We start from the raw sequence: 72,089 nt of genomic DNA, 5'->3' as shown, positions 1-72,089 counted from the left end.
GTAGTTTAACAATAACTTTGAAGCCCGTCTTTGATTGCTGATAAAATTGATGTTAATAATTTAGATAGAGGATTCGTGGAGCACTTGGAAGACCCAGCAATATACCGTTGTTAGTAAGGACACTTATGTAGTTTAGATATCCAATGCAGAGATGGAAGATCCATTTCTTCATCTTTCATCTTTCAACATATATATAGAAAACGAAATACTGAGCAACGCATAACCCACTAAAAACCAGGGGAGATCGCCGTTGCTTCGGAAGATCAACTTACATATCACTTTTGTTTTCTTACGAATCTATGTTGTTGTCTGGTGGTATCAAAATAAAAAGAGAGCGAAAGATACCAAAGGGACATTCAAACTCACAAGTCGAGAACAAACAGACAATGCTATGGCAAAAAGACAAAAAAGACGACAAAACGAACAACAGTACACAAAACACAACATAGAAAACTCAAAACTGAGCAACATGATCCCAACCAAAAGCCGGGGTGATCTGAGTTGCTTCGTGGTAAGCAGATCCTGATCCACATGTGATACATGTTGTATTGCTCATGTTACTACAATCCCGGTGATCAGGTTGATTCGTTAGGTCACATTCGAAGAAGAGGACGTGATTTTGGTTACGTCTATGGGAACATATTTTCTTATATGCGAAATAGATATTCCATAACTGTCAACCAACTTGTAATGGCATCCGTAAAATTAGTAAGTAAGTAGTTCTTTCTCCACTGTTAAAACCCAACGTTTTGTCAACAATATTGGAAAATCAGGTTATGAATATTGAACGAGAAACAGAGCCAAGATTGTGGTTACAAAAACACAAATGATAGTGGTTTTGTGAACAGATTCATAGGTTCAAACAACGCTTTGGTTAAAGATACAAAGGACGAAAAAACCTGCAAATCAAACCGGGATTACCTTCGTAATACCTTCGAAGGGTTTAATTCAACTTTACCTATTGGAACACTTGTTGCAATAGCTTTATTGCAAATAGTAAACATCTTTCATTAGAATCATGATGGACTATGCTCTGGAATATCATATGAAATGGAAAATAATGTTGGATCGATAATAAAGTTAATAAAGTGTTTATCTTACGAGATCAATGCAGCTGAAGTCAAGAACAGCTGTCAATGATCTCAATTTTAACAGACGGTAATATTTCTGATAGCAGTGACTCTTAAATGGCTGAACATTTCCCTTAAATAAATTAAAACAACACATTATTAATTTCATGCGTCCGAAGCGCTTTTCTGGATTTATATTCATCAGGAACGCTTAAAGCCAAATATTTGAAATCCGAGTATGTATAAGGACCGAAACAGTTGAAGAGCCATGTGACCAAAAATTACCTAAAAAAATAGCCAAATCCGTCTAAGGTTAACTTTGCCTGAGGGAGTTGAAACCTTAGTTTCTTTATAATTTCAAAATTTATAAACAGACAATTTAAGAGGTTTGTTATAAATCATGTCAATACCAAAGTACTGACTACTGAGCTGATGATACCCTCGGGGACCGATAGTCCACCAGCAGAGGTATCGATCCAGTGCTGTAAAATAAATAAAAACAACACGTTATTAATTTCATGCGTCCGAAGCGCTTTTCTGGATTTACCTTCATCTAACAATTAGTCTCAACACTGTGCTACAAGATAGTTTAAAAATCTTCATAACAAATTATTACAGTAGATGGGTAAATATCTACACAAAATCTTTACCACGGTTCTGGAAAATTTATAAAAAAAATACTAGTTTAACACTACTTTTGAAATGGATCATAGGCAATTATACACCATTACAACCATCTGTTTTTTAATGACTACGACTACGATATATGACTCATTTATACAACAACCAACAGTTGACGTATGGTCTATACCTTCAATTAATATGAAACTGACTGAATAATATATTCTTTTTTGTGTTTTTTTCCATCATTCATCATTATGCTTAAAAACTGTTTGTCTTATTGAGACATCATGAGAACAACGTATACTTTCCTTCGGTTTAGACTATAAAAAACTCTATCATTTTCTGATGTACGGACAAAACACTATGTTATAATATTATCATGGTAGAGACGAGATGCAATTATGTTTACGCAACTCCTATAAGTATACAAATACTTTTCAGTTAACCTTATATATATTTTTTCCATATATAAACTTCATTTTTTTCATCGGCTGCTGTGATCTTAGAGTAATACAACTGAACAATTGATTTTGTGTTTACTTGGGATCGTTTTTTAATTTAACAGGAAAGTTAGGTAAGATTCACATCAACTTACAAAAAGTATAATTATGTTACAGGGGAAAATAACAAGGAAGGAAGTTGAAGAGCAGATAAATGATGCATTTACAATTGAAATGTCAGATGAAGATGGTGAAAGAATACTCACTGAAGGAGTAATCACCATAAACATTCCACCAGCTTGTCACATGGATATTATTAAATGAATAGCGTTGTATCTGGCGATGTGTGGTTGTCTATTGTTAAATTGTGGCAAAATTTAAAATCACAAATGTCATTTCAACACGTTAGAAGATACATTGGGGCAATGAAAACTATTACTCAATGGGGATATTGTTTTATTGAAAATTGCATGCAGTCGATTTAAATGAAGAATGTATGTCATTCGTGTAAATCTTTAAAAACTGCTGATTTTAATTTTTTGTCATTTTTTGGTTGATCAGCTCTTGTACGTTTGTTCTCGTTTTATCTTTGCCTCAAACATCACATATGAGACGTTATGTGTTGTAATGCACAAATGTTGTATGGAATCGTTACCATTGGCAAAATCAAAGATAACAACAATTTAACTGCACCAGATACATTTGAAGTCTACCTTTGTTTAAACGAACTAACAAAAAGTAAGTAAAACTAAAGGTGAATATTCGTGTAGATTCAACACACTATAGAATTGAATGCCGTTTTTTGAAACTTTATACAAAATTAAACCAGTGACTATCAGATTTTGCATGAAGTGCCTCCTGTTAAAATGTGATGGTCACTTGCATTCACATCGTACAAATTTTCAAATACACGGCATCAAATTCATGATATTCACATTTTGTGTCTGAAGGTACAATTCAATATAATTTCATTTGAAATAAATTTTAATACGTCATATAGCTAAAAATTGACATATGAAGATATCGATTTCATGTAGATAATTCGATACATATTTATCAAATTTCAATCATTATTGTACTTATATATCATAGAATAACAATTCTATATCTATATCAATTATCCTTATTTAAAGATATACTGTAAACTTCTTTTTTTCCAAATACATAAAATGATCCTAAATTCTGTCGATACTTATTTTTTGGCATTACACAAGCCCATACGTTTCTTAAACTGTTTATGTACACTAAATTCGTTAGATGTGTACTGTTTGAAACATTAGGCTGGGAAAACTAGCTTTATTTATTAGTTGTAATTGGCTATGAACTAGCTTTCAGTAACTGCGAGTACTCTTATCTCGGTTCTTTGTTTCTATTGTTTTTATGTTAATATAGAAATTAGAAGCTGTCGTATAATGGTCATTTAGACAACTTTTCACCAGAGACCAAACGCGGTAGACGTTGTTTTTGTTCCTCGTTACAATCTTCTGAGGTTAACCAATTGCAACTGATGTTTACTATATGCCTTTTTGTTTTTCTTTGTTGATATATATGTTTGTTTTTATAGTGACTAAGATTATAACACAATGTTGACTCCTGACCCCTATTTTTGACATTTTTACCTATTATGTCTGTTTGTTTTGTTCGCACATCGTTGTCAATATAATGGAATTTTATGCGACTGACATACAAGTGAGCGGTTTAGCTAGCTATAAAACCAGGTTTAATTCACCATTTTCTACATAAGAAAATGCCTGTACGAAGTCAGGAATATGACAGCTGTTATCCTTTCGTTTGATGTGTTTGAGCTTTTGATTTTGCCATTTGCTCAGGGACTTTCCGTTTAGAATTTTCCTCGGAGTTCGGTATTTTTGTTATTTTACTTTTTACAATTTGTTTTAATGTTGTGCTGTTACACCACTTTCACAAACAGGGGAGAGGTCGAGCGCTCGCAACTATTTTTAACCCCGCCACATTCTTTATGTGCATGCCCACGTCAGGAGCCTGTAGTACAGTGTTTGTCGTTGCTTCCTGTCTGTCATATTTGTTTTTAGTAAATTTGTTTGTTATAATTAGGCCGTTAGTTTTCTCATTAGAAAAGTTTCACAAATTTCATGTCGTTGCCTTTTCTAGGATTATACGGTATGGGGTTTTCTCATCGCTGAAGGCCGTACGGAAGTTTACAATTGCTTACCACACTTCATGTTAACTCTGAAAGATAGTTGTTTCATTGCCAATCATACCACATCTCCTTATCTTTTTTTTGATCAATTAAATAGGCCGAGCTGATAATTTTATATTCTTGAGTTCTATTCATAGTGGATGGGTGGTTTTCAAACGAATTGAAAGGATATAACGAAATCAAAATGATTCGTATTTCAGCCAATAAACGATAAGCATTTGCATGAATTGTAATACTGTAAATATTTATATAAGAATCCGTCCAATGTATAATGCTTGTGGTAATTGGTTAGTTTTTATGGTTAATCTTTTTGTTTATGCTATTGATTAGACTTATGCAGTTATTTGTGCCAAAAAGTAAAAACGATACTAGGGAGATAGTCGCAAACTATAAACAAAAACTGCGATATTATTTATATCAAAATTTTTTCTTCATCTGGTCCAAAATAAGCATTTGAAATTTTTACGAACAATTTTGACAGAAGTTGCATACGCATCATACATAGGTGGCATGAGTCGTATGTACACAATTATAAGCATGCATGGTATCTTTGGAGCCCCTGTCTTGTTAATCCGTTACACATTCTTAATAATACTGTTAAAGAATTTTATGCATTTCAGTGAATCAACTGTTGTTTTTTTAATGTGTTCACAACTAAATAACCTCACTTGTCAGATAATTGGTAGGAGAACATATTCAAATAGACTATGCCTGTTGTTTAGTGGTTGTCGTTTGTTGATGTGGTGCATAAGTGTTTCTCGTTTCTCGATTTTTATATAAATTATACCTTTGGTTTTTCTGTTCCAATTGTTTTAAATTTACACTAGTCATTTTGGGGCCCTTTATAGCTTGCTGTTCGGTGTGAGCCAAGGCTCAGTGTTGAAGGCTGTACTTTGAACTATAATTGTTTACTTTTTACAAATTGTGACTTGGATGGAGAGTTGTCTCATTGGCACTCATACCACATCTTCTTATTTCTATATGTGTATTGTATGATTTATGCTATAGTCCTAGCTCTCTATGTAACTCTCAAATAGACTGTCAACAGCAGAGTTCGCAGATATCAGATGTCGTGTGAGTTAACCTTAAAATATTTTTGAGTACATCACGTTCAAACATCCCATTGAATTTCTCGTTGTATAATTTCCATAACATGTTCCAATAATGATTTGTGTCATACTTTATACTATATTTGCCAACTATTGTACAAATAACAGTTAATTCCTTGTAAATATCGAAAAATTATACGAAACTGTGGTACGAAAAATATTGAAATATTAAATTACTGAATAAGCGATATAAAATAAAACTATAAACAGTGATAGTCCAAATTTAACTGACCTTAAAGTATGCGTATTTACAATTAGATTAGCGGTTCAATTTTGACAAGGATAAACTTGAGTGTTAACAATGTACAGATTTGCTTTTTGCTTTACGACATAGAGCATAAATTTAACGAATTGTTCATTTCCAACTCCTTATAATGGAATGTTATGTTTCTCTTTATTTCGACGCCATATGCTAATCTGTAACCTCATGTTATATCATTGTTATATCTTATTAGTTTTAAGAAGTTAATTATGTTTAATATTATTATGTTTTTTTAACGTTAAATCAATAGTATAAAAAAATACGTATATGAAAAATGTTATTAAGTCGTTATACCGTCGTATTATGTTGACGTTAAAATTCTGTTACAGACAAACGTATTTTAGTTACGACATTAGGAACACATCCCCTATCATCTGTGAAACAGATATTCCATAATGGTCAACCAACTCGTGATGACGTCCGTAACACTTACGAAGGGATGATTTCAACTTCACCTCTCTGAACCCTTGGTTTAATAGCTTCCTTGTGAGTACATATATACTGCAAAGGAGAAAATATTCTTTCTAAAACTTTCCTTTGCAAGCACAGGTCTTGATGCCATCAGCTTGGACAATATCCTTCATCATAAAAAATCACTCGAAAATACCTCTCTATTTTTAAGATCAGTCTGTACCTTTCATACCTTATACCTATACCAAACCAATTGCTACTTACAGTTTCAATTACAACACGCTGACAGATAAACGGGATAGCAAAATCTATCCGCATTAAAGCTTCATAAACGCCTGCACAAATTGACCTTTTAAAAATGGACAACATCGTGCAAAGTTATTCTGGTAGACCTATGAGAATAATCAATTCTTGTTAATTTATAAATTGTCGTTGATGCCAAAAAAATTGTGCCTTAAAGATATTCGATACTTTCATGAAAATAATACAACTCCAAATAGCCAGTTTAAGCGGAATTTACATTTTGGGAAGGAACTACCATGGGGAGATATTTGGGACAATTTAAAGAAGAATTTCGCTAACAAAAAAGCGATACAACTTCAAGGGAAGTTATTTTTTATTATTTACACGGAAGAAAGATTACAAAAGATGGATCGTTCAAACGAAAAGTGTCACTTTTGTAATGAAAAAGAATCACTATTTCATCTTTTTATATGCTGTTAACTAGTGGAAAAAGTTTGGCGGGAAATTTGAAGAAAATATGGGAATTTTGTTAAATTTTGAGAAACGGAAATTTACAAAAATCAGAAATGAGTATTATTTCGGGTGTCATATTTCTAAATTGTAGATACGGTGCTTCTTATCACGAAATGGGCTATTTGGAAAAGTAGAAACATCGCAAAATATCACAAGAAAGGGATAACAAAATTGAGGATTTTGAATGTAATAGAAAATTAAATGGAACTTTTGTTCAAATCTTTTAAATAACACGAACACTTTAGCCTTCTTTAATACAATTCGGTGCAGTCCTAACCTGTACAAAAATTAACTTAGAGCAGACTTTTTGACTGCTTTCCAAGTTAACTTGAGAAATTTTAAGCAGACAAGCAAGTTAACTTCGTCGTTGGTAGACCAAACCTAGGTCTGTTTTTTTAGGACTGATGCAGACCTTTGACAATAGATATAAGAAGATGTGGTATGAGTGCCAATGAGACAACTCTCCATCCAAGTCACAATTTGTAAAAGTAAACCATTATAGTTCAAAGTACGGCCTTTAACACGGAGCCTTGGCTCACACTGAACAGCAAGCAATAAAGGGCCCCAAACATGACTAGTGTAAAACCATTCAAACAGGAAAAGCAACGGTCTAATCTATATAAAAACGAGAAACTAGAAACACTAATGAACCACATTATATAGTGTCCGGATATATAAGGTGTTGTATAGTTATGAACCATCTCGTCAATTTCGGCAGATTCATCTTTACCAATTATAAATGATATCTGGGACGTCCGAAAAAATATACTCGTTCTGAACATGAATGAAATATTTGACACTGGACGTTTAGCAACCAACAACCAATCAATCAACCGACATAATATACTAACAGTCAGTCAGTATCCTATTCCCATTATAAAGTACAAATATAATCATTCACGTCAGTGTTGGATGATGCGGTCAAAAAGGTTTTCTTTATACAAACCATCCTGAACTACTGACTTTATTGACGGTTCAATATTATGAATACGAAGAGGAAATGCTGGCACTCTAAATTGACGCGGAGAATATTTTGTAGTCATCATGGCCATTGTGTACCAATATTGCTGTCATTTGTTTTATACAAGCCGTCCTGATGTGGCTATCAATTTGCAAATTATCATGAATATTATGGTCAGTCAGTAAACGATTCCCAGATGAAGCCACCTCATACATGTCATACTTTTATCATGTTTATTATATAGTTCGAATATTGTCAGTGTTGGTTGATGCAGTCAAATATTATTGTTATACGAGCCAGCCTGAGATATCAAAAGTACTGATTTTTTGTGGCGAGTCAATATTTTGAACATGTTGAATAAAAAGAGGACATACTGGCACTCTAAATTGATGCAAACAAAATTTTGTAGTCATTGTAATCCAATATTGCTGTCATTTTTATTATACAGTCCATCCTGACATAAACAAAAAAATACTGATTTATTATGCGGCTATATAAATTTACATAATAAAGTGCAAATATGGTCAGTTTTGGTTGATGAAGTCAAATATATTTGTTATACAAGCGAGACTGAGATATCAAAACTACTGATTTTTTGTTACGAGTCAATATGTTGAATAAAAAGAGGACATGCTGGGACTTTAAATTTTATAGTCATTGCGTTCCAATATTGCTGTCATTTGTATTAAACAATCCATCCTGATATATTAAGAAAATACTGATTTATTATGCGGCCATGTAAATGTACATAAAAAATGCAAATATGGTCAGTTTTGGTTGATGCGGCCAAATAATTCTGTGATACGAGGTAGCCTGAGATATCAAAACTACTGAGTTTTTGTGGCGAGTCAACTTTTTGAACATGTTGAATAAAAAGAGGACATGCTGGCACTCTTAATTGATGCGGACGAAATTTTAAAGTCATTGTATTTTAATATTGCTGTCATTTGTATTATATAATCTATCCTGACATAAAAAAAAAAAATAATTTATTATGTGGCCATATGAATTTACATTAATAAGTGCAAATATGGTCAGTTTTGGTTGATGCAGTCAAATATATTTGTTATACGAGCCAGCCTGAGATATCAAAAGTACTGATTTTTTGTGGCGAGTCAATATTTTGAACATGTTGAATAAAAAGAGGACATACTGGCACTCTAAATTGATGCAAACAAAATTTTGTAGTCATTGTAATCCAATATCGCTGTCATTTTTATTATACAGTCCATCCTGACATAAACAAAAAATTAATGAACTATGATGCGGCTATATAAATTTACATAATAAAGTGCAAATATGGTCAGTTTTGGTTGATGAAGTCAAATATATTTGTTATACGAGCCAGACTGAGGTATCAAAACTACTGATTTTTTGTTACGAGTCAATATTTTTAATAAAAAGAGACCATGCTGGCACTCGAAATTAATGCGGACAAAATTTTGTAGTCATGTGTTCCAATATTGCTGTCATTTGTATTATACAATCTATCCTGACATAAAACAAAAATAATGATTTATTATGCGGCCATATAATTCTACATAATAAAGTGCAAATATGGTCAGTTTTGGTTGATGCAGTCAAATATTTTGTTATACCAGACAGCCTGAGGTATCAAAACTACTGAATTTTTGTTACGAGTCAATATTTTAGATAAAAAGAGGACATACTGGCACTTCAAATTGACGCAGACAAAATTTTGTAGTCATTGTGTTCAAATATTGCTGTCATTTGTATCATACAATCCATCCTGACATAAAAAAAAATAAAATTACTTATTTATTATGCATCTATATAAAGTTACATAATAAAGTGCAAATATGGTCAGTTTCGGTTGATGCGGTCAAATAATTTTGTTATACGAGCCAGTCGAAGATATGAATACTACTGATATTTGGTGATGATTCAATTATTTGAATAAAAAGAGGACATGCTGGCACTGTTAATTGGTGCAGAAAAAGAGATATTAGTAATGTGGGCACTCTGAATTTTAGCCGACCATAAACATGATAAATATTAGTAACTGTATACCAATATTGCTTTCATTTATCATGATTATTTTTTTACAATCTAAGTACTATGCGTAATTGCCATTGTTTATCAATTGTATCTGATAACCAAGTTTATAAGATTAATACTACATTTTAAAACAGATCAGGACTTATAACATCTATACTACTAAAGGAAGAGACCGATTTCATTGAGTCGCAACTCCTCTGAAACCATACAAAGTCGGAAATATTTGTGATATGACGTATATATGTAGTGTTTTGTACTTCCTAAATTTGTCTTTAAAATAATCTTTTTTCCACAGAAAACGCCAATTTTTAAGAAAATATCCAAATTCAGAGACCGTTATCGATCCGTGTCATATACGCTTTCGCGCAAGCTCAGTCGACTTTTATTTTATTTTTCGACCGATTTAGATGGGATTTTTTCCATTGTGTTGCTCATTTTGATCCCTTTCAGTAATTACAACGGCTTTTACGTAGCTCATACAGTTATTGAGTTAAAAGGGTAAAAAACTACTGAAAATCACACTTTGCCACACTTTTCTTAGGATATTTAATATTTTTTAATTTTCAAACCGAAATGAATGGGGTCTTTTGCATTATGTTCCTCATTTTCATCTCTTTAAAGAAATAGAATTAAATGCATTAACGATGTCCAAATCCTATCTGTTTACCTTATTATTGTGTCCACACTCTTTGTTTCAACACTTGCCCAATTGTACCGCGATTTCGCGTGTATTTTCTAGTATTATATAAGATACACGTATATACGACTTAAAGATTTTGATATCGATTGAAATATATATTCAATGCACGTAAGCAGTGTTACCAATATCGTTTCAATTTATAAAAGGCACTGGCTACGGTAACATTGAAATGTAACAATAATAAAAAAAAAGTTATTGTTACATAGGTGACTAATTGCCGGAATGCAGGGTTGGGTAAGGAACCGATTATTATTACGAATGTAGCAATAATATTTGTGTCTACGGCTACGTTGTGTTATTGTTACGTTAATGCACTTCAATGTGTGCTGGGACTAGTAATATGTATAAAATTAAACTTGAAAACTTTTATTTGAATTTTACAATATTGCTTACAATTTTTTTTAATTTTTTATTTACAATGGCACATCCAGTATGTTGTTTTGGGAGCATGTTTCAGTCCGACGCATTTTTGGTGAAACCACTCTAGGCAGCCATCACAAACAAGTGATGCAGCAATGTGCACGTCGGTTTTACAGACTATACAATTCCACTCTGCAATATCCCTTTTTGAAGTTATAGAAACTTTCAAACGCATCCCAAGTTTTAAATTTTTCACCCAAAATAAATTTGTTGATAGGAATCACTTCATCCATTGTTCAAAGTATAATTACAGTAATAAGGATAGGTGTGCAGTTAAATACATAGAAGTGAATACTTTTCTTCTTAACATCGAACCATTGAACTATATGTTTCGCCTTTGGCACTACTAAACTGTAGTAGCATCTTGAAGAACATTAAAACAATTAATACTTAAAACTATTTAAACACTATTTGTTAGATAATAATAATAATAATAATAATAATGATAATATTATTATTATCATCAAGTACATATCGAAGAATTAAGCAACAAAACTATAGAAGGTTAAAGTTTAATAAATCTAACGTAACAATAACACAACGTAACCGTAGACACAAATATTATTGTTACATTCTTTATAAATCAGTTCCTTGCCCAACCCTGCATTCCGGCAATTAGTCTCCAATGTAACAATAACTTTTTTTTATTATTGTTACATTTCAATGTAACCGTAGCCAGTGCCTTTATAAAATGGCAGATTACGGAGAAATTTGTATAACAAGCAAAGTTTTTATGCGTACTTTATTTAGAAATGAATTTAATCTGTATTTTTTATATCAAGAAATAAAGACATTTAAAAATATTTTATCAAAAATCGATGTGGAGCGGTCCTGGTTACAAGTTAACTTAGTGTTGATCAGACCAGCCAAAATTAATCAGTTCCTTACCCAACCCTGCATTCCGGCAATTAGTCTCCAGTGTGACAATAACTTTTTTTTATTATTGTTACATTTCAATGTAACCGTAGCCAGTGCTTTTATAAAATACCAGATCACGGAGAAATTGGTATAACAAGCAAAGTTTGTATGCGTACTTTGTTTAGAAATGTATTTAATCTGTATTGTTTATATCAAGAAACAAAGACATTTAAAAATATTCTATCAAAAATCGATGTGGATCGGTCCTGGTTACAAGTTAACTTACTGTTGAGCAGATCAGCCAATAGTTAACTTGAGATCAGGTCTGGTTCGATCGGAGTTGTCAAAATCAAAGTTAACTTATTGCAGGACTTGTTTCGAAGTTAACTTATAATAGTAGCGGATCTGTATCAAAGTTAACTTTTTTGGCAGTCATAAAAACAGTCCTAGGACCAAGTCCGCTTTTCAAGTTAACTTGATTGTGGTCCTAGGACTGGTCAGCAGTCCTAAATCATGTGACAGGTTAATTTTGACCAGTCAAAATGACTGGTTAGCAAGTTAACTTGCTGTACAGGTTAGGACTGCACCCATCTGTATATGTGACATTTTTGTAGAAAACTTTATATTTTTGCTTGGTCAGTTTAGTGTAATGACAACTGTAATATTGTAATAATTGTCATATACATTGCAATCAATATTCCCTATGTACTATGCCTTTTCTATTGTGTATATAAACTATGTCTATTATATTCTTGTAACAAAAATAAGTTGTATCAACAGGAAAATATTGTAAGCAAATATTTACCCCCATATCTCTGAAATAACCCCTTTTTGGAAATCTCAATTATAAATCCTACATTTTATGAATGAATTACACATTTCTTTTCAAATAATTATTACGAGTAGCACGTGGCACACGATCATTCGACCGGAATGTAATAGAAATTAACATGACAAAAGAACGAAATGAAGTGCTTTAAAATCGAAACTGCTTATTATACAGGAAGCTCTTATGAGAAAAAATATACAGATAAAACGAATTCTTTTTTTTTTTCAAATGATTATATCTGGCATGATGTATACATATATAGATAGATCATAATTATATAGATATTAGTTTTAAAATTATTTATAATGGGAGATTTTTTCCTCATTTGTGTTTTCCCTGACAAATGAGACTGTACTAATGCAGGACCCCCTAAGTTGCTTCCCTTGACAACTAAGGGTTGATGTAACAGGTGATAATTAATAACATATGTTTAAATTTAAAAAAAAGTTTCAATTACAGACATGTGTTGCTAGATCTAAATATTGACGACTTCAGGTCTAAACATCCTGATCGAACGTGTTATAGTTCCCCATTTATATATAATCCGACTGGCCACGTTATTACTGGTGACCTAAACATTGTACATAACTCTTATCTGTGAAATGTGTTAACCGGAGGCCCTAACTATCGTGAGCCTGAATCCATCAATTTGAAGCATAACTTCAAAATACTGACGAATTCAGTCGAGGATTATGCCAGGCAATAGATTAAACGAGAGAAAGAAGTTTTGAATACTCTTTCCGAATGGATTACGGCTGAGAGGTTGTTGATACAAATCACTATAAATATCCATGCTACATTAATCTATAAAGACCTAAATGTTGCAAAACACCTGTTTAACCTCCATGACAAATATGGTGTTGCCCCCGCAGATAAAGACCCAAAACAATATCGTGTTTGTGTGTAATAAATCACATTACATAAACTTCTTGATAAATGAATTAGGTATTCAACATTCACCCAAGTTTAACATTGTTAATAAGACGTAATAATTATAACGTTACAATAACATTTTTAAAACATAATAAAATAAAATGATAAATTAGTTACTAAATAACGTTTCTTTTCAACGATTTACTAACGTTACTTTAATGTAATACGTGATCGTCTTGAAGAATGGTATTCCCTCAGGATGGTAAAAATAGATTTGAAGCACACAATTGTTTTGTACTATCTGTCAGAAAAACCTACACGGTTGTATTATGTTAAAAATCTAAAAAAAAAAAAAGCTTTTCATCGTGCAATGCAGTTATTCATTGACATTTTAAAGCAATTCATGCTTATACAGGTTGTATGATATTCTACCAAAAACATTGACGGAATGAACTGTTTTACTTACTGATAACATTCTGTTTGTTTTTGGCAAATGATTCAGAGGTGTTTAGACATAAACGAAGAGTTGTTCATTTTCTGCTCCTTGTAATGGAATGCCATCTTATTCTCTTTTTTAAAATATTTAAATGACGTCACATTACAGCATTGGCATAGTAAGTAATCATACGTTAAATTATTACGACAATATATCATTAAATACATGTTTTAAAAACGTTATTTATACGTTGAACTATGGTATAAGTTTAACATTGTAAATTTGTTGAAAAACAAACGTTAAAATTATAATGTTACATTTACTTAGTCTAACATAACAAATATTATTTTAACGTTACACGAAAAAGTAACGTACAAAAAACAACCATAGCGTTATGATAACGTTGTGTGTATGCTGGGTAAAATGTGAACCAATTTGGGTTTCTGGAGTGCACATAGGATTGCTACATTGCTGCAGTAAGATGGCGATACAAAAACATAAAATAAACTTTCCACCTACCCTCCTTGCTTCTATTTGATAGTATCATTCGTTTCTGTAAATCAATAGTTTTCTGTTATAGGCTTTTTGAACTGCTATATATATTTCTGATGAGTCTTTTCGTCTTTTCTGATTTTTTCCTTTTGTAGTGGTTCTCCCTGTTTTTTTTATTATTTTTTTTGTTTTATTGCTTCCTTTGTACTTTTATACTTTTCAAAGAATAATAGCCTCATTCTAGGCAATATCATAAACCAAAACCAAATATAACATAAAATTCATGATTAACAATGGCCAAGCTGTACTACTGTTGTAAATGAAAGGGTACATATTTTAGTGAGTTGAACCAGTATTAGATATTGATATTTGAGACTCCACGTTTCGTTTTGCTTTCACCGTTTTAATACACATTTCTCTTCAACTTAATACGAAATACGAAGGATTTAAACCCAAGAAATAGATCGACATAGCTCTACTTTGCAAATTGTTTCCGAATTTGGGCCCCTCCGTATTCTTACACTCCGTACTATATTTAACCATTTAAACTTTTTTTATTCGAGTGACATCACTGATGAGTATTTCGTAGGTAAAGCGCGCGTCCGGCGTAAACAATTTAAATCCTGGTATCTATGATTAAAATGTGTGAACACTGACACAGTTTGTTACACGTTCAATATATTCAATTTAATTGAAAATACTGCAAAACTTAACTTTCTGTTACCTCACAACTGACTTCATCGACTTTAATGAAACATCAGCAATGTGAAAAAGTAAGCGGACGATACCAAGGGGTCATTCAAACTCATAAGTCGAAGAAAAATTGATAACGCCATGGTAAAGATCAGAACAGTATCATAATCACAATAACATCTGTAACGTCCATACAGATAGACGTCTCTATGCAAGCAATGTGGATCAATCTGTGTCTTTTGTTCGCAACTTATTCAATAATGTCTATGTGACTAATGGGTGGAAAGTTTCTAGTATTTTCTCTTTTAGTGAATACACAATCATCATTTATGTCTGCCATTTGAATTGTAATTTTATCATTGAGATGTTTTGTAACTTCTTTCTTCGTTATATTGCCCGTAACATCTGCATATATTTGTATCTTAATTATTTTCCGTTATCGTTTATAGATCAACACAAAAACATTTTTGTTTTTTTGGTAAAAGTAAGACATATAATTAAAATAAGAAAGATTGGGTATGATTGCCAATGAGATAACTCTCCACAAGAGACCAAATGACACAGAAATTAACAACTATAGTTCACCGTACAGCCTTCAACAATGAATAAAACCCATACCACATAGTCAGCTATAAAAGGCTTCTAAATGACAAATATCTACACAATTCAAACTAGAAAACTAACGGCCAGATTAATAGTTCGTTTTTATGTATGTTGGCGTTTGTTTTTTGTTGCATTTCAGTGTTTCTGTTATTCTGTTGTTTTCCTCTTATAGTTGATGTGTTTCCCTCAATTTTAGTTTGCAACCCGGATTTGTTTTCTCTCAATCGATTTATGACTTTTGAACAGCGGCATACTACTGTTGCCTTTATTTATGTACAAAATATTAAACGAAAAACAAATTTGATATTCGGCAACAAATTACGACAACCACTGAATTACAGGCTCCTGACTTCAGACAGACACATACAGGATGTGACGGGGTTAATTTAGTTTGAAGTCGCAATCCCCCCCTAAGTAGTTGATCAACAAAATAAAGCTTTGAGTTAAAAAACTATTCTACAAAGGAAATTTAAGGAAGTGCATTATAATAAATTCATGGCAATTGTGTTAATTTTGTTACATAGTATTTTTGCTGCGTATTAAAACAGATAGAACATCTATTAATATTGATATTCGATCAATTCCTGGACAGACAATTTTGGTCTTATGTATCAAAGAGACTTTTTTCAACAAAACTTGTGGATATATAGTCAATTGAAGAAACGTTTATCTTAACCTGCAACAACATCAGTTTCAAATTTATAGAATTCTAAAACTATTGAACAACAAAAAAGGCCAATAATACCTAGGAAACATTAGAAGAGAGGCGAAAGATACCAGAGGGACATTCAAACTCATAAATCGAAAATGAACTGACAACGCCATGGCTAAAAAAGAAAAAGACCAACAGACAAACAATAGTGCACAAAACAAACATAGAAAACTAAAGACTGAGCAACACGAACCCCACCAAAAACTGGGGGTGATCTCAGTTGCTCCAGAAGGGTAAGCAGATCCAGCTCCACATGTGGCACCCGTCGTGTTGATTATGTTTGTACAAACCGGTAATAAGTCTTATTCGGTAGGTAACATTCGTGAAATGGGCCAGATTGTAGTTACCACATTAGGAACATATCCACTATCATCTTTGAAACGGATATTCCATAACGGTAAAAACACAGTCGTACAAAAACAGACAACTCCATAGCAAAAAAGAAAACGACAAAACGACGAACACGTCCACAAGGATGTTCATGCTTAAAAATTTACTCTTTAATATTTTCTTGTTGATATTTGTCTATGAAATGAAAGCAGGCTATACAATATAAATGTGGCCGTATATATGGCATTTACAATAATACAAAGGTTTGTCCTGTTAAATACGTCCCTGGTTAAAATAAGAAAAACAATTATTCAGTTTAATCATTCAATCCTTCATGTGCGACTTTGCATCCTTGAAACAAAAAAAGGACTTCTAGATTTCACTAACTGATAGCTGCGACACCCTCTCGAGTAGGTATGGTATATTACGGCTTTTCTTTTCATGATTTTTTTTATAATTATATGCTGTTTAGAAGAAAGTTATTGAACCTATGAGTTTAAATGATAAAACTGAAGTCATTCCTTAGAAAGTTATACCGTCGCCATTATGATTAGGTTGACTGTTATTTAAAATTCATGTCCCAGATGACCATGAATAATATCTGCGATTGACGGATGTCACAAGTGGAGCAGGAACTGCTTATCCTTCGGAATCACCTGAGTTTACCCCTATTTTCAATAATAAGTGTTCTTGGTGCGTTTGCTTTACTTTTCAGTGATGTGTATTGTACTTTCTTTTGTGTGCTGTGTATTCTTATTTCATTTTTTTGTGTCGTGTCTAATGGTAACAGTCTTTATTTTTTACCATGGCCAAACCACGTTTCCCGTTCAAAGCAGAACATTCATTAAATGTTAGGGTAAGACAATTCACATCAACCTCCATTTTATAAATTTTGTAATGTCGTAAGGATAGGCAAGAGACAATAGACATTTAGTAAATCGCTATTGTCGCTATCGTATTATGCTTAATCATGACTGAACAACGTACTTCCACATGAGTGTCACTGTGAGTGGTACCATTGGAGCACGAGCTGTTAATTCTTCTCCAGCACCGAGTTCAACCCCAGTTTATGGTTTAGTTTTTGTTTGTCAACCAGGTAAAAGTTTTTTTTTCTTTCGTTGGCTATATTTTGTCATTTTATCGTTTTTTTTTTCATAAAGTTGTCTATGATTAGAATCATGTTTTATATTAAAAATGCTTGTACCAAGTCTAACGTTTGATATCGATTTCCCAAAGGTAAATTCGTCCTCCTATTTGGTATTTCATCTGTTTTGCATTGTTCTCGTACATCATCATAGATTTGGTCGGGTAACTCAGATACCAGTTTCACAATGTTGGAGATATTTAACTTTTCCTGTATCTAATCTAACAGCGTATGAAGTATTTTTCTCATCTTAATCGAATCCATATTCCGTATTGGTCTTTCTCATTGTTGAATTTTGTATGGTGACATGTATTGTGCTTTTACATCTGCATCATTTAGGCTCTAATGGATACTTGTCTCATTTGCAATCATTTATTAGGCTTCATGTAAACGTATCCAAATCATGAATCTAAATTGAAAGAGGTGTGTGGTAAATGTTAATAAGAACATACAAAAAAACATAAGTGGTAGTCCATGAAAAAAAAATCAGTATATATCACAGGCAATATATCGCTGCATTCCAGCCTGAATATAAAAGGCTTAGACACAATAAAAAGCGTATGGTTTCCACGCAAAATATATCAATACACCCTCATTCGTGTACTATTACATATTATCATTAACAGGATTTCTGACTTTAAATTTTTTTTAAATCGATATATGTCATAACAGTCAAGTAGTACTTTAATATCGAGTATATGTCTCAAGTTTGTACGATATTCAAGGCCTCTCGTAATAGATTGTTGCCTACAAGAAGTTTATTAAACCAACATTCTAAATGGCCAAGTGAGAGTCACCACGCGGCTTTTCAGTTATTACATACAATTCCAAGATACTGCTTTTTGCGCCAATGTATTATGTATATTTTGAAATGTATTCAAGGAAATGATGATATCAGGAGGGATAAAACATTTATTATCGGGATACTGAATAAAATTATATAAGAATGCAAATAAAACCTCAGATATCTTTGAAAATAATGTCATAATTTACGGCATGTCAAATATTTCCCTAATATCTTTTAAAGGGATATGTTTGATATAATAGTTCAAAATCTTGTTTGCCACTTTTTCCATAGTGAGTCTGCACCAACTGAGGAAATACATTAAAAATGAGGAGAATTCACGTTATTATTGTCTTTCTTTGCAATCTATACAATTGTAGTACTAGAATTCAGATCCGCTAGGCCTCACCCCTATCAAGGACTTGATAATTGCCTTACTTCTGAATACAATTGTGTCTGTTGGGACTCCAAACAATCTTTAATTATAATCCATAACTTTATGATATCTTATTTCATGATAAAGATAAACTATTGAACTCTTTTACCAAGTTAGGGATATATCATCTGACAGTCACGAGAATGTGCCAGGGGGACTTAGACAAAAAAAAGCCGCATAAGCCACAAGCCCTCTAACGCAAAACCGTAGAGTATAAAATATACGGTTGATCTGATAATAAAAGCTGTCTCAACATAGGTACCAAGCTAATTACTACATAGTTAAGGGTTATGATTTGTTTTGGATTTATTGAAAATGTTTTACGTATGGGTTATGAGTCAGGAATGTGGCTTATGTTAAATCAGGTATGGGTTAGGGCCTTTTATAGCTGATCATGACTATACGATATGGATTTTTCTCATTGTTGAATGCTTTACATATGCCTATAATTGCCTGCATACACTTCATTTGAACTTCATTGGCAATCATACCACATCTCCTTATTTGTATATGTCATCCGTGGCAAATCAAAACGTTAAGGCGTTCTGCAAGGCGTTAGGAACTTGAAACTGTTCAAAGGTTACACTTGCAAATATTCCAGTTTTAACGTACTCTATGTTATTGTTAACACAGTTACATGTTTCTCTTGATATCTTTTACCAATTGCTTTTGGGGTCTTCAGTATCCCATTTTGGCGTGCAAGACAGAAGTTTTCGATGTTTCGCTGGACTGAAATATCTCTATGTTTTATCTGCGTGATCTTGCATATGGTGATGCTTGGGATATATGAAGATTCTCTACTTCAATGTCATGTTCAGATTCTGCATCCTTTCCATCGAAACTACCGCATTGGACACTAAACCATGTCTCACATAGGTTTAGTCTACCATTTTGTACATGAGGAAATGCCTGTACTAAGTCAAAAATATGACAGTTGTTTTCAATTCGTACATGTGTTTGATCTTTTAATTTTGCTATTTTATAAAGGATTTTTCGTTTTGAATTTCCGTTAGAGTTTGGTATTTTTGTTATTTTACTTTTTATAGACCATTCACAATATAGACAATATTTAATTCCACAAATCCACAAACACATTTAAATAAACATTTGTTTAATGACAGTGGCATGATGAAATATAAACAATAAAACACAAACTATTGTATAATGATAATATAATAGGAGTGACAGTGGCTTTCATATGCGAATTTTAAAAAAAGTAATGACTACAAATATAAGTGTATTAATTTCCATGTACACAAATGTCAACATACTGTAAATTATTCATTTCTGTGCGTAATCATTATTGCGATAGTTGAACAATAGACACAATTGTGAAATAAGTTATTGCCATTTCTGGAAATGCTGCATACAAATAGTGCACTTAAAATTGATAATAAGTTTTTATTTTTGTACATTCCACTGCAATATTCAAAATCATAAAACAATTGCAAAAATTTCTAAATTAAGTCAGTATTGAAGATTTAGACACATTTCTTTTAAATCGTTGTTAATGAGAGACAATTATGATTCAATTTGCAGTGATCATTATAATGACCAGTGAACCATTGGCTACCCGTTTGGATATCTACTTCAGTAATTAAGTATTACTGAAAGCAATTTTATACAACTTAAATATGTAAAAAAACAAAGGATATGGGGTATCCATTCATGTGTTTATTTTCTCATTTTGGCATAGCATGGACAAACTGAAAAGAAATGGTATTCATCTTTAACTTCTTCACTGTTGCTAGGCAGATAAAAGCGTTTATGACTTTCAATATTAGAATACCAACCATTTTCACATGTTTTATTTTTATTTTTACGAATTACTTATTTTATTTCCTTCAAAATTAATTATGTCATTCTTTGTATATCTATTTTGATTCTTTTTTTTTTATTGTGATTGAAAATTATGATAGCAAATATTTTGCTCATTATTGGCGCCGTGATTGGCAAAAATGTATTTCAAGGAATTGTTTCTTTAAATATCTAATTCCTTGAATATGTTTTTGTTTCAACTGTTAGGGAAGGGTCACCGACTCTCAATTCCCTACGAACTGCTCTATCAAATTGTGTTTTACAATATCAATATAATTGGGTCGATTTCTAAATTTTTGAATTATTTATTAAAGAAATTTAACTTTTTCATTTAGGATTGTACAGTTCAGGTTTGTGGATATTACTGTGAAATTTGATAATATTGGGATTCAATTTTATCCGTTATTTGATAAAATCCTTGATGAAAAGATACAATTTAATATGTCATCAAAAGAAATGTATTTATCACAGAATGTACCAATTGGACAATGCAAAAATCATGCGTCGAAAAACAGACGAAGAAAGTTGATTGATAAATTTATACGTGTATTTTCATAGTAATTTTTTTAATACATTCAGCGGATGTAATTCATTGGATGTCAAGAAAACCTACTAGATAAAAAAGACAAAGACAAATACTTTAGTCATGTATATTTGGGTACGTTGATTAGTTATCAATTATTTATATGTAATTAAAATAAGGGTTTATAAGGTACCAAAATTACTTGGTGGTTCAGGTTTAACACTCATATATCAAACTTCCCGAGCTGCAATTATTTATTTAATCAATTTATTATTTGAAGCAAGTTATTGATTTGTTGTCAATTGCATTTTTGTCTAGCCTGCGACATTTATGTTATGGACACGAGACATAACGACCCTATATTTCGTCGTCGTCGGCATCAATATTAAGATTCTGTATGTGGTGTTTTTTTTGTTTTTTTGTTTAGCTTGAAAAATCTTTGGCAAACCTTCACGAAATTTTATGAAATTTGTGAAGAAGCTTATTTATGACCAAACGAATGTAACAAGAGCAAACTTTCAAAATATTTTTTTATATTATTTTTCAGTAGTTTACTCATTAATGGACTTTTTTTACAGTTATAATTTAGATACAGTTTAAGGCTAAAATTTTGCAGTTCTAAAAATTTTTGTCAAACCTTCAGGAAATTTTATGAAACTTTGGAAAACGATTTTTTTTTATTTTTCTAGTATTTAATATCAATGTTTTCAGTATTTTACATCATTTTCCAGAATTTAACATCATTTTCTAGTATTTAACATCTTTTTTTACAGTATTTAACATCATTTACCCATTATTTAACAAACGGTACACTTGTTTTATCTCTAACAACACAAGACAATTTGTTTCTTTATAAATTCGATGTGACCATTGTAACATGGGGACAACTGAGATGATTAACATTGCTTGACATTCAAAATACACCATTAGAAAAAAATAAGGGAAAAAATGATGAATAAAAGGTCATCATGGCAATGTCATAACTCCTATAGTTTGCACTTTATAACATATGTTTTAGGTATATTGGACTTTCTCATGGATCTTGTTCCAAAGATTAATAAAAGGTAATGACACATTCTTCATTATTTTGTTTTTGAATTTTTACTTCCCCAGGCGCTTTGACACTCCTAACATTTTTATGTCAGAATACTGTTCTTCAAAATTGGGTAAATTAAGATTTTTTTGTTTTACAGGGATTTTGAAAAAAAATAAGATCTGGATGTTTGAGAGATTAAAAATTAAAAAGAAATAATTGGAAAAAGAAATTTCAGTGAATGTTTTCGATCATTTCACACAATTTTATTTTTGCCTCACACAAGCATATTAATAGATAAAAGCTACACTTTTGCTCCTGAATTTATTTTAAAGAATGGAAATGATAAATCCTAAATAGTTGTGAATTGACACGACAAGTATGATCTTAATACACATGTCAAATATGATGTATGTACATTGTATTGTAAATGCTTTACAAAAATTTTTACAGAAGTTTCCTTCTTTTCGCCACTAGCATACACAATTACTCGACTGTTTACATATTTTCTAATATAAGCAACCCCAACAATAGCAATCCTTATTCTGCAACTTCACTGTTGACAGGAATGTAGTTTTGGTGTATCAGTATAGTTTGTAAGCCTACTACAGATACGTTCAAGTCCATGTTGTTGCATCTAATGTTGTTATCAATGTGTCACGTGTATGAGTATCAGCATTTTACCTTGTGTCACTTTTAAAAGCCAAACATCTTGGACAATTTACCTCAAGACGAATCCAATATCATATCTGTTTAATCCTGTGATTATCACTGTATTGAGTTTAAGGAGCGCCAGTTTAATTTCGTTTTCCATATTTTTCTTGCAAAACGCAATATTTAGATCATGCTATATTAAAAGTAATACACAATATTGCTTTAAATATAGATGATGTAAAAATGGAATTAGCTGTTGCCAGATTTAAAAGGGGGAATATATTACTTGACATAAATACTTCTTTCAATATTGTTGGTTTAAGGGTTTTCATTATCTAAAATACGACATATTTCATTTTGACTTAAATCTTGTGAAAATATAGAACACTGTTAGTGCAAGCATAATCCATGTACTTCCCACATGGGATTTTACTTTTTTTTTTATCTTTATTTACATGTGTACGTCTGCTGTCTAGGATATTAATGATTTTCGTTGAATCTTTTTTTAAAGGCTTGTGAATAGTGGAATGTCCTCATTGTTATTGCTAAAATGGCTGTATTAGAAACCAGGAATTGTATATTTTTTGGTAAAGTGATAGTGCTGGTCTACTGTCTTGTTACGCGAACTCCACAATGTGTATTCATGCTAAAATTATGGACCGTTCTTTAATGTTTGGGATTTTTGATAAGATTGGCTTTGACCTTCACTGAAGAGACATTATTTGTCAAAATACGTATCTGGTGCAGTGTAATTGGTTCTATCAATGTTACCAAATCATTTTCATATTATCATAGCCTTAAATATCTTTGATATAAAAACTATCTTTATTCTGTTTTGTTTTTCTGATAGGAACTTATTTTTCATTTACTGAACTGACATGGGTAAACGCTTCTGAATTATGTGTATCAAAAGGTCAACGGCTGGTGTATTCAACAAGTTTAATGAATGATCTAATGGAACATGAATATCTTCCATTGGTTTTAGCAAATAACGATATCAGCATGATCAGGTAGGATTTTATTCCTTGATAAATAAACTTTACTTTTACATATAAGATATGAATATTGACAATGATTGAAATATCTTTTTCATTGAGCCAAATGGGCCTTTCATAATATGCTCTATATAGCCATTTGTACTTTTATTTTTGATTGCCAGTTAACGTTTTCTTATCGTCAATAAGCAAAAAGCATCCGCCCATTTTATTAGAATATAGGTTAATAATTGTGATTACATTCCAATTCCAATCAAAAATGTACCCTAATAAAGTGTATGATTGTCACCATAATTATTCTAATAATTGTTTTATTCGTCTCCAAACTTATTTACTTAGTATGCCTATCTAAACGAAATAATTTCTCATTTTTGTATATGAGTTTCAATTATTCATACTAACACATCACTTCATCATGTAATGAAAACTCCCTGCGTCCTTGATTAAGTATACCCCATAGTAACCCTATCATCATCAATAAAACAACTTTTGGGTGACTGTCCATGACGTATGTCTGGTTAGTATTTATGAAATAAATAAAATTTCTAGAATCTGAAAATGCATTCTATTGCTAAGACACATAAGCCTATGTAGATTAAATATTAGATGTTGCTTCAATACACACTTCTACAACATGTACAAAGTCATAACAAGCTTATTTGTGCTTTTCATCTTCGTATTTTATTTGGCCTTTTTAACTTTTTTTATTCAAGCGTCACTCGTCTGGCGTACACAATTTTAATCCTGGTATCTATGATGAGTTTTTTTAAGGTAGATTTAATGTTTACCGCCATCTTGGATTGTACAATAGCAGTACACAATCGGTATAGTTCTTTGCCTAAATCTGCAAATCTTAAGACAGATTTGCAATTTATGTGTAAGACTGTTTATTTGTATTAAGAAAAATAAGTGATTTATTGCATTATCCAAAATGTTTGAAAAAATACCAATTATTTGTGTTTTTTAATATATATTTTTTTAAATTAGCCATTTAAGGAGAGGTAACTCTTAAAGTAAAACTTTTATACTGCAATGAGAGTGAACATTTTATTTTTTAATTGTAGCAAAAAAACAAGTTTGGTTACTACATTTTTTTTTTATTTTCTTAAAAACATATTATAAAACCTATCTTTTCATATTTTATTTCAAAATTCTATCTCATAGATTTCTTTTTATTTACAAATATGTGTTTTTCATACACTATAAATAAAAATCAAGTAAAATGATCATCGTAGAAACGCCTATATTATTTGGAGTTCTGTGTCTTTGAATCCTTTCGAGTGCATAATACCTTTATTATCCTGGAAGACGCTCCATATTTAGTATTTATATATTTTTCTGATAGTTCTATTTGACATGTTGTTAAGAAGGATTGGTTGAACCGTCGGCAACAGTATTTTCCATAAGCAGAGTTTTTGATCAGGTAGTACTTGTAGTTAATCGATTTTTAAATTTCATAAAGCCATTTAAAATAAACCAATTAAGATAAGAGAAGATTATTGCGATTTCTATTCCATTAAATGTTGGTGTGTCTTCGGCAACATCATTGACGAGTCAACCTTCAAAGTGGTACTATTTCATGTATTTTGCATGCTGCTAATCGATTTTCAAAATATCGTCAATTCATTAAGAATGTACAATTCAAGAATAAAGATGATCCTTGGGATACCCAATGATTAAATCAAACACATGTTTTTATTGCGTATACGTTTGAAGACTAAACGTATTATGGTATACCATTGTCAATCCGTTTGTCCTGTCGTCCATCAATACTTCATACGAATTCTCAAGTTGTTTTAACACAACATTGGGATTGACGGAAAAAACTTCTTTTCAATTTTGAAAATGTTTGGCTTTTTCATTCCAGAGTTACGGGACTTTAACCGTTTGAATAAAGGCAATTTTCATATATTGGGCTCAAACTCCAGTATGCCTTGATTAATTTCCTCAAAACTTTACATTTTTGTTGGGATTGACAAATAAAAGCTCCATTTCGATTATAATTTATTCTGGTTTGTCGTTCCAGAGTATCAGAACTTTAATTATCAGATTTAGATATGATTTTCACATGTTTTACATAACTTTTCGAGTTTGCTTGGATTGATTTACTGCACACTGAAGGTGAAGAAAACAAAAAAACGTTCGATTTCGGAGATTTCTAATATTCCATTCCAGATCTATGGGATTTTGGCCGTCAGATGACGATAAGAGAGGCTAAAGATACCAAAAGGACATTAAAACTAAAAAAAAACAGCAGTATTGATAACAAAATATAGAAAACAAAAACCTGAGCAACACGAATCCCAACAAAAACTGATGTGATTGCAGGAGCTCCAGAAGGGTTAGAAGATCCTGCTCCACTTGTGGCATAAATCGTGTTGCTCATGTAAGTACAAAACGGTGATAAGTCTAATTCCATAGGTCATATCCGGTGAAAAGGAAGGCGTTATTGTGGTTACGATGATTGGAACACATCCGTCTTCATCTGTGAAACAGATATTCCATTACGGTCAACCATCTCGTAAAGGTGTCCGTTAAATTTTCGAAGGGAAGATTTCAACTTCACCACTTGGAACACCTTGGTTTGATAGCTTCCTCTTGGTCCGCAACCACCTATCTAGGAAAACATAATAGGAATCACAAGCCCTGGAATATCGTATTAGCTGGGAGGTATATACTCCATAGGCTACATAGAAACGAAAATTTTACAATAAAGAAGCTGAAATCATCTCTTTTGTCGTAAACTTTTGTTCTCAACCGACCCTCATTGTCTATTTCTAGATGTAAGTCAGGATATGAGACAGACTTAACTGTATCTGTTGTACCCTTTATGCGAAGTTCGATGGGATAGATGCGTTTAACATAGTCATCAAACTGAATTATTCAGTGAGAGGACAACATCTATATAGTGGAAAATGAAGTTGAAGGATAATGCTAGCTTCTTTTCATATTTCCTAAGAAGGTCATGTATGAAGTTTGTCTACAAATTAAACACTGTTGTTGGGTTGTAGACTCGATTTTGATTTTTAAAATTAAAAAGTTTGTAATTCAAGAGTTTTGAGACATTAGGCACACATATTTGACACTATATCCATACGTCTGACTGCCAATAAGACAACTATCCAACAAAGTTAAATTGAAGTGAATGTAAGCATATATAGGTGACTGTACGACCTTCAAGAATTGTTGATTGATTGAATGATTGGTGTTTAACATCACTTTCAGTAGTAATGTGCATTATTTGGCGATCATTGTTGATTGGTGGAAGAATTCGGAGTGGCCGGAGAGAACCACCGACCTTCGATAGGAAAACTGACAATCCTAGTCAATTAAGATTGGAGTCGAGCGCACCTGCCACGAGCGATATTCGAACTCCCAACCTCAGTCTTGACAGGCTAGGGATACAGTAGTTCGACTATTTAGACCACTCTGTCACCGAGGCCTATATTCACCATGAGTTAAACCCATACCGAATAGTCGGTTTTTTGCCATGGTGTTGTCGGTTTTGTTTCGACTAATGCGTTTTAATTTCTCATTTGTATCTTTCGTCTCTCTTTTATTGCTGTCTGTATAAGTTTTATTTAAAATAACTTTTTGGGATAAATTTCCCCAGTTAAAAACAAATATTCTTGATAATTTAAAGAAAATATATTATCAAGGAAACAGTAATTGTTTTTAAATTGATTTATTGTAATTTTGACGTATCGTCACTGAGTTCAGTCATCAACTGTGATTCGTAACAATGGAGGGACAAGTCTGCTATTAAAATAGCACAATCGGTACCCATAGAAATACCCACACCTGTCGATAAACTTTAATTGACGAAACGTACATAAATGTCGTTTAGAAGAATATTTAAAGCTTTAATCGTCTCATCACAGTTCCAACAAGTATATCTGGCATATTATACGGAAGAAGGCTTCACATGAGTTGAAGCAAATAAATCTGCAATTGGATTGTTCAAAGGACAATTTGATTAATAACATACCTTCTGTTTGATAAGATTGCATGATAGTGTAGTGTACAGAGTCGGAAAATCATACATACAGTTGCCCAAAATACTGTCATATAAAATAAAGTATTTAGTCAATGTTAGATATTACAAATGCCAACTATAAAGAATAATCCTTTCTTCTTTTCTTAATATTTCATTTGTAATTTTATAATAAATTTTAAAATCATGAATGTACTGTTAATTATTCAAAGTCAGACAAAAAATCTAATAAATGAAAAATGAAATTTAAACAAATATATAATATAAATTAGAAAACTTTATTTTCTTGGTTGCTTCAATTACATCTTACATTTTTCCTTGTATAAAGGCATATATAAATATATTACATAAGCCAAACAATTGTGTTAGATTTTATCCCCTGTTCCTTCCTCAGCGGGATTCGACCTTTGCTTTTGTGACATCGTGGCATTGAATTTGTAGAATTATGGATTATGTAAAATCCCTGATATATTCAGGGATTATGTATAATCACTGGTAACTTTAGGGATTATATATAATTTCGAAAATTTTACATAATCACTAGAAGAAATGTCAGGGATTATACATAATAACTGGAGTAAGAAAAAATGAATAAAAGAAAAAAATAATGTATTCTATAAAATCTTATTTAAACATCTTAAGGAACATAAATATTAAAATATTAATCACAATATTCTAATACAAATCATTAATTTTCACAAATTACATTTTAAATTTGAATGATATCTACTATGAGGGTGTGGACATTGGATAGGGGGTCACCCATTTCTTTATTTTTTTTTATTTTTTACATATTTTTTCTCTATACTGTATACTTTAGAACACTTTTTATCTTTATTCTTACTTTTTTGTCTATTCTTTATTTTCTAGCCCTTTATTTTTCACTGTTTTCTCATTATTCTCTATTCTGTAAACCCCATCCAGTACCTTTACTATTGGACATTTGCTCTGCTTATCATTTCTTTGTTGTTGAAAACCTAAAAAAAAAAAACATAGCCTTAATATATTGAATCTGATTTTTCCGCTCTTTGAAGAGAAATAATATGTTTATAAGAAAAATCTGAAGGTGCTAAAAGGTCAATCAGACACCTCAAATTGATTCCCTCTGTATTATCTGAAGTAATTTCATGTTTCGTAGTCAGCCATTATCATTTTTAAACCTTTTATGAAAAAAATAAAATAAACTTTTTTATGAAAAAAGTCAAATAAACTTTATCTTAAAGTTAGGACCTTAGTCTCTTAATGATTTTAAACGTATAAATGGACAATTTAAAAAAGGTAAGATATATGATAAAAGTCAATGTTACAGCAACATGTCAATAATCTGTTCCTTGATTTATGGTTTCTTATTTTCAGACACAAGGATCATTACAATGCATGTTATCTAATATATTATTGTTATGTCGTCAATGCATATATATGTTACATGATAGAGGATTGCTGCTCACAAGGAAGCTATTAAACCAAGAGTTCCAAATGGTGAAGTTGAAATCATCCCTTTGTAAATTTTACAGACGCCATCACGAGTTTGTTGACCGTTATGAAATAACCGTTTCACAGATGATATCGGATATGTTCCTTATGTCGTAACTACAATACCCTTCCCTTTTCACGAATGTGACCTACCGAATTAGACTATTTACCGGATTTGTAATAACATAAGCACCACGACGGGTGCCACATCTGGAGCAGGATCTGCTTACCCTTCCGGAGCACCTGAGATCACCCCCAGTTTTTGGTGGGGTTCGTGTTGCTAAGTCTTTAGTTTTCTATGTTGTGTCATCTGTACAATTATTTGTCTGTTTGTCTTTTTATTTTTGGCAATGAAATTGTCAGTTTGTTTTCGATCAATGAGTTTGACTGTCCCTCTTGTATCTTTCGTCCCTCTTTTACAGTGAATTTATATAATCAGGGATTATGTAGAATCCCTGGTTTTTCAGGGATTCTGCATAATCACTAAAATCGTTAGTGATTATAAATCATCCCTGAAAATGACAAGTGATTTTTACATAATCATTGAAAATTTTGAGAATTATTTTACAAATTCACTGGAATGTTTTCAGTGATCATTAATGATTTAAATATTCTCTGCTTGGTAAAAATAAATCAATGCAGACAAATAAATCGTATGTATAACCTCTTTATGGTTTAAGTGACAGTTTTTATTCTCTGTCCATTTATTAAATTTTATTAAAGTGAACAGTTTATATCTGGTGATATTCTATTTAACTGTGTTATATTACATTAACTCATAAATAAATAAGTATTTTAAATTGAAATTCATAATACCAACATAAATACACAGATCATGTTATTTGCTGTTAAATAAAAAGGATAAAGGTTTACAAACAAGGAATTCGGAACTAAGCAAAGAAATGCAACAAAAATACCGAACTCCAAGGAAAATTCAAATCGGAAAGTCCCTTATCAAATGGCAAAATCAAAAGCTCAAACACATCAAACGAATGAAGACAACTGTTATATTCCTGACTTGAGACAGGCATTTTCATATGTATAAAAATGGTGTATAAAACCTGGTTTTATAGCTAGCTAATCCTCTCACTTGTATGACAGTCGCATAAAATTCCATTATATTGACAACAATGTGTGAACAAAACAAACAGACATAATAGGTGCAAATGTCAAAAATAGGGGCACAGAAGTCAACATCGTGTAATAATCTTTATGAACGATAGCCATTATGTTTTTGGGGTCTCCTTTTCCACAGTCAACATGTAGAATCGGTATCACAGCCTCCTTCATAATTGTGTTCAATCTGTCAAGAATGTGTTTTGTTTGTGTTTCTTGACATTTTGTTGCATTTCTTTGCTTATTTTCAAATTCCTTGAACTACTGCATAGTTACCCATTAAGTAGCCATTAAATGCTACAATCAAATTAACATTAAAATCTCATTAAAAAAACCATTAAAAACCTGTTAAAGGTACAAAATTAAGGGCCAAAAATCCGTTTCCTTAATGCTAAAGACCATTAAACTACAGTTCATGGCCTTGAATTTAGACAGTATTAAACCCATTAAATATATATTTAAGAGTCATCAATAAGGACAAAATAAAAGCCGTTAAAATTCTCTTTATTGGGTATTATTTTGACATAATAAACCCCACTAAAATATACTTCATGGCCATTACATTGTATGTTTCAACCAATGAAATTTACAACCAAAATGTAATGCCCATTCAAACAGTTCTATGTAACGCCCATTAAGCAACAAGAGGTTAATGGTCATTTTAAAAAATGATGGGAAATTAAAACTTAGTAGTCATTTAAGGTACAAAATTAAGACCCATTTAAGTAAAATTACCAAAATCAATGGGAATAAGCCATGTTTAATGGCTTATTTTAATGGCTGTCTAATTCCCATTAAAATAAAATTGCCTTGTATTTAATGATCCTAAAACTCCCATTAAAATTAGATGTTAGCAAACTTGATGGCCATGTTTAATGGCTGTTAGATTCCCATTAAAATGGTATTGGATTGACTGAACAAAAATAATCATTTGTTTGCATACTATAAAAAAAAATCTGGCTTGCTACAGCCCCCTCCCTAACCCCTAGAAAATCAACATGGTCTGTGCCTTGGCTTATGACATTCAAACGGATCAAACAAGAAATAGTGAATATCTGACAAAAATTAAAACCTGACCAGCGAACACTATTAAACAGTGACTATATATGGTCAGCTTAAACCTCACCTACAAACTGAATACTAATATTAAAACTATGTGTCAGATATAAAGGATATAGATGTAAACTTCTCTTCCTTTCTGTAATTAAACTTGCTGTCTCTGTACTTCCAACTTGAATTGCTGAATAAAGGTAACTGAAGTCTGCATGAAATCTGTTTAATATCATTATTGGCAGCTCATTTAATCATTTAATCTCCTAAAAGTACCAAACAAATCCACAAAGAATCAATTGTTCAAGACGTTATGAAACAATAAATTCAATAGAAACATTATTGCATGTATATATTACATTGGAAGCCATTTGGAATCAAACTAATAATCCCCCCCCCCCCCCCCTTCCTCCCCCCTTTTTTTTGCTTTATCCCCTGGAGATAAAACTGGCAACTTATTATTTTCACCAAGGAATCATCACGCAATTCAATTTAATTTTTACCTATCTACCAGTTATACCTGTTAAGAATGTGACAACAATTATTCATTGTGTATAATAAAAAATATCTATTTTCCGTTTATGCTGTCAGACTTTCTTATGTGGATTTGCTCAAATAAAAACCATAAAAAAATATTCATAGTCCCTCAACAAATTATATTTTATGATTATTATATGTTAATTCAAATTTCAAATATACTTATCTGAAAACATCTTCACTTCGGATTTTCCATTTTGAAACTTCATCAGCGTAATCACATTTTGATGACGTAATTTATCAAGTACGTTCACGTCAAGGTGTCAATCTCGCCCAATATTATATCGGCACGAAGTTGATCCATCCCCGTAACGGTAGCATAAGAAATATATCATAGGTGTCGCATTAAAACACATTTTTTCAATTTAAACAAAAACTTGTATTCATCGGCACAGGGTTCATCCGGATGAACTAGTGGTCGCATTATCTAGGACGGTATTGCCTTGGGTTGGATATAACTAAATCTGTCCAGTACAATCACAAAAAAACCCACGTGGTCATAACTTGTTTACATTTTACATACGTTGAGAAAACAACGGTTACGATGGACCATTTATCATTGATCTGAGATTTTTCTAAGTTCTTTTATATGCCGGACGACAATTAAAAGAAAGGCACAGGAGAAAAAAGAATTTACATCTTTATTACTTTGGGGAAAGGAAGAGCGATTTGTTGCAGCGTACCAGTGTACCACTGCAAAAAACGAGTAAGATTTATAATTAGTAACAGAAGTAAATATATAGAGGAATAAATTGTAATTAAAATCAGCCCTTATTTAAACATGTAAACAATTATTATTAGACAAAGATGTACATAAATCAGCATTAAACTTCTTGTATTCGTATGTTAGATATAAGAAGATGTGGTATGAGTGCCAATGAGACAACTCTCCATCTAAGTCACAATTTGTGAAAGTGAACCATTATAGGTCAAAGTACGGCCTTCAACACGGAGCTTTGGCTCACACCGAACTGCAAGCTATAAAGGGCCCCAAAAATGACTAGTGTGAAACCATTCAAACAGGAAAACTAACGGTTCAATCTATATATAAAAAAACGATTTAAGCCTCCTTTATAAAATGAAAAAGCACCACCACAAGCTATGACGCAAAGGAGAACATTTAATTTGCAGTCTGTTTATGCACTGATTAATGTGAGCATTTGCTCTAGGGCATTTGCCTACCCAGTTCCAAAGCCGGGCCGTAACAGGTCAAACCACCATAAAGTTAACCTTCCCCAAAACATAATACAATGCAATAAAGTAGAATATACGATCTCACACACTCACCTGATTCGCTGCAATCATTAATTTGTTTATCTGATATTTTTTTCGAGTTCTTTTGTATGCCGAAATACGATAAGTATGGCATATTTACGAATTTGGAGAAATATTTAGAATTAATGTTTTAAATAGTGAGAAAAGAAAGTGAAAGGCCACCACGCAAATTTTAATTTTTTTTCATTACCAAAAATAATGGTCATGATATAAGAACAGGTTTTAGTAAAGTTCTAATAATGGCTTTTTAATGGCATCATTAACTAGAATGGCTTGATTTAATGGCAATTAAGTAGGATTATAATGGGTTTTTTTCAGAACCCACTGAAAATGTCATTACAAATTTTCACAGGGCTTTTAATGGGTTAATGGGATATTAACAGGATTTTAATGGGAATATAATAGGTTGACGTTGCAGTAGTGGTGTTTGTAAACTTTCATTCTCTTTATTTTACAGCAAATTACATGATCTGTATATTTATGTTTGTATTATTGATTTTAATTTAAAATACTTATTTGTTTATGAGTTTATGTTGTCTGTTCTATGGTCGGGTTGTTGTCTCTTTGACACATTCCCCATTTCCATTCTCAATTTTAATGTAATTTAACACAGTTAAATAGTTTCAAGTTTTTTTTAAATCACGACAATCAATACAAAGTATAATGATGTCTTCCCCCACATTAACATGATATTACATCAGATAAATGTAATAAATAGAATATCACCAGACAAAAACTGTTCATTTTAATAAGATCTGATAAATGGACAGAGAATGAAAACTGTCACTTAAACCACAAAGAGGTTATACATACGATTTATATGTCTGTATTTGATTTATTTTTACCAAACAGAGAATCTTTGAATCATTGATGATCCCTGAAAACATTCCAGTGAATTTGTAATATAATTCTTAAAATTTTCAGTGATTATGTAAAATCACTGGTCATTTTCAGGGATTATTTATAATCACTAACAATTTTAGTGATTATGCAGAATCCCTGAAAAATCAGGGATTCTATGTAATCCCTGATTATACAAATTCACTGTGACATATATATGCATTGATGACATAACAAGAATATATTAGATAACATGCATTGTAATGATCCCTGTGTCTGCCAAAATTAAGAAACAATAAATCAGGGGACAGATTATTGACATGTTGCTGTAACATTGACTTTTATCAGATATCTTACCTTTTTTAAATTGTCCTTTTATACGTTTAAAAATTATTAAGATACTTAGGTCCTAACTCCCTTAAGTATAGTTTATCACATATGGACGTGTTATTCTTGTGGTCGTAAAGTTTCGCACGTATTTTAATACTTATCTAATCATTTATTTCATATTTTTGGGTCGAACGTTATTTTGTACCTCATGAAATCAAATCCAGAAAAAATTCTAGCAGTTTGAAACAATTCTTTTTTTTATTAGACTTCCTAGATAGCTTCACTTTTAGTAATATAAAGTCGAAAATTGCTTTGTAGTGTAACCAATCATCATCAACAACTTTTTGCGAAAGATGACTTTGGCCTAATTTGACAAAGCGAAGTATTTTTGAAATTGCTGTTTACGTAAACTGTGTGTTAGAAATAAAATAAATGAAATGAAACATTTGCTAAAAGGAAAATAGACGTTTGGACGACATTGAGCCCTAATTAATTTGGCTACAGTTTTCAATTAAAATTCTATGTTAAATTTGTTATATAAGTTTCTCATCAAAAGACTTCGAATTGGTGGTATGTCTCCTTAATATTTTCGCGGACAATTTTTTAAATATTATTTGCATTTACAGTTAACTTCGCGGCAATTGCTTGTAAATTTTCTTACTTTATTTTTATATTTGAGAAAATTCAGTTTATATATCAAATGTGCGTTATTTTTCTACTCTACTCATGAAAGTCGTGTACATCAATCCATATTTTGACTTTAATAATCTTGTATTTTCTTTTTCTTATTTAGCATACCACTTTTTATTTAAAGCAAATTGTTGTCTCTCTAATATTGACAATAATCGACGTGTTTTTTTAAACATTAAAAAAATCAAAATTATCAATATTTGCAAATAACAGTATTTTGGGCAAAAGTTTCAAAAGAATGTTGTTTCAAGACCAAAATATGTTAATTAATAAATAATTTTCATATTAACGACTTTTGACTCCAGATTATTTAATTTTTCGACAGTCACCTACTCTGTGGTAGGACATCCTGGCACTCGGTCAATTGAGAGCAACCAAAAGAAGTAGATTATATATATAATCGGCGCAATTTGGGGGAAGTTTACTGTTTTCTGATGATTTTATCGCGTATAGAAAACATAAAACTGTTAATTTTCTCCCGAAATTGTACCGAATAAAAGCTTGATTTTTATTTCTTTACGTTGCTCTTACTCGACGGAGTACCAATATGTCCTACCACAGAGTAGGCAACCTGTAGACAAAATATAAATTCCGGAGTCAAAAGTCGTTAATATGAAAATAGTCTATTGCATTTTGAAATAATTTAAAATAAAAATCATTTACCTAAAGAAGATAAATAAACTTTGTTTTTTCGCACAAACAATATTGATCCCAAAGAAATTGTTTGCTTTTAGAGCATTTATTTTTGTTTATTTATGGAGGATATGTTAATAATTTTACTTGAATTTTCGAATGATTTGAAGCTAATGTATGTATTATAAATACAATGAATAAGAGTTGATTCTTGAAAAAGAAACCTAAACCGACAAGTCTCTACTTCTAAGTTGACTCTATAACTCAATGATCCTAACTTCGCATATAACAACTTACACTATACAATTGTCTTTTAATTATATATAAAGGTACAAGCCCTGGGTGTATGTATCATATGTTCATCTATATATATATATATATATACAAGTATAAATTGAAAACAACGTTCAAACCTATGATTGCGTTGGATAAAAACCGCAATTTTTATACGTGTGCATGCAAAACAAATTTCTTGGTAGAGGGGTCTAAATACAGCACAAACAACATTTTCCAAAAGACCAAAAAAGTGAAAAAGTATATTTTAACAAAACGCATTTGACTAACAGGTCGAACAACAAATGTTCTTAAATCCTGCTGACTGCCATTGGCGATTGCCAAATAAACGGATCACAAGGTGTAATAAATGGATCTTAACTTTAAATTTAATACCAAACAGAAAACAATAAACTTGCGACGAAGATGGTATACCGCAAACAAAGGTGCAAAGATTTTTTGTACACCATATCCGGATTTCGACAATTAATGTCTCTTCAGTGATGTTAGGAATCGAAACGGTTATTGGAAGGCCACATAATTTACCTCAATTTGGGATAGACTCTTGAAATTTGAGGAGTCAAAATAGGATGAACGGATCATATAAACCCGAAGGCAAATATAATACAAGCCCAAACGAAAAAGTATAAACAAGTCTAAATTGAAAACAACGTTCAAACCTATGATTGCGTTGGATAAAAACCGCAATTTATATACGTGTGCATGCAAAACAAATTTCTTGTTAGAGGGGTCTAAATACAGCACAAACAATAGTGTAAGTTGTTATATGCGAGGTTAGGATCATTGAGTTATAGAGTCAACTTAGAAGTAGAGACTTGTCGGTTTAGGTTTCTTTTTCAAGAATCAACTCTTATCCATTGTATTTATAATACATACATTAGCTTCAAATCATTCGAAAATTAAAGTAAAATTATTAACATATCCTCCATAAATAAACAAAAATAAAATATATATATATAACCAGTCTAAAAGGGTACAACATCACCCAAAAATGACAATAAACGAACAAATGTAACTATAAATATTTCGGATAACAGATATCCTTCATCAATATGAGCACGATGTAAAATGAATCAGATAAATCTATTCTGATTATTAAACTATAGCAATCTTGAATTCTATACAATAAAAAAAGTGAAACAGTTTCACCCGAACATCATATGTAGAGACGCTAATAAATTTTTTAAATTTCCAAAAAACGACTCAAAGACATGCCTAAAATGAAAATAGTAATTATAGATATGAACTGGCACAACTTTAAAATTCCAAAAAGACGTCAGTTAAGATGTTACAACAACTGCGTGTAAATACATTCCCAAAAGAACAGCACTGATCGATATAAGCTGGTAAAATATGACAAACAGAGGCTGCGTATTTATCATTCCAAATAAATAGCAGTTTTATAATGAAAAGAAAAAATAATAGTAAATTTGGGCTAAAGGTTAAAAGTTGGACGTGGATGCGTACTTGTATATCCCTACCAAATGAAAAGAACCCTGCTATTTAAACTAGTAAAATTCCAAAAATTCCAAAAGAATCCTTAAAACTGTAAGAGTCAAGTTAGGAAGCCGGAGTAACTGGGAACAAATGATGTCAGGAAAATGAGTGATGGTAGGGAAAATGAGTGACTCATTCTATGTTTTTTCATTTATGCCCTCTGGGGAAACTGTCCTTAGCTTTCTTATCCAAAACCTTTCCCGAGCAAGTCTTTCGGCCCTTGACCAGCCCTCGTTGTGGTCTATGATTGTGAAAGGTAGGGTTTTTGAGATCAGCTTGGGCGTGCCCAGGTGATCTCAAATGACGACTTACGGGGAGGTCGGGCTTGTAGGTGTAGTCACTTCGATTACCATTCATGCGTTTGTTGAAAGGCTGTTCTGTCTCGCCAATATACTGCATGCCACATCGACACTGAAGAAGGTATACAACATTCTGTGTTTTGCAAGTTACATTACAAAATATAGTGTACACAGACCCAGTGGAGTGGCAAGTAAATGTTTGAGTATTCAGTATTTGTTGGCAAGTCAGACATCGTCTGTTACCACATGACTTGCACCATCCTGCAGTTGAACAGCTTTTATTAGAGGAGACGTCAGCTCTCACAAATAAGTCTTTCAGACTTGCTGGTCTCCGAAAAGCTAAGACAGGAGGATTGGGAAAGATCTTGGATAATTTTGGGTGATTGGCAATAGTTTGCCAATTGGCACGGATCAAACGTGAAAGGTTAGTGAAGGCGGGATTGTATGTTAAAACAAACGGAACTATTTTGTTGCGCCTCTTCTGTTTGTACTGTAATAGGTCATTGCGGCTGTTGTTATTAGCACGCGCAAATCCCTTATCTATGTCCAATTTCTTATAACCTCGTTTGGTCAAAAAACCTCGAAGTTCCTGTAACCTTTTAGTGACAGCCTCCTCAGAGGAGCAAATCCGCTTTACTCTGAGAGCTTGACTGTACGGGATACTTTTTGTACAGTGTTTGGGATGACAGCTTTGGGGAGAAAGGTACTGATGTTTATCTGTAGGTTTACAGTAGAGATCTGTTGATATGACACCGTCCTTAATAGATGTAGTAGTGTCTAAGAAAGATATTTTGGAGTCGGAAATTTCATATGTAAATTTAATTGACTGGTGTGCGTTGTTTGCATATCTGATAAAATCATCCAATTTTTGTTGGGATTCAATCCATTTCATGTCAACATCATCGATGAAACGGAACCAAGACATAGGTTTGGATAAAGATGTTGAAATAATTTGTTTCTCTAATTTTCCCATGAAAATATTGGCGTACGACGGTGCCATTTTCGTCCCCATCGCTGTCCCGTTTATCTGAAGGTAATTTTCACCATTAAAGGTGAAATTGTTGCATTTCAGAACCAGAGTGAGCAGCTGGACTAAACATTCGGTAGGTGGTTCTAAGGTGTTGCGAAAGTCCCATATTTCCTTACACGATTGTATTCCGTCATCATGAGGTATGTTGGTATACAATGAGGTGACATCTAAAGTGACAAGGAGGGTTTCCGGAGGAAGAGGGTTCATGGATTCCATTTTACGAAGATAATCTGTTGTGTCTTGAATGTGAGAAGGAAGATTTTCTACATGAGATCTTAAATGAAAGTCTACGAATTCCGAGATTTTCTCAGTCGGGTGGCCGTTTGCGGATACAATGGGTCTACCAGGGTTGTTAACCTTGTGTATTTTGGGAAGAAGATACAATCGACCAGGCTTGGCGTTCTCTGGTTTTAAATATCCGATTGTATCCTCATCTATGTGACCGTCATCGTGCATGGTTTGTAACGCAGTAATAATTTTGGAACTAAACTCGGAAGTAGGGTCATAGTCAAGCTTCTTATAAAATCTCTCATCAGAGAGCTGACGCTCTGCTTCCGCGATGAAGTTAGCTTTGTCCATTATCACAACGGCACTTCCCTTGTCTGCTGGTTTTATCACAATATCATCTCGGTTTCTCAGCGATTGTATGGCTTTTTCTCGTCAGAAGAGGTGTTATAAAATGACGAGTACTTGTTGCTAGCTAGATGAACAACATCCGATTTGATTTTATCGATAACATCTTCCAGTGTAGCAGATTTACTAGGTTTAGGAATCCATGAACTCTTCTTTTTAAAATGCGGAATTCTGATTTCTTCCTCCGAGTCTGACGTGTCTGAGTCTTCCTCATTATCCTTGTTACCAAAATATATATATATATATATATATATATACAAGTCTAAATTGAAAACAACGTTCAAACCTATGATTGCGTTGGATAAAAATCGCGATTCTTATACGTGTGCATGCAAAACAAATTTCTTGGTAGAGGGGTCTAAATACAGCACAAACAACATTTTCCAAAAGACCAAAAAGTGAAAAAATATATTTTAACAAAACGCATTTGACTAGCAGGTCGAACAACGGATGTTCTTAAACCCTGCTGACTGCCATGGGGATTCCCAAATAAACGGATCACAGATGTAACAAAATGGATCTTAATTTTAATCTAATACCAAATAGAAAAAACAAAAAACTTGCGGAAAAGATGGTATACCGCAAACATGAGTGCAAAAATTTGTACACCATATCCGGATTTCGACAATTAATGTCTCTTCAGTGATGTTAGGAATCGAAACGGTATTTGGAAGGCCATATAATTTACCTCAATTTGAGATTGACTCTTGAATTTTGAAGAGTCGAAATAGGATGAACGGATCATATAAACCCGAAGGCAAATATAATACAATCCCAAACGAAAAAATATAAACAAGTCTAAATTGAAAACAACGTTCAAACCTATGATTGCGTTGGATAAAAACCGCAATTTTTATACGTGTGCATGCAAAACAAATTTCTTGGTAGAGGGGTCTAAATACAGCACAAACAACATTTTCCAAAAGACCAAAAAGTGAAAAAGTATATTTTAACAAAACGCATTTGACTAGCAGGTCGAACAACGGATGTTTATAAACCCTGCTGACTGCCATGGCGATTGCCAAATAAACGGATCACAGATGTAACAAAACGGATCTTAATTTTAATCTAATACCAAATAGAAAAAACAAAAAACTTGCGGAAAAGATGGTTTACCGCAAACATGAGGTGCAAAAATTTGTACACCATATCCGGATTTCGACAATTAATGTCTCTTCAGTGATGTTAGAAATCGAAACGGTATTTGGAAGGCCATATAATTTACCTCAATTTGAGATTGACTCTTGAATTTTGAAGAGTCGAAATAGGATGAACGGATCATATAAACCCGAAGGCAAATATAATACAAGCCCAAACGAAAAAATATAAACAAGTCTAAATTGAAAACAACGTTCAAACCTATGATTGTGTTGGATGAAAACCGCAACTTTTATACGTGTGCATGCAAAACAAATTTCTTGGTAGAGGGGTCTAAATACAGCACAAAAATTTTCCAAAAGACCAAAAAGTGAAAAAGTATATTTTAACAAAACGCATTTGACTAGCAGGTCGAACAACGGATGTTCTTAAACCCTGCTGACTGCCATGGCGATTGCCAAATAAACGGATCACAGATGTAACAAAATGGATCTTAATTTTAATCTAATACCAAATAGAAAAAACAAAAAACTTGCGGAAAAGATGGTATACTGCAAACATGAGGTGCAAATATTTGTACACCATATCCGGATTTCGACAATTAATGTCTCTTCAGTGATGTTAGGAATCGAAACAGTATTTGGAAGGTCATATATTTTACCTCAATTTGAGATTGACTCTTGAATTTTGAAGAATCGAAAAAGGATGAACGGATCATATAAACCCGAAGGCAAATATAATACAAGCCCAAACGAAAAAATATAAACAAGTCTAAATTGAAAACAACGTTCAAACCTATGATTGCGTTCGATACAAACCGCAATTTTTATACGTGTGCATGCAAAACAAATTTCTTGGTAGAGGGGTCTAAATACAGCACAAACAACATTTTCCAAAAGACCAAAAAGTGAAAAAGTAAATTTTAACAAAACGTATTTAACTAGCAGGTCGAACAACGGATGTTCTTAAACCCTGCTAACTGCCATGGGGATTGCCAAATAAACGGATCACAGATGTAACAAAATGGATCTTAATTTTAATCTGATACCAAATAGTAAAAACAAAAAACTTGCGGAAAAGATGGTATACCGCAAACATGAGATGCAAAAATTTGTACACTATATCCGGATTTCGACAATTAATGTCTCTTCAGTGATGTTAGGAATCGAAACGGTATTTGGAAGGTCATATATTTTACCTCAATTTGAGATTGACTCTTGAATTTTGAAGAATCGAAAAAGGATGAACGGATCATATAAACCCGAAGGCAAATATAATACAAGCCCAAACGAAAAAATATAAACAAGTCTAAATTGAAAACAACGTTCAAACCTATGATTGCGTTCGATAAAAACCGCAATTTTTATACGTGTGCATGCAAAACAAATTTCTTGGTAGAGGGGTCTAAATACAGCACAAACAACATTTTCCAAAAGACCAAAAAGTGAAAAAGTATATTTTAACAAAACGCATTTGACTAGCAGGTCGAACAACGGATGTTTATAAACCCTGCTGACTGCCATGGCGATTGCCAAATAAACGGATCACAGATGTAACAAAACGGATCTTAATTTTAATCTAATACCAAATAGAAAAAACAAAAAACTTGCGGAAAAGATGGTTTACCGCAAACATGAGGTGCAAAAATTTGTACACCATATCCGGATTTCAACAATTAATGTCTCTTCAGTGATGTTAGAAATCGAAACGGTATTTGGAAGGCCATATAATTTACCTCAATTTGAGATTGACTCTTGAATTTTGAAGAGTCGAAAGAGGATGAACGGATCATATAAACCCGAAGGCAAATATAATACAAGCCCAAACGAAAAAATATAAACAAGTCTAAATTGAAAACAACGTTCAAACCTATGATTGTGTTGGATGAAAACCGCAACTTTTATACGTGTGCATGCAAAACAAATTTCTTGGTAGAGGGGTCTAAATACAGCACAAAATATTTTCCAAAAGACCAAAAAGTGAAAAAGTATATTTTAACAAAACGCATTTGACTAGCAGGTCGAACAACGGATGTTCTTAAACCCTGCTGACTGCCATGGCGATTGCCAAATAAACGGATCACAGATGTAACAAAATGGATCTTAATTTTAATCTAATACCAAATAGAAAAAACAAAAAACTTGCGGAAAAGATGGTATACCGCAAACATGAGGTGCAAATATTTGTACACCATATCCGGATTTCGACAATTAATGTCTCTTCAGTGATGTTAGGAATCGAAACAGTATTTGGAAGGTCATATATTTTACCTCAATTTGAGATTGACTCTTGAATTTTGAAGAATCGAAAAAGGATGAACGGATCATATAAACCCGAAGGCAAATATAATACAAGCCCAAACGAAAAAATATAAACAAGTCTAAATTGAAAACAACGTTCAAACCTATGATTGCGTTCGATACAAACCGCAATTTTTATACGTGTGCATGCAAAACAAATTTCTTGGTAGAGGGGTCTAAATACAGCACAAACAACATTTTCCAAAAGACCAAAAAGTGAAAAAGTATATTTTTTACAAAACGCATTTAACTAGCAGGTCGAACAACGGATGTTCTTAAACCCTGCTGACTGCCATGGGGATTGCCAAATAAACGGATCACAGATGTAACAAAATGGATCTTAATTTTAATCTGATACCAAATAGAAAAAACAAAAAACTTGCGGAAAAGATGGTATACCGCAAACATGAGATGCAAAAATTTGTACACTATATCCGGATTTCGACAATTAATGTCTCTTCAGTGATGTTAGGAATCGAAACGGTATTTGGAAGGTCATATATTTTACCTCAATTTGAGATTGACTCTTGAATTTTGAAGAATCGAAAAAGGATGAACGGATCATATAAACCCGAAGGCAAATATAATACAAGCCCAAACGAAAAAATATAAACAAGTCTAAATTGAAAACAACGTTCAAACCTATGATTGCGTTCGATAAAAACCGCAATTTTTATACGTGTGCATGCAAAACAAATTTCTTGGTAGAGGGGTCTAAATACAGCACAAACAACATTTTCCAAAAGACCAAAAAGTGAAAAAGTATATTTTAACAAAACGCATTTGACTAGCAGGTCGAACAACGGATGTTCTTAAACCCTGCTGACTGCCATGGGGATTGCCAAATAAACGGATCACAGATGTAACAAAATGGATCTTAATTTTAATCTAATACCAAATAGAAAAAACAAAAAACTTGCGGAATAGATGGTATACCGCAAACATGAGGTGCAAAAATTTGTACACCATATCCGGATTTCGACAATTAATGTCTCTTCAGTGATGTTAGGAATCGAAACGGTATTTGGAAGGCCATATAATTTACCTCAATTTGAGATTGACTCTTGAATTTTGAAGAGTCGAAAGAGGATGAACGGATCATATTAACCCGAAGGCAAATATGATACAAGCCCAAACGAAAAAATATAAACAATTCTAAATTGAAAACAACGTTCAAACCTATGATTGCGTTGGATAAAAACCGCAATTTTTATACGTGTGCATGCAAAACAAATTCATTGGTAGAGATCCGTTTATTTTGGCAATCGCCATGGCAGTTAGCAGGGTTTAAGAACATCCGTTGTTCGACCTGCTAGTCAAATGCGTTTTGTTAAAATATACTTTTTCACTTTTTGGTCTTTTGGAAAATATATATATATATATATATATATATACATATTTACAACTCTTCTAAACATCAGCCCAACAATGTTAGATCTGTAAATTTGCTTTCGCAAATTTTTTGTTCTTCCCTCGCCGGGATTCGAACTCATGCAACTGAGATATCGTGACACCAAATCGCCTGCACTGTATCCGACGCGCTAGACCACACGACCACCTAGGCTTCACAATTATAAAGCTTTCGGTGGCCGGGTGTTACCTTTCCTCGTCAGTTTTAATCTAGCGTCGTAAAACAGTACATGATATATAAGGCATAAAGATGGAATTGTTACAGATCAGCTGCAATAGCTATTGTAAAAGATCCTACACATTAATGCAAGATACAGTCATAGAAATAATTATATGTATATGTACGTCTGAACCAGTGACAACTCTACAACAGATTTATCAATCGGATCACCAGCAGTGATGGTGATACATGGCTGTGTACATTCTGTATATACAACCCGTCTAAACATCAGCCCAACAATGTTAGATCTGTAAATTTGCTTTCGCAAATATATAATAGACATCTAAATTGCAACTCATTGGTAGCCGAGAGGTTTTGTCGATGTGTAGATGCTGGTCACACGTATTAGATTTCAAAGAGATGTTTGATTCTAAGTGAAGGCATCTTAAAATTACAAAAGTTCAAGTAAGTTTTTTAATTGATTCCATTAGTGAACAGAAATCAGTTAATTTGCCAATTCAAGATTAATGAAAAAAGGCACACAAAAGAAAGAATTGAATATAATTTGGCGATTCCATTTCAGCGACAGATTTAGGAAGCGTTGAATCTAGAAAAAGAATCCACGGTAAATGAATAGGCTGACGTCACGACAATGGTTTAATCTGTTCTATAATTTTCTTTAGACAATTTTCTAATAACAAAAAAACAGGAAATTGCATTTTGTTTAATTGAAGCAATATTTAAGGTTTTTTTTTATTTTATTAGACGTTGATTAAACGAAAATTCCACCGTTCGATTTTTCCAACCGGTTAAAACAGAAAATAGCGGTCATTATCCTTCGAAAACTTGTTATATAGACATGTATTTGGTGGGTGTAATAAAGTCCTTAACTAAGAGTCGTCTTGAAAAGGACTAACACCAGGCACATACATTTTGTGGAGGTGTAAACATGTTTACTGGCACCAAACCCCATCCTAACCGGGGACAGTTGAGTAAAAGTTCAACATAAGAACAAATTATAAGAATCAGTTGTAAAGGGCTTAAAGCATCAGCTCGATACAAAGTACAAACAAAACTAACAAAAACATAAAAGACAAAAAAAACCGATCTGAATGTTCTCATAGTAACTGGAAGCTAGTTCAAAGCCAATAACAACTATCAAAAAATAATGTACGTAAGACTAAAATATCAACCAGGTCACATCCAATTTCCAATACGTTAATATGTCATCAACAGTCAGAAAAACTTGACCTTGTGAAATGCCAAAATATAGGTACCGACAGATTATATGGCCGCGAATATTGCTTTGTGTGTTACAATAATTTTATTGATGACAAAATCAATATTCATACCGAAAATAACAATTTTCAAAGATCTAATTTAAAGTGTTTCATTGGTAAACTTTTAAATAACTTCATTTAAAGAATCGATAAGTTCGTTTCTTAATTTACGAGCTCGGTAAAGCATATCCCCGTAAAAATTTGGATGTCCTTTGTCGTGTGAATTAGGTTTTCTACAGGAACTGCCAAATTTCTAAAACCAGAGCTTTGTATCTATAAAAAAATTGAGCAAAGATTTTAGGAAATATGTGGTAACGAAATACCTATATTACGTTCATTGAAATCCAAAACGTCACGATAGACACATAACATACGCGTTGGGATATATTAACAGCGTAAGTGACTGCCAAAAGATAATTTGTCAGCAGATTTTAGATTCATCAGGTATCGCCGATACTGTCAACTTCGTTCATGATTTTTTACCTGCTCGCAACATTGTCTACATCGTCCCCTTTCCTGTCTACATCGTTGACATCACCGACATCTTGATGTTGACAACATCGTGACGACATCGTCTACATCGTCCCCCTTTCCTGTCAACATCGTTGACATCGCCGACATCGTGATGTTGACAACATCGTGACGACACAGCTCACTCTGTGTTCTTCCTAGGAATTTTTTAAGGCGCGAAATTTCAAGGGCGCGTAACTCTATTTGAGAGTGAACTATTGTGAACTGAAGCAATCGGTCATAAATCAATACCTGCAATAATGCACAGTATTAAATAATATGATAAAGAATAAGAATATATATATATGAAATAAATTCATTTTAAACATAATAAAATGCTTCGCTGAGCGCAGCTGGATACGACCGCAGAGGTCCAACCCTGAAAAGTTGGGGCAAAAATGGACACAATATTCGCGCTTGATACAGGTCTGAATTTGGATTTAAATAAATATTTGACACATGATAGGTTTCTGACACCGAATAACTGTAGTCAAAGAATTTAAAATTGGTTATATGATTTGAATTTATATTCAATTTTTTGCTTTTGTGAAATACACTATGCTGTTGCGTATTGACCCCCCCAAAAAAAATTTACCCCCCCCTTGTTTGCAAAAAGAAATAATATTTGAAGAAATTTTCTTTTTAATTTCTGAAATCTGAAATGAAAAAAAAATTGCCCCAACAATTTCTTTTTTACCCCACTCCTCCTTAAAATGTTTGTTCACCTTCCCCCCTCTCCCCCCCCCCTTTTCCAAAAAAATTCTTTCCCTCAAGAAATGGTCATTATCTCAATTTAAATTTCCAATGGAGTTTGCAACCATAATCACCAATTTGAATACATCATAAAAGTCTTGAAATAGAAAAAAAAATCCCCCAAAATTTTTTAGACCCCCTTATGATTCATCACCCCCAAACTCAGTCCCAACCTTCCCTTTGTGGTATGGTACCTTGCAGTACAATTTCAGAGAGATCCATACACTTGAACACAAGTTATTGTCTGGAAACTAGAAAAATGCTTGTTTTTTTTTGCCCCTTTTTGACCCAAAATTCCTAAACCTTAAAGGCAATTACCCCTAAACCCAAACCCAGCTTTTCCTTTGTAATATGGAACCTTGTAGTACAATTTCATAAAGATCCATACACTTACACACAAGTTATTGTCCTGAAACTAAAGAAATGCCTGTATTTTGCCCCTTTTTGGCCCCTAATTCCTAAAATTTTGAGGCAACGTCATATCAGCCTGGGGAGAACATCGTCCCCCTTTCCTGTTTACATCATTGACATCACCGACATCGTGATGTTGACAACATCGTGACAACATCGTCCACATCGTCCCCCTTTCCTGTCTACATCGTTGACATCGCCGACATCGTGATGTTGACAACATCGTGACGACATCGTCTACATCGTTTTTCTTGCTGTCTACATTGTGACATCGCCGATATCGCGATGTTGACAACATCGTGACGATATCGTCCCCCTTCTCTGTCAACATCGTTGACATTGACGACATCGCGAAGTTGACAACATTGTTACAACATCGTCTACATCGTCCTACTTGCTGTCTACATTGCTGACAACGCCGATATTACTGTGTTAGTTATACGATACACTCAGTATATGTTTCATAATTGGCATTGTACGACTTCGTATTTTGTCTTTTTAGTTTATGAAACTATAACTCTAGACCCATTTTTATGGAAAAGGAATGCCAGAAAAAAGTCTAAATTGGCAATTTCGAGAACTGATCTTTTCTAAATGTATCCTTAGCTAGCTTTTAGTAACTGCGAGTTATCTTTTTTAAAAAGCCCTTTTTGTATTTTATGTTTAATTGTCATGTGACGTTTCCTTTTTGGGTTGGATACATTAAGGAATTAATTTTCTTTTTCGCGAAGTCGGCAATGCCAACCATGCAGATACAGATGATAAAAGGATATCGTCAAAGTAGTACAAAACCATGTCGACATCGTTGTATTCAAAATTAACAATGTAAACACGAGTAATGTGTTAGCGATATCGACAATGTCAACGATGTAGACAAGAGTATGAAACGATATCGACAACGTTGTACACTATCGTGTCAACATTGTCTACCTCACGATATCGTCAATGTCAACGATGTAGACAGGAGTATGAAACGATATCGACAACGTTGCACACTATCGTGTTGACATTGTCTACTTCGCGATATCGTCATTGTCAACGATGTAGACAAGAGTATGAAACGATATCGACAACGTTGTACAATATCGTTTCAACATTGTCTACCTCGCGATATCGTCAGTGTCAACGATGTAGACAGGATTATGAAACGATATCGACAACGTTGTACAACATCGTGTCGACATTGTCTACTTCGCGTTATCGTCAATGTCAACAATGTAGACAGGAGTACGAAACAATATCGACAACGTTGTACAATATCGTGTCGAAATTGTCTACTTTGCGATATCGTCAATGTCAACGATGTAGACAATAGTATAAAACGATATCGACAACGTTGTACAATATTGTGTCGACATTGTCTACTTTGCGATGTCGACAATATCGGTACTACTTTGTACACTGGACATGAATGGATTTTATAGTTTGTCTTTATTTTGTATTCAAACACCACTGTCCCAGGTAAGGGTGAGGGTTGGGCGCCCGCTTACATGTTTAATCCCGCCACATTCTGTATGTGACTGTCTTAAGTCAGGAGCCTGTAATTCAGTGGTTGTCGTTAATTTCTGTGTATCATATTTGTTTTTCGTTCATTATTTTGTACGTAAATTAGGCCGTTAGTTTTCTCGTTTCAATTGTTTTACATTTGTTATTTCGGGGCTTTTTATAGTTGACTATGCGGTATGAGTGTTGCTCTTTGTTGAAGGCCGTATGGTGACCTATAGTTGGTAATTTCTTTGTCGTTTGGTTTCTTGTGGAGAGTTGTCTCATTGGCAATCATACCACATCTTCTTATTTTTATAATCACCGTTCCAAAAAGGAAAATTAACAATAGGGAACGAAAATCATCCCTCTTGTACTAAATTATATTGTGAAGTTTCTCGTGTAAAAATGAAATATCTTAACCTGGGAAAGGACAGGTATTGCTGTTTATTTTTGATTTATTTAAAAAAGTTCTTTGGAATAAATTTCGGCAGTATATTAAGAGAAACTTTTATCCCCAAAAAAAGCGTTGTTGCCTTAATCAATTAAATGAAATAAATACTGATCTCTACTGAGTTTGGAAATAAAATGTGATTCAATATAGTGCAGAAAAAAGTCTTCTATTTAAGGGAAGCAATTGGTGCTCATATGAATACGTAGAACCTGTTAATATACTAAATGCCTTAACGCACATAAATGTTGTCAAGGAGAAAATGTACAGCTTCAATCAACAGTTCTAGTAAATATATCTGTATACAAATACGGAGAAGTGGTATGATTGCCAATGAGACATTTATCCACCAAAGTTCAAATGAAGTGGATGTTAGCAATTATAGGCAACCGTACGGCCTTCATTAATGCAAAACAAACTATACCGTATAGTCGGCTATAAAAGGTCCCGACATGAAAAATATGATACAATTCAATTGAGAAAACTAACAGCCTAATGTATTTTATCACAAAACAATTCACGAAAAGTAAATATGCCAGACATGACCTAACGACAACCAACGAACTACAGGCTCCTGGCTTGGAACAGGTACATAAAGAATATGGCGGGTTTTACATGCTTGCTGGTGCCAAACCCTCTCAAACCTGGGACAGTGGGATAACAGTACAACATAAGAACTATAAAAATCAGTTGAAAAGGGTGCAACTCATCTAATCGATACAAAGCAGACAAACAATTAACAAAAAGACGGCCCGGAAGTGACAGGGGATTTATACATCCCTCAGAACAAATATGAAACAATTAAATTGAGAAAACTAACGGCCTAATTTATAAAAAAAAACATTTTACGAAAGACAAATATGACAGACATGAACCAACGAAAACCACTGATGTACAGGCTTCTTACTAGGGACAAGCATATAAAGAATGTGGCGGGGTTAATAGATATAGGAAGATGTGGTATGAGTGCCAATGAGACAACTCTCCATTCAAGCAACAATTTATAAAAGTAAACCATTATAGGTCAAGGTACGGCTTTCAACACGGAGACTTGGCTCACACCGAACAGCAAGCTATAAAGCGCCCTAAAAATTACTAGTGTAAAACCATTCAAACGGGAAAACCAACGGTCTAATCTACATAAAAACGGGAAACGAGAAACACGTATTAACTACATAAACAGACGACAACTACTGTACATCAGATTCCTAACATGTTTGTGAACGCTCAACCCTTCCCCTAACCTGGGACAGTGGTGTAGCAGCACAACATAAGAACAAACTATAAAAATCAGTTGAAAAAGGCTTAACTAATTGAATCGATACAAAGAAGAACATCAAACAAGAACACAAACAGGACGTTGCAGGGTATATATCCATCCTTCATCCCTAACAACAAAAAAGACACTCAGTACAGACCTGAAAGTACTCGCAGTTACTGACAGCTAGCTCAAAACCAATAACAACTAATAAAAAAATCATGTATCTACGACTAAAATATCAATCAGTACCCATCCAACATCCAATGGATTTGATGTAAAGACGTCACTAGCAATCAATGAAAAACATGACCTTGTGCAATGCCAAGATATAGGTATCGATAGATATAACAATAGTAGTATGGTATTTATTTACTGATACCAAAAACAATTTTTATACCAATAAAAACAACATTCAAAAATGTTGAATTGGTAAACCTTTTTGAACAAGTGTATCTAAAAAAATGTTAAGTTTACCCGAATGTTATATTCAGCATATATTCCTTTCTAATTAAATGGGCTTAATATGATTCGCAACAAATACATTTCTATCAGATTTTTCAAACGAACATTACTTTGAATAGGAAAACCTTTGTTAGATAAGATTGTGTGGAAAATGTAGTGTAAAGAGTTGAAAAAAACAATACTGTCAACCGTTTTAAAAGGACCCTCAAAACAATGTGATATTTCCAAAACATCCAAAGAATTTTTTACACTACTAAAATAGTTAATTCCATTATTTTCATATGCTTTATAACAAAAATCAATGATAAGTTCTTTGATAGAAGAACTAGAGGCCGAAATTAAATGATGTTTTACGGGGTTTTATGTATGCATAGTAGAGACCTTCAAATATTTCGAAGAGACTTTAAGCTAATATTTGGTAATGGTATGATTGTTTACTATATGACTATCACGATTGGGTGCATGGAATGTAGAAGAAATTATATTTTTATTCTTAAAAACTTCCGTGTAGTATTTACGTCTTACCACCAACTCATTGTTGGCTGTTTTTTCGGTCGGTACGAACACAACCTGCTTTGCGAATACTTAAAGTATGTTTCTAATTCAAGAAATTCACGTATTATGTTCCCTTTTATTTGTTTCTTTAATTTTTTCCAAAATGAGATAATCGAATAATCACAATATTCATACATTTTTTTAAAGATTTTTTATGAGACATTTCCCGTTTACAATGCCTGTACCAATTCAGGAATATGACAGTTGTTGTCCATTCGTTTGATGTGTTTTGTCATTTGGTTTTGCCATGTGATTAGGGACTTTACGATTGAATTTTTCTCGGAGTTCAGTATTTTTGTGATTTTACTTTTTTTTACACCAATTTTGACAATAGGATGAAAGAACCACTGTTTCCAATCTATTTTAGATAAAGAACGATATGTTGGTACTTCTTCAAAAAGTTTTTAACCCCCTGATCTTGACGATGCTGAGGTCCCCCCGTAATAACATGATCATAAGTTCATATCCAACATCCAGTGATTCACATTATCAAATTGAAGGTGCTTTACTTTCTATACTGATGTGTAATGTTACTGACGTATTATTGAAAATTAATCTTCTACTCGTTTTTGTATGTTTCCAAAGTATTCACATAAATGAGGCATGAAGTTATTCCAATAATGTCACAGGAAAAGGAGAGCGAAAAAGCAGAGACACATCGTATTGATCAACCAGTTTGAGATTATGACTGTTTATTTATCTAGTGTCGATTTCAATCGTTATTCCTGTTATCCCAGAAAGGGTTTGCACGTGCGTCATTAATTAATTTAGAAAATGAACAATATTAGACGATTTTGTGGAGATTATGTGACTGCTAAGAAAAAAAAAGTTGACGATCAGAAAGCTGGAATTGTTACGTTTGTCAAAAACATATTCTTTTTGAAGTCGTCAATCTGTGTCAATATCACGATAAAAAGCAAGATGAACAGAGCCTTCTTCAGACTTTTTCTAAATTTGGCGTTCGGTTGGATATATGAAATGCATGCACTCCCCTTAATATGGGTTATCGAGTAAAAAAACCAATAGCTCTGAACGTAAAATCAAATATTTGGCAAGATGCATTTAATTGTGTTTTAATTTTTTATATGATCTCTGATTCATCTAAGTATGAAATCAATTAGGTCAGTAGAGTTGCACATTTTTTTTTCGTAGGAATACGGGCTGTTATTGAACATGTTGCAATCTGATTCCCAACACCTATGTTTTCGATCAAAATGTTTAGCATATTGATGCTTATTTCATCAATGGTGTCGTTTGGAATCTGTGGCTCTTCACATTTGATATGACCTAAAACAAATTTTTAAAAATGATTACAGTTTTTGTAACACACCACTGTTTAAATAGAATATTTACTAATTACTTCCACTAAGCATGGTAAATAGTAGTTTAAAGCGAAGAAAGATAAAAAGTGTTGATGTTATTGCAAAATTGCAATTCATTTGTTTGAACAGTTTCTAGTAGATCTTTAGAATTTAAGAATCAATATCTGACTGACACCACTGATTGACTATAGTTCTTCGCCATATGGAAAAGATTCCGTTTTACTGTAGATGCAATTGTTATAAGAACTAAAGAAAGATTTTAAGTCGAACATGTTCTACTTTTACTTACCATATAATCCCGTCCTCTTTTCTTGAATAGTGACAATAAAATAATACGGTATCACAGAGTTTTTACTTTCAATGAGTTACACGACATCTGCCACTGATGCAGCAGGAACCACTTCTGATACACCTATGATTACCCTCTTTCTTATAGGATTCGTTCAGCATAATCTTTTGTTTCTGTTCTGTGTGGTGTTATTTTTGTTTTATTGTTGGCCGTGTGGTTGTCTGTTTTTACTATAAAAAAAAACGAATGAAACATTTATAGCTATCTTCTCTCCGTTTTCTAAGTTTTGGTATCCAGTATTAAGGATGTAGTCTTGTCAGGTTTAGGAATGTTTGTCAGATGTTTGGACTCCTTGGGATTTTTCCTACGATACAGGGTAAAATATTTTGCCCCATAACACCCACTTTAGTAGAACTATAAGGTAGATTTCCAGATTTGTCGTGAAATCCATGTTTTTTTTCATTAAGCTATCAAAATATCCCAGATACAAAGCATAACATCGGTTTAAAACTATTGACATAAATTTACATTCTTTACACGTAATTTTCAGTTGAATTATTCTCTTTTGTAGTTTGTTCAGTTTAATTTGATAACGGTTAGAACTGTATATATTTGCTTATTATATGTTAATTATATATATATTCACCAGTTTAACATATGTATGGACGATACACAAAGTAAACAACGAAACACCGAAAGGTAACAGATCTTATGAAAATGTTCCTTATACAATTGAATACAACCTGGATGACCTTGAATCCGTATTATGTGTTTACTTTGTCTACGAGGAATTAAAGTTTAGCGGATGGGAAGCAGACGATTGCAAAAACGAAGCAGTGGTGCATCATGCCCTGTGTGATGACGACGTAAATATACTCATTGATATAGGTAAAATTAATCTATTTTGAAATCCTTTCATAGTTATTAAACCATATTGTGATCCTTTTTCCTGGCCTGTCTAGCACATTTGTTTAGAAACAAATCAATACCTGACTAACTTGAGGTGATTGAACATATCTGATTTTTAAAAGTTTCTTGAATGGTTTTTTGAAACCCATACAGGATTTGGTTTTAGGTTTTGTCTTCGTGAAATTTTCAATCCATATCCACACTTAAATCAGTAAATAAGTGTATTTCTATATTGCCGAGACCGCGCAATTAAGATCTGAATCAGACAATACGAATATTGCAGACAGGAATACGTGAATGTGTTGTTAATAGACAATTTAACGTCAGAAACTCCCTTATTGTCCTTACAACGATTTAGGTAGACGGGAATGGTTGATGACCACACCTGACCAGATCAAAAGGTTGTGACAACGCCACATAAGAAAATTTGATTACGCAATATAATTTACGATACAGTAGAACAGATGCAACATCAACTGCAAATGAAATCGTACATTACCATGGCTGACACATTCACGCCATATACTGAAATGCCCAACAATCGAATGCAAAAAAAAAACATTTAAAGCCCTAAAGTTGAAAACGCATAATTGCCAAAAACACTGCAATGTGTAGGATAGAGGCCAAATTAGAAGATACAAAACAAAACTCAAAACATGCCAAACAGATCTAGTTGACTTCTCTGTCAATCATTTTAGCGTCGGTTAGAGGCAGTCATTGCCTTTGACTGTAACACATCCATTGATAAGGTTGAACCCAAGGTTCCAGTGCATACCACATGATTTGAATATTAAACTTTTGAACTATAAATTGTTCTCAGACAATATCGTAATGAATGCAATATATGTTTATTCTTTTATTTTACGAAAATTATATATAACATATATTAAAATAAAAATTAAAAAGATAAATCAAGTGTAGCGGTTTTTTTTTTTTAAATCCGTCAAGTTACTTGACAATGATAACCTCTAACGCCAAACTTAAATACTAATTTTAGTATTTGAAGGCTGTATCGTGTTTCTAGTTGCTTACATCCGCATCATTATATCTCTGGTTGAAAGTCATCTCATTAGCACAATTCTTTTTTATATATGAATCATTCCTGGCTAGCTTTCAACAATAACAGTAGACACAGTGACTGTTTGTATAGCACCGGAACATAAAATTAAAGCATTCAAATATCTATTAAACATGACACAACATAAAATATTAAGTACCTACATATTATGATTGTTAATCCTTAATCTGTCTTGTTTATGTTTGTCTCAATCTTTAATGAGTTTTTAAACCCATTATAGAAATAACACTTACTACTAAATATTTTCAAAATACATCTAATATGCACCAAATTAGCTGTTCATGTTCAGTAAAATTTTATCCAAAGATAACCTGTTTGTGAATAATAGCGTGTGTGGGACAAACATCAATGCAACAGCAACCTTATGGAAAATGATAAGGAAATTTTGTAAGTGAACAATGTATAAAGTATCGTAGTATATTTATATTAACGAAATGCAAGCTATTCGTTCATGGTATTGAAATTCAACAATTACTTGAAATAATATTTCAGGAATGCAAAAATATATACTTGTCATCACTATTTTCTACATAAATAATACATATAATCTACAGCAAGTTATTTATTTAGCAAAATACAGATAGCTAATTATTTTGCATTTACTTATTGGAGATGTTTCGAAGCTAACTTTCTATGACGAAAAAGTGGTTTGGACAGATGCGAAGAAGTATTGTGAATATACAAATACTACACTGATCGGTAGAAACGCTATGTTATACGTGATCAGCACTTTTGAAGATTCATTCAAACTGAACATAACAAGGTACACATTCTAGTATTTGATCCCTATCGTAAGAAAAATTTAAGATATAAATTGGTTATTCACTCACAAGCCGAAGGGAAATTGACAACGTCATATCAAAATAGGGAACATGATCAAGAAACAAACAACTATTTCAAAAAAGGCAACAGTTGTATACCGCTATTCAAAAGTCATCAATCGATAAATAGAAAACAAATCCGGGTTACAAAATTAAACCGAGGGAAATATCTATCACAATCACGAACTGTCTTTGTCAACTCAATCGCGACATGCTTTCGTGTTCCTGAAGCTTTAGCCAACAGAATTTTCTCCTGATCTCTAATATTTCTCGCTATCATGGCTATTGTAACATGTGGGAATTCTCTTTTGATGGTTTACACATGAATATCGATGGCACTTACCTTGCCAACACACTAGGTTTCTTTCCTCGATTCCCTCGTTTTTTGCATGTTACCTAACGCGTATCTTCTTTTTTGATTGGTGAAATTTGAACATTAATAAACTACTCCTTTAAGTTTTTATTCGACTCCTGATGTTTAGAAATCTGTAAAATAAGATAGTATGAAAATATATCAATTCAGAAGGTCTGTTATAAAGTTCATTCGCCAAAAGAAGGTATGTACGGCTTAATGTGATCATCTTAATTATATTTCAATTCATGGAAATTGTCATGGAAACTATCTTCATCTCCATATTTTTATACCTGACATATTCTTGTTATTATATCATATATGTTTTAGTTACTAATACATATTTTAATCAACAGAAGTTCCATTTTTATAGCTTGGTCTCGCTTTGGAGGGACTTGCCTAATAATCCGAAGGGTCCTTCTTCTGTGGTGTCTGATAAACTAGTCAGTCCATTTGGCGTTGGACGACTAAGTTTCGATGAATTTGGCTTTGAACTAATACTAATACCAGTGTCTGATAACTTTGAATTTAATGAGTCGTACACAGACCGTACCAATCATATCCATGCCTTTATGTGTGAAAAACAAACAGGTAATTATTTGATTTACTGACAAACTCATTTTTAGAACACGCGAACTATGTTAAATGGGGAAGGAGGTGACAGTGGTTTTTCATTGTCAAATTTCATATATTTTCCAAAAGTATATTTAAATTGATATATTTTCAAATTAGCAATAACAGTCAATTGACTTTTCAGCAAAGTTTTCTTTAAAGAATGTGACCTTTTCAGTGCACTGTTAATCACTGTCTGTTTTATCTTGACTCACGAGTTACCGAAATATCATTTCTTTTTTCCCACTATGCGAATATATAAACTGACTTCTTCATGTATAAAAATGAAGAATTCTTGATTTTCGTCAATGAGACACCAAACCAACAATGCATTTAACCATAAAAGTTCAAAATTCAATCATTGATTTAATGGCACCATAAAATGTAGTTTACTGATTTTCAAATCGGGATTGTGGTTACGACGATTGAAACATACCAGTCTTCATCTGTGAAACGAATATTCCCGAATGGTCAACAAACTCGTGATGGAGTCCGTAAAATTTTCGAAGGTATGATGATTTTAACTTCACCACTTGAAACTTTTGGTTTAATAGCTTCCTTGTGGGCAGCAACCCTCTACCAAAGAAATCATGATAAGAAACACAAGCCCTGGAATATCGCATCAACTGAGATATATATACTCCATATGCAAGTGCTCTTGGAATGTTGCTACATAGAAATGAAAAGTTCCCATTTGGGAAGCTGAAACCAACTCTTTAGGGGCCAGCTAAAGGACGCCTCCGGGTGCGGAAGTTTCTCGCTGCATGGAAGACCCATTGGTGGCCTTCGGCTGTTGTCTGCTCTAAGGTCGGGTTGTTGTCTCTTTGACACATTCCCCATTTCCATTCTCAATTTTATCTCTTGTCGTAAAGTTTTGTTCTCAACCGACCCTTATTGTCATTTTCTATATGTTAGTCAAGATATAAGGCAGACTTTACTGTATCTGTAGTATCCTTTATTTTAATATGAGAAGAGAAATCAAGGTAACAAGCAAAAACTTGTGAATCGCATAAAAAAATCCAAGCTGTATTGCTTCGGTCACTGTTCATTTACTTTATTCTGGCTTTCATATATTGTAATGTGCTTTGTCTATAGAATGCCTCAATGCCATTTTGGTTTTCTTTGTTGACATCGTGTTTGTTTTTATAGTGATTGAGATTGTAGCACAATGCTGACTTCCGTACCCAATTTTTGACATTTTTACCTGTTATGTCTATTTTTTTTGCTCACACATTGCTGTCAATAAAATAGAAAAAGTGATAGTTGTTTTCCGTTCGTTTGATGTGTTTGATTTTTTGATTTTACCATTCGATAAGGGACTTTCCGTTTTGAATTTTTCATGGAGCTCGGTATTTTAGTTATTTTACCTAAGAAATAATTCATGGGGGCTTGAATGTATTGTGCTTTTGCCACGTGTTTGTCCTTTATGCTAAATATTTTACCACGAGAGACAACGAAGGGTAAAATATCAGAATAAAGGGCCAACAGGTGATAAAATCAATATTAATTCAAGCCCCCATGAATTATTTCTATTTGTTTTTGGTTTCGAAGCGCTTTATTTGAAGGGAAATGTTTAATGTTCCCGTTATTGAACGTACTATTAATATAGACGTAATATACTAAAAAAGAAAAGAATAAGTGACACGCTTAAATGATTAACAACAACATACTTAATAGAAAACAAAGGATATGGGGTATCCTTCCATGACTCAAAACCAGTACATGCACAAAAAAAAAACACACATACAAAAAGCAAAGGAATAGCGCTTTTATTGCTGTTCTTCATCTTAAAGTCACAGTGAGGCCTTCAACACGAAGAAAACAAAACCTCTTACCTCACTGCAAGTTTAAGACGGTCCCTTGCCCTAAATTCTTTGCAAAAATAAGTTAGATAGACTTTATAAGATATAACACTACCTAATCGGGTCCGGTAAAAAAAGAACATACTAGAAAGTAGTACATATTTAAAACAAAATAGTTCCTAGGCATACGGGTAAATCTTAAGCTATGTAGACAGGTTTAAACGAAAGTAATAGATTATCTTACTTTTATTTAAGAAAATGGGGTTTCAACAAAGTCTTATCATTCTTTGTTTATATTTGCATGTTTTAATGATTTTCAGTTTCAAACTCGTGCATTTTCCTATAGAATGCTTATATTTTTACGTCATCGTTAAATGATGTCATTTACATCGTCTGATCTCGGGTAATTCATTCTAAAAAAAGCAAAAGACTTGGGAGTAAGAATCGAACAGCCTAAACAATCCATGATGTTGACGATCAGCTGAAATATCAATATATTCATACTACTACGGGTGTGTACTCAAAGAACTTCATAGTGGAATTTTTGATAACATAGTTGGCCTTTCAACGTTTATTTGTTTTGCTACTAGTCTTATAAATGATAATGGAAGTTTCAAAGTCGTATGATGCAACTGCGTTTTAAGCTTGCTATTAAGTGTACAGAATAATAAAAGTTTACAAGATACAACAATTGCTCTACGTCATACTTATATAGCACGTATTGAAGAATGAAATAAGATAACACTAAAATTACCGTTGTATACAATGCATTACGTTCTAATCTAAAACACCTAACATCTCTTTAAATACTCAGTTAATTTGTTGAGATAATTTGGGAGTCTTCTGCAATCTTGGATTGTAAAATAGCAGAAAGCAATCGGTTTGTCTTTGATAAAATATACAAATCTAACATAAAGGCGATGGATACCAAAGGGAAATTCAAACTCAAAGTCGAAAATCAACTGACAACGCCATGGCTAAAAAAGAAAAAGACAAACAGATGGCAAAGTGTAATATTTTGGCACAATTGATCACTTTATGGTAAAAGCATGAAACTTTTTACAGCGTTAGTTATGATGCTTAGAAACATTTTTGGATATGGAGCCATCTATACAAATTCTATAATGAACGCCAAATTCAAAATTGCCGCCAACAGCCAAAAGGGCTAAGTCAAATAATTATATATTGGTATAATTGACCACTTCATAGTTAAAGCATGAAAAATTGCAGTGTTAGGTATAAAGCTAATGATTTTTTTTTAATATGATGCTATCTATGAAAATCCTTAGAAGCTTCTGTTCCACAGTCATTGATTTCTTTAGTCAGTATGACTCAGTATGGACCCAACATTCGGGATCGTATATATTCACAGTCGAAATTAACACTAGCACAGCTTTGGGTGTAAAATTGTACAAAGAAACAATCCAACCGTCACATGAAAGACCATGAACCCCCAGTTTGTGCTTCTTTAGGTATCGTGACCCACTGTAAGACTTGAAAACGTCAAACTTAGAAATTTCTAGTTCTATGGCCAATGATGCTTGTCGTCGTTATATCCAGCTGGAAGGTATTGTTTGTCCTACCAATCTACCGAAAAACCTTTTAACTTCGTCTGCTGTAGATACCATTTACAGCAATTTAAGTAGTATATCATCAATCGATTCAATTCATGGTGCCGGTATCAATTTATTCCAACATATTTCATAGGATGTTCAAACTCGGGGTTTTTCAAACATTTTATCAATTTGAAGCTATTTTAAAATGCTTTTTACCAGAGAGTTATTTGAATCTACCACCAGATGTTATGAGATTCAACGAACCAGATATCCCATTTGCCATGTTGGCGGAAGGAGAACTATCAATTGATATGTCTTCATTCCCAGTTGCATTAAAAGGGGAAGTCAAATGACTTAAAGATGTTGCGGAAATTCAAGTGTTAAGGCTGAAGGTGAGACAAAAATTTCATGGTCCGCTTACCATGCCAGATGGGATTAAATTACCAGCAATGTCTGTCCTTCTATCCTTTTGAAAATAAAGAATTTATTATTATTATTATTATTATGAGTTTGAATGTCCCTTTGGTATCTTTTGCTTCTCTTGTTTTCCGTTCGTTTGATGTGTTTGATTTTTTGATTTTACCATTCGATAAGGGACTTTCCGTTTTGAATTTTTCATGGAGCTCGGTATTTTAGTTATTTTACCTAAGAAATAATTCATGGGGGCTTGAATGTATTGTGCTTTTGCCACGTGTTTGTCCTTTATGCTAAATATTTTACCACGAGAGACAACGAAGGGTAAAATATCAGAATAAAGGGCCAACAGGTGATAAAATCAATATTAATTCAAGCCCCCATGAATTATTTATATTTGTTTTTGGTTTCGAAGCGCTTTATTTGAAGGGAAATGTTTAATGTTCCCGTTATTGAACGTACTATTAATATAGACGTAATATACTAAAAAAGAAAAGAATAAGTGACACGCTTAAATGATTAACAACAACATACTTAATAGAAAACAAAGGATATGGGGTATCCTTCCATGACTCAAAACCAGTACATGCACAAAAAAAAAACACACATACAAAAAGCAAAGGAATAGCGCTTTTATTGCTGTTCTTCATCTTAAAGTCACAGTGAGGCCTTCAACACGAAGAAAACAAAACCTCTTACCTCACTGCAAGTTTAAGACGGTCCCTTGCCCTAAATTCTTTGCAAAAATAAGTTAGATAGACTTTATAAGATATAACACTACCTAATCGGGTCCGGTAAAAAAAGAACATACTAGAAAGTAGTACATATTTAAAACAAAATAGTTCCTAGGCATACGGGTAAATCTTAAGCTATGTAGACAGGTTTAAACGAAAGTAATAGATTATCTTACTTTTATTTAAGAAAATGGGGTTTCAACAAAGTCTTATCATTCTTTGTTTATATTTGCATGTTTTAATGATTTTCAGTTTCAAACTCGTGCATTTTCCTATAGAATGCTTATATTTTTACGTCATCGTTAAATGATGTCATTTACATCGTCTGATCTCGGGTAATTCATTCTAAAAAAAGCAAAAGACTTGGGAGTAAGAATCGAACAGCCTAAACAATCCATGATGTTGACGATCAGCTGAAATATCAATATATTCATACTACTACGGGTGTGTACTCAAAGAACTTCATAGTGGAATTTTTGATAACATAGTTGGCCTTTCAACGTTTATTTGTTTTGCTACTAGTCTTATAAATGATAATGGAAGTTTCAAAGTCGTATGATGCAACTGCGTTTTAAGCTTGCTATTAAGTGTACAGAATAATAAAAGTTTACAAGATACAACAATTGCTCTACGTCATACTTATATAGCACGAATTGAAGAATGAAATAAGATAACACTAAAATTACCGTTGTATACAATGCATTACGTTCTAATCTAAAACACCTAACATCTCTTTAAATACTCAGTTAATTTGTTGAGATAATTTGGGAGTCTTCTGCAATCTTGGATTGTAAAATAGCAGAAAGCAATCGGTTTGTCTTTGATAAAATATACAAATCTAACATAAAGGCGATGGATACCAAAGGGAAATTCAAACTCAAAGTCGAAAATCAACTGACAACGCCATGGCTAAAAAAGAAAAAGACAAACAGACGGCAAAGTCTAATATTTTGGCACAATTGATCACTTTATGGTAAAAGCATGAAACTTTTTACAGCGTTAGTTATGATGCTTAGAAACATTTTTGGATATGGAGCCATCTATACAAATTCTATAATGAACGCCAAATTCAAAATTGCCGCCAACAGCCAAAAGGGCTAAGTCAAATAATTATATATTGGTATAATTGACCACTTCATAGTTAAAGCATGAAAAATTGCAGTGTTAGGTATAAAGCTAATGATTTTTTTTTAATATGATGCTATCTATGAAAATCCTTAGAAGCTTCTGTTCCACAGTCATTGATTTCTTTAGTCAGTATGACTCAGTATGGACCCAACATTCGGGATCGTATATATTCACAGTCGAAATTAACACTAGCACAGCTTTGGGTGTAAAATTGTACAAAGAAACAATCCAACCGTCACATGAAAGACCATGAACCCCCAGTTTGTGCTTCTTTAGGTATCGTGACCCACTGTAAGACTTGAAAACGTCAAACTTAGAAATTTCTAGTTCTATGGCCAATGATGCTTGTCGTCGTTATATCCAGCTGGAAGGTATTGTTTGTCCTACCAATCTACCGAAAAACCTTTTAACTTCGTCTGCTGTAGATACCATTTACAGCAATTTAAGTAGTATATCATCAATCGATTCAATTCATGGTGCCGGTATCAATTTATTCCAACATATTTCATAGGATGTTCAAACTCGGGGTTTTTCAAACATTTTATCAATTTGAAGCTATTTTAAAATGCTTTTTACCAGAGAGTTATTTGAATCTACCACCAGATGTTATGAGATTCAACGAACCAGATATCCCATTTGCCATGTTGGCGGAAGGAGAACTATCAATTGATATGTCTTCATTCCCAGTTGCATTAAAAGGGGAAGTCAAATGACTTAAAGATGTTGCGGAAATTCAAGTGTTAAGGCTGAAGGTGAGACAAAAATTTCATGGTCCGCTTACCATGCCAGATGGGATTAAATTACCAGCAATGTCTGTCCTTCTATCCTTTTGAAAATAAAGAATTTATTATTATTATTATTATGAGTTTGAATGTCCCTTTGGTATCTTTTGCTTCTCTTTTTTTCATTTATAATTAATAAACAATCTGACAATTTTGTGCAATTTTAAACTTGATAAAAATGTCAGTGTTCTATACTTTTTAATTTAGTTTTGAAAAAGCATGAGATAAACCACATGTTCGCTAATAATCCAAAAATTCCATCGATTTTGATATCGATCTTTTAATTGAATAGTAGTCATTTCGTACCATTACCATTTCGTAACTCATAGAATATTTATATATATAAAAATAAGGAGATGTGGTATGATTGCCAATGAGACAACTATCCACCAAAGTTAAAATGAAGTGTGTAAGCAATTATAGGCAACCGTACGGCCTTCAACAATGAGAAAAACCCATACCGTGTGGTCAGCTTTAAAAGGCCCCGACATGAAAAATATGAAACAATTCAATTGGGAAAACTAACGGCCTAATTCATAACAAAACAGTTTATGAAAAATAAATATGACAAACATGAACCAACAGCAACCACTAAACTACAGGCTCCTGACTTGGGAAAGGCACATATAAAATGCGGCGGAGTTAAACATGTTTGTGAGCGCTCAATCCTCTCCCTAACCTGGGACAGTGGTGTAACAGTACAACATAAGAACAAACTAGTATAAAAAAATGATTGCATTTTCAGGCAAAAACTACAGTTGCAGACAAGTAATCTTCATCGTTGGTTAATAAACCACATATTTTTAGAGTTGAAAAATTAAATGAAAGAAGGATAAACCCTGCAAACAAATAAAGTGTAATTAAAATTATATTCAGGTTCGCATGTGCTGCTTAATAAAACCAAGCATAGCTATTTAGAAAATTTGTACTACTGGAGGTATTTGATTTTTATAATTATCTTTTTAAAAATAGATTATCTCAAATTGTTTTATAACGTATTTAACCTATTTTTCTAAAGAAAATAATAGCATTCATATCTTGTTGAATGTACCATTATGCATTACAAACCATTTTGTAAACTTCAAATGAGGCAGTATGAAGGATCTTTCCATTGTTGAATGATAAATTTGTGTTTTTTCAAAATCTCCAATAGAGTTGTTGGTACAAAATTTCAATGATTTACAAATAAATGATACGAAAAAATAAACATGTTTTCAGTATATGTAGTACGAAATGGTATATGCAGCTGGCCCATAAGGTACACAATGGTTTTGATCGTGGGTAAGAAATGATAATTGTTTGGAACTAAATGATAATTTTGGGTACGAAATGATAATTTTGGGTACGAAATGATAATTTTGGGTACGAAATAGTAATTTGTGGTACGAAAAGGTAATTTTGGGTGAGAAATGGTAATTTGGGGTACGAAATTACAGAGGTACGAAATGACTACTACCCCAACATTGTCAATAAAAGCACTGATTTGAAGTAGATTTGTTTTGATTTTTACAAATGTATGCTTAAAGTTCTGTCTCCGCAATGTAAATTCAATAAACATTATTTCTTTTGAATGCATTAGAAATTACTGAACTGCCAAACTTTGCATTTTAACACTTGATGTCAGCACACTCTTGGTGGTGATTGTGTTGCTCAGTATTTCGTTTTCTGGTTGATGATTTGTTTACTTATTTTTTTGTCGTCGCCATTGCACATTTCTTCTATATAGAAATCATCAGTAGCTCTCGAATTTAATCTGGCCAAATCATTACGGAAATGAAGATCATCAAAACCAGCAATATTTTGGTACACTATGCTCGCATTTCATCTACATAAGCAATAAAAACCGAAAATTCTGAAAGTGGTGCAAAATAAGGAGAATATGTCTCACGCGTAGTCTACTAGATAATTCAACATTTCATAAACAGTAAGTTCACAGAAATTCATCTTACAATTATATCCATATCAAGAAAAAACTACTGACTAGTGGGATGGTAAAACCGTCCGTGACGAAAAATTCACCGGCAGTGGAATTAACCAAATGGTTGTTAAATTTCAACAGATACCAGGCTTATAATTTGGTACCCCAAACGCGCGTTTTGTCTATAGAAGACTGGTCAGTACTGATCTAATCGAAACAGTAGGGGAGAATCAAACATGCTGTGACACTTATCTATCATTTGGAGTCCTTCAGACACTTGTTATTTCAATTAGCAATCCAAACTTTTCCGATTGGGTCCCATTTATAAATCCTTCCAAACCAGTGATTAAAGAAATCTCAGATACAGATTCCTTCGCCTCATTTCTAGACATATACCTCGAAATTGACTACAACGGTCATCTCAGTACCCGAATCTTTGACGAAATGATTTCAATTCCTAAGTTATAAATTTTCCTAACCTGAGCAGCAGTGTTACCCCGCGTATGAAGTATACATTTAGAAACTCATACGATATTCAAGAGATTGCAGCTGCTAATCACACTTTATTACAACGTCATCGGTGTCTGAGCAAAAGACTGATGTGCCAATAGCTAAATATTCCGTGTCTACTTCACAAATAAAACAAAATGGCCTCGTGTTACAGACTCTAGGTGCTGAAGTTGCCTGAACAGTTTTCCCTTTGTTTGTTTTGTGCTATTATATTCCTTTTGGTCGTATAACACTTGACATGACTTGGTATTTAGGCATTCAGCTATCGGGGTTTCTGGCTTTGGGTGTTCCTGGTACAGATAGGCTCAGAGGTGTGATTCGGACATAAGAAGGTTTCATAGTGTTGTTTTCATTTTGTTTAACCTTGTCTTTATATTTGACTTAATTTGTACTTTGTCGAGAATGTTTATACTATATATCTATTCTATGAGTTTGACTGCCCCTCTGGTATCTTTCGTCCCTTTTTTATATACTGTACGTAATATCAGCTACAAAAACTTATTTGTTGGCGTTTTTTTTTTAAGATCTATTCGTAAGTTTGTCGGATTTGTTTAATCAGTAGTGTTGTATGTCTGTGATGTATGTTTATACAGTGTTTGTGGCTGAATCACAATTATTGTAACAATAACCTTTTATCTCTGTTTGGGTTGCTCACCCAAATTGTGTCAATATTGTGTCAATATAACGGAACTAAAGACAACTGTAATACAAGTTGGAGGTTAAGCTTGCTATAAAACCATGGATTCTCTTTGGAAATTGCCTGTACGCAGTCAGGAATATGACAATTGAGTTCTATTCGTGCCGTTGATTGACATAACCTAACGTTTGATTTTGTCAGTCCTTACGAACTTCACGCTTTTTGAATTTACATTAAAGTACCTGACAAGGACAATGAATCAAAGAGCTAATGGCATTCATCAATAAGGAAAACCCATACCGTAAAGAAAGCTATTAAGGGCCTACCTATGACAAAATGTAAAACAGTTCAAAGGATAGCAAACAATAACAAAAACAAACAAAAACAAATATTACAGACAATCGGATACCAGTAACAACAGGCACAATGTGGTGGGTTAAACATGTTTCTTACCTCTTAACCCTACCCTAATCTTGTACAGATAAGCACAATAATAAACTTAAAAAGCACATAATATAAAACCGCCCCTTTATTTGTTATTCTCCGAATATTGACAATCGATAAAAATTCGTGAACACTTTGGATTATTTTGCGTTTGCATCTGTAATTTTATATATTTTATGTATTTCCAGAAATAATTCCTTTTATTGAAAATGGTAATTCTATGATTGTAAACAAAGTATCGCTGAAAAACATCTCAGTAAGCAGTACAGTCGAATGTGAGGAACAATGTATTGCTTTACTAACTTATGGCATAAGCTGTGCTGGATTCAACTACAATTGGACACTTCAGGAGTGTTCACTCCTTGGAAATCTAGAAGATGGTATAATATTGTCATGTCATGATTTTGTATTTTCAAAGACCGAGGGAATGTCGGCTTTCTATGTGAGACCGTACACAAGTAAGTTAAAACTTCTTGTTTATATGACATGGTCAAAGTAACGCGACATTGTGTTCATATGACATGGTCAAAGTAACGCGATATTGTGTTTATATGCAATGGTCAAAGTAACACAATATTGTGTTTATATGGCATGGTCAAAGTAACGCGATATTTTGCCTTGGCGATCATCAGGTATTTTAAACTTTTCTCCTAAATGTAAACGAACAAGCTTGATTAATATCTTTCCTACAAACGATCCGTGAATGTTTCCATACGTTTATGAGTAAACAATTTCCATCGTCATCACTATTGTATGAAACTCTCTTGAAATATCAAAAGTTCGTAGATCTAAAAACGTTGTATGAGCCCATACGCATTAATGTTTATTGTCAAAGGCCTGTTATTATTTACATCTTTCTCCTTTGTTCTTTGTTAATTATTTTTCTCATTTAGATTTAAAAAAAGAAGGTATTGTATTTTTATAACATCTATATGATAGTTCGAATAGAATTGATGCAAGCCAATGTATCCATGTGCTATGGAATCATTAGGCTTTTTTGGTTATACAATGAAAAAAAAACGAAAAAAATATCTTGCAAAAAACCTTGCAGTATGGTGAGTGCCGGTACTTTTTGGTCAAAAGGAGAAATAACATTATCTGAAAAAGTCTGAAATCAAAAAAAAAGAAGGCTAAATCAAACAAATTTTACTGACGTTTAAATGTCTGCCAAACCTAGATAAATGGTAATAGCCCATACAAGAAACCAGGCTCATTATTATATCCGCAAAATTCTCGTTTTGTCTACTGTAGACTTATAAGCGGTGCTCAAATAAAAAAAATGGATAGCAAAATCAAAACAAAGTTCAAGTGGATTGAAAACCAAAACAAATAAAAAAAATAGACTGAAAATCTTGTTTAGCGGAAAGATAAAATCGACACTTCATTTACGAATATATAGCAGCTTACTATAAGGTAATGGCTTTGCTAATTGTTAAAGCCGTACAATGGCATACAGTTCATATGTCATTGGTGTCTGGTGGACAATTTTCTAAAAATTGCTCAATATAAACACCAGAAGAAAGAAATACGTTTATAACCTTATATGTCACGGAAGAGTTAACCATCACCTTCATTTGAAGCGTTACTTATGTCAAAATCGTTCAGACGTTTCCGATAATATAGTTCATTCTCTAACTGATAGTATATTTATCATGTTTGATCTCATCATCAAATTCATATATAAAGTAAATAAAGACAAATGAAAATAACACTTTATAAATTTCGTGTGTTCGCAAAACTTTTCTAAATTAACCTTCTCAATTATGCCAGCGTCAATACTTATTTCACAGTCATTTTTCTCATGTTTCAAATAATGCTTCTAACGCTCGATGGATCATGCCGCAATACGAGGACCACAACTAAATCTTTATTATCTTGATCTTTATTTACTAAGTGCTTCATGAACTAGGGGCTACAACAGTTTTAATAATTTTCAGGTGACGGTGTTGATTTTCAAGTTTTTTGTTTTAAAAAAAAACTGATATTATTGCCTGTATAGGAATGTAATGCAAAACTTATCAACGACGATAAAAATAAGAACAAAAAAACAGGACACGTTACCGAGAGATAAAGAAATCAATCGTGTGTCCGATTCGCACCTTTGTTCGTAGTGATTTTGTTTAAACCGATGTAGTCTCTTGTGTCATATGAATTTGAACATTACACCCTTTCCTGCACTGAATTGATTAAAAAGGGGAGGTATTACTAAAGTTTCTTTTACTATATTAAACGTCAAAATACGAACTTCATTTGTTTCTTTCCAATGTATTTATAAATAGTTTCAAACACTTTAGGTCTCAAAAGTAAAATGTTTGAATAAAAAAAGTATGCCCTAAGCACAAAAACAAGGATATGTTCGCTAACATTCCTCGTTTTGAAAGAAAAAAAAGAAGGTGTTGTTTGCAAAGGGAAATCAAGGGCCAAAACACCAGAATAGACAGCAATACGCCAAAAAACTTAAAAATGAGCGACACGAACCTTGCAGAAAACCGAAAAAAGGGGGATTTAGGTAGTCTGGTTTGGGTAAACAAAAACTGTCTCTTGCAAGACAACCGCCGAGTCAAGGTTAATAACTTTTGACGAGGAAGGAAAAGGCGGCCTTCTTCATACGGAAAATTTGTGAATCATTTTTCTACCAGGTTTGCTAAATATATGTATACAGTCCCCCAATCGACTATATTATAAAAAAATTTTTTTTGCCATACCATTTCAATACGTATAACATGAAAGAACATTGGCTTCTAACATAATGGATCAATTATATCTGACGATAGGAAACAATAGGAAATTGGTTTTCAGTCTTCATTGTAATATTCAGGATATTGTATTACATGTTTATTCCTTTTCAAAATAATCTATAAAGATATCTTTGTTTTCGTGGAAGTTTGCAGAAACGTATTTTGGAAACATGTGTTGTAAACATGGAAATCATAGCATATGTCTTTTTTAAACCTTATTCAGCAATGATTCAAACCAAGACAAAAACTTTACCTTTTATTCCCAATGCAGAATGTTGTCAGTTTGGGTCAACACAACCAGGGTAATCCTTAACTCATAAAGAGGATAACCGAAACGATAAATCAAAAAGTACAATGAAAACCATTGAAAGAACTTAAATGAAAGACAACAATAAAACTTAAAAAAGTAGCAATAGAAATTCGACCCAACCCGGTGTGCTTTCAAATGAAATGTATATGTCATACAAATCAGACATCATTAAAAACGTACGCATGACCTATGAATCGGACCTGCGAAAAATCTAATTTAACGTTTTCCATTTTCAGTAACAATAGGAGAGTACAAACCTATTAATGAACCTGGGTCAACAGAGCTTCAAATTCAGGATAATGACAACACAGATCCAATGGTCACTGATCAACAAGGTATGTTTCAGTTTTTATTGAAAAAGTAATGATAACCATGTCTGAGTATTGATGTCTATTCATGTACTACCTTTGTAAGCTGACCTTTTCATACAATCTTGTATCTTTTCTGGTATCAATGGTTTCATAGTTTCAGAGTATATTATTAGCATTTTGTATACTTTTTTTATAGTATGACTTTAAATAAAGGCAACATAAGTTTACAAGATCTCAATTGTCGTATATCGATTAAGAAGATAATTCAAGGTAACAAAACTGAGAGGACAACATGAACTGCACCAGAAAGAGACCGCATGCGTCGTCAGGGCAAGCGTCTTTTGCTAAGAATGTATCAACCGCCATGCAAATGCATTACAGTCACATTTATTTTGGGAGAAAAGAGCTGGTGAACATATTTGAATTAAAATTTAAAACAGGAATTGCAGTATGACTGTTAATTACACTAAATTGTTATTCCAGGAATTAACATGTAACCCAATTAAAACAATACTCTTTACAGGGAACGTGGAGATGTAGAACATCAAGTAAATATTAAACATCCATGCTAGTAGTTGTCTTAAGTTGAAGCTAAAAGTAAGCTTTTTTTTTGAAGTGTTGATCAGGTAAAGTATGGCCTGAGCAACACCGCTGTACTATTTCAAGAGGAAGAAACGCAATAAAAGCGTTGTTTCCTTGGTATTTGTTTGGTAGGTCGATCGGACACAGGAACGTATTTCCGTCTCCGTAACTACCTTTATTTTGATTGCCTTTAATTTTATTTCTTTCATGATTGTCTAATTTTAAGCTGGCTGAGTGCAAACGACATACATCTTTTTTTGTTGTTGTGTAGACTCCATTTACTTTACATGTTAAATCTTAACTGTCTGCAAGAAGATGTTTCCTACCTTGGAACATTATTCTTTGCCAGAATGTCTTTTATCCTTACTCTTAAATACCGTGTGATTGATATAGAAGAACCCGGTAACTACCCGTTTTTAGTATTCTCCGCAAAGTTGGCATCCCAAACAATTTGACATTTAAGCAAACATGCGAACTTTCAAAGGATGTACTCCTCCAAGATTACTTGCATTAAATCAATATATCATATATCTTTCATTTTAATTTCGACACCGCTAAATAATATATCCGTTCTGGAAATCAACTCTTTTACTATTTAACTATTCGTAATGATTAAATCAAAACCTTCTAAAAGATTGAAATTTTGACAATACATTTTCCAAGTATGTTTCTTGTTTGAACTTTTCATTTGACTTCTTTTTAAAATATAAACGTCGTCTTTAGTTAACTGTGAGAGGAGAGCATTTTCAAAAATATTGGATACATTTGGACGACTTTTTTTTTTTAAATACCAGGAACGGAATAATCTCTTCTTCCAGTTGAAATGTGTCTAACTTTATTGAGACAGACTTC

Source organism: Mytilus californianus, unplaced genomic scaffold (genome assembly GCF_021869535.1).
Source record: "Mytilus californianus isolate M0D057914Y unplaced genomic scaffold, xbMytCali1.0.p SCAF_2, whole genome shotgun sequence".
Lineage (NCBI taxonomy): Eukaryota > Metazoa > Mollusca > Bivalvia > Mytilida > Mytilidae > Mytilus > Mytilus californianus.
Note: the sequence above shows the minus strand (reverse complement) of the source record.